This window comes from Xenopus laevis, chromosome 8S (genome assembly GCF_017654675.1).
Source record: "Xenopus laevis strain J_2021 chromosome 8S, Xenopus_laevis_v10.1, whole genome shotgun sequence".
NCBI lineage: Eukaryota > Metazoa > Chordata > Amphibia > Anura > Pipidae > Xenopus > Xenopus laevis.
The window spans coordinates 15801964-15874052 of NC_054386.1; the positions used below are offsets into that span (position 1 = coordinate 15801964).

Consider the following 72089-nt stretch of genomic DNA (forward strand, 5'->3'; position numbering starts at 1 on the left):
TTTGTTTGGCAAATTTCTTCTTTGATACAATTGGGAGAGGTGCCGACCCCTCCAGCCAACACTAGACAATTATTGACAGGAGAGAATCCAGGGGAAATAGGAAGTGTTTCGCAGCTCCCAATCTGAGTCATGTTGGGGAACACATACGCATAATAAGCAAATGCCCCGGCTCATTATGGACACACGGGTGACACCAGACACATATATGTGCATGTCTTCTCATTGACATGGCTGCTTCCAGTGTGAGTGTCCTAGCACTGGCAGGGGGCATTTTTACCCCCAACCAGAGTGCAGGCTCTATTAGCCCACACCTTTGGTTGGGGATAACATTTTGTCCAACAGTTGCCCCTTAAATGGGAGAAATAACAGCCTGCCATAAGGTAGTTCCATCCTAAAGTGCAGGAACATGTCATATGACTGGGGCAGCTGGGAAACTGACAATATGACAACTTTTTTTCACATGTGAGTGATATCCTTGCAGTGAGCACCATTTGGTTTTTTGGTGTGCTGCCACAATTCATGTGAACATTTTCTTGTGGTAACGTGGGTGTGGTTTAAAAACAGGGAGTGGCTAACACTGACTTCCATTATCGGCCCTCCACCATGAAGTCCAGTAAAATTAAATTCCAGCCCTCAATACCGCAGAAGTTGGACAGCACTGCAACTAAACATGCATCAGGTTATTCACAGGTGGTGTTTTGACAGCTGCAAACTTGTGCAAGTCCAGAAGCATGAAAAATACATAATGAGATTACGCCCTCTAACCGGCCTGAAAAGCACGATGCTTATTTAATAGGTGTGTTAGACTGTCCAATACTCAGTGATGCAGTGAGTTTTCTTGTTTTTTGAGATAATTATAGCTGCAGTATTTCTATTTTAACTCATGTAAAAACACATAGGTCTATACATAGGATTACATATATTTATTTTTACAGTTGCATATTTGCCGCAAAGCAAGTCTACAAATCATTATTGCAAGTTTTTTTTTATAGAAACCATGCTTTCTTTTCTTTCACATAATTGTCAAAGCAATAAAAAATCTCCGCATCAAAAACCCACTGAGGTGGTTATTTTTTTGAAAAACCCACAATTGTGGAAAAAGTGCAGGTACAGGTATGGGACCTATTATCCAGAATGCTCGGGACCTAGGGTTTTCCGGATAACGTATCTTTCTGTAATTTGGATCTCTATACCTTTAGTCTACTAGAAAATCATGTAAACATTAAATAAACCCAATAGGTTTTGCTTCCCATAAGGATTTATCATATCATATCTTAATTTGGATCAAGTACAAGCTACTGTTATATTATTATAGAGAAAAAGGAAATTTATGTAAGATGGCCTTTCCGTTATTCAGAGCTTCTGGATAACGGGTTTCCGGATAACTGATCCCATATATAAATCTGGGTTATTAATGGGTGCCTATATAAAAATCAGATTCCTTATATTAGTGTCTTTCCAGTTTTAGGAGTAGTAGAGCCAGCACTTTAGGATGGAACTGCTTTCTGGCAGGCTGTTGTTTCTCCTACTCAATGTAACTGAATGTGTCGCAGTAAATTCAATTCATGTGTGCTTCCAAAGCGGAACAGGCTCTTTGCAGCCCTAGGTACAAGATGTATCCCCAGCCAGGGTAGAATTCCACAAATCAATGAAGACAGCAGCACTCCAGAAATATTGAAATAATATAGTATTCTGTGACTTCTGTTTATTATATAATTTAATATGCTCATTATATAAACAGAAGTCACAGAATACTATATTATATATAGCACATACCACAATTACAAGCTAAAAAAGTGCTCTATTATGGAGCTTTTAGTGCACTAAAATGTTTCACTGTGAATTATGGGTAATATGGAGGTGGGAACTGTTACTCCTCCTAGTCTTGTGGGTATTTAAACACATGTTGACATTGTTAATTAAAGGCTTCACAAAGGGCCTTAATAGCCCGAAACGTTGCCTAAAGCACTTTAACTAAAGTTTTTCACTTTTTCAATGTTTCTGGAGTGCTGCTGTCTTCATTGATTTGTGAATGTGTCACAGTGAGACCTGGATTTTACTATTGAGTGCTGTTCTTAGATCTACCAGGCAGCTGTTATATTGTGTCAGGGAGCTGTTATCTGGTTACCTTCCCATTGTTCTGTTGTTAGGCTGCTGGGTGGGGGGGGGGAGAAAGGGGGTGATATCACTCCAACTTGCAGTACAGCAGTAAAGAGTGATTGAAGTTTACCAGAGCACAAGTCACATGACTAGAGGCAGCTGGGAAACGGCATATATGTCTAGCCCCATGTCAGATTTCAAAATTAAATATAAAAAATAATTGTTTGCTCTTATGAGAAACAGATTTCAGTGCAGAATTCTGCTGGAGCAGCACTATTAACTGATGTGTTTTGCAAAAAAAAAAAAAACTTTTTCCCATGGCCAAACGATTTTTCCTTCAATCGATCAAAGTATTTGCAGTAAATACTTCGACTTCGATATTCGAAGTCGAAGGATTTTACTTGGACCCTTAGTAAATGTGCTCCTTAGTGTGCACGGGAAGCTTTTTGTTTTTTTTAAAGAACAGAGCACATTCTCCCCTTCTTTTTATTATATCAGCAGGCAAATGAAGGTTAAACTGTATGCACCAACCTTAGATATAAAGATATATAAATTCAAGAAGTATAAGTCATAGCAGTCCTCGAAGATGGAAACCTGTGTTTGGGGGTATAAGTAAAAAATATCATGAAAGGAAAATAGGGGTTAACCCTTCTATTGCAGCATCAAAGGGGTTGTTCACCTTCCAAACACTTTTTTCAATTCAGTTGTTTTCAGATTGTTCCCCAGAAAAAAATACATTTTTTATTCTTTACTGTTTACTACTGCCATTGACTTATATGCAACCTCGGCAGTTCTGAGATGCCGGATTTTCGGATTCAGACTTTTTCTTTCCTCAGGGTTTAATAAATCCCAAAAAATGTATAGGTTTTTTTTTTTCCACTAAAATTTCTGATTTTATAGTAAAAACATTTTTCCCGGTTTTTGGCATTTATTTTTAATAAATAACCCCCTTAGTGTCTTCAATATATCAATCCAACGGTTTTAATGTTTGTAGATTGCATCACTAAATATTAAGGAGTAGGTGGGGGAAACCAAATTTACTTATTTTGCTGTTGAGATACACTGAATTGTTCATTGGCTCAATGTGGCTTTTAGCTTGACAATTTTATGCAGGTTCATCACAGGCCAAAATGTTCCTCCACTTGAGAGGGTATAATCTCTGATATAGCTAGAGAGGATGTGGCTGCTGGTGATGGAGCATGTAGAATACAATTTGCTATGTCACCGGAACCACCATCAAAAACAAAGTCATCCACTAAATTTCCATACCAGGTTGAGACGCAACATGCTGCATTTTTCCTGCGTTCGGCGCCTACATGCTCCTGTGTGAGTACAGACCCATTGGAAAAATGTAATGCATCTATTGCTGCACTCCTCTGCGGCTGAACGCAGAAAAACGGAACACAGGGGAGCGCAGGGAAAAACGCTCGTCTGTAAGAGCCCTTAGTGTTTAGAAGTTTCATTGCTACCACTTTAGTAGATATGTCAGTTTTCAGGTGAAAACTTTTTTTTTACTTAAAGTGACAAGCAGAGCAATTCTATTTATCATTTTATATATTTTATATATCTATTAACTTGTGAGGCCTGACCAAATATTGGACCTTAAAGGAAAACTTTACCCCCAAAATGAATATTTAAGCAACAGATAGTTTATATCATATTAACTGGCATATTAAAGAATCTTACCAAACTGGTATATATATTTAAATAAATCTTGCCCTTTTACATCTCTTGCCTTGAACCACCATTTCATGATGGTCTGTGTGCTGCCTCAGAGATCAGCTGACCAGAAATACTGCAGCTCTAACTGTAACAGGAAGAAGTGTGGAAGGAAAAGACAGAACTCGTCCGTTAATTGACTCATGTGACCTAACAGGTATGGTTTGTTTGCTTTGTGTGCACCGTGAATCCTACGATCCCAGGGGGCGGCCCTTATTTTTTAGAAATGGCAATTTTCTATTTATGATTACCCAATGGCACATACTACTAAAAAAGTATATTATTATGAAAATGGTTTATTTACATGAAGCAGGGTTTTACACATGAACTGTTTTATGCAATATCTTTTTATAGAGACCTACATTGTTCAGGGAGTATAGTTTTCCTTTAAGGCAACTTGAACCAAAAAAATCCAAAATGCCTCTGGTACATACTGACCTTTGTCTACTGTCTTCAGTTTGTCACATGATGGCAGTGTTGTCATTTGTGTGTTGACTGCACTGCTCTAGGGGGGGTGGTGGAAGCACTCTTAAGGCTAATACAAAATACATAAGTAGCGCTTCCATTATACTTAAATATATTTTGTATTAGCCTTAAGGGTGCTTCCACCACCCCCCCTAGATTTTTGTATGTTCGCCTGAAGCTGTGGCTCAGCTCAGTGTGGTTTTTTAATAGCACCCCATACCCACTCCTTTATACTAATGGTGGTCCTATGCTTTTAAATATGGGCGTTGGTTTGAGCAATCTCTCTCTCTTAAAAGCCCTTGCTGGCGGGGGAGGATTAAACTTTCAGATTGAAACCAATGCACAACACACATTGTGTACAGGTAATGCTATTATGCAGAGAAGTATCTTTTTATAATGTGACCTGAGTTAAGTAAGTTAGGGACCGCCATATGGGGTTTACCTTTGTAACTAAAAACCCCTGTTTTTTAAACATATGCATTTGCATTTATATTGAATTACTTATGAGACAGGGGCTCAGGGAAGTGCATTGTAAGTAGCGCTTCCATTATACTTAAATATATTTTGTATTAGCCTTAAAAGTGCTTCCACCACCCCCCCCCTAGATTTTTGACTGCACTGCTGCAATGAAAGCTTATACTGTATGAATTCAATGGAACATCAGCTGTCTGAACCCCATGAAACTAAGTTAAATTTACACCCATTTTAAAACACTGACATAATTTAAAGTCAGCCCTTACAAATCTTCTGGTTGAATGTATTTCGAGAATCATCCGTTATTGCTCTGCACACACAGAGAGTTACGTTCCCATGTGTTAATTATATGGAGAATAAGAACAGCTGAATGTGCAAATTGTAGGGCATTTCTCCAGTTACCATAATCGGATCTTGATTAGCAGAAAATTTACTGACCATATAAATGCTCCTCTCTTCTTCTGTGTCTGGAAATAAATACAGAACATCCTAAAAACCCGTCCTGTCATTATATGAATAAAAGAGTATCATCACGTACAGGATCATTGGACTTTAGGTAAATATAATAATGTCTGTGAGGTTAGTTCCTTCACAAAAAAAGTTGTGTTGAATCAGAAAGCCCAACATGCTCTTTTTTCAAAATAATATGTTTTTAGTCCCAAACATAATGTGCAATATTGAGTATAGGTGAGAAGTGCAGGCAAACATGTTGTGTTTTTTAATTCATCCTTGACATTCTGCCTTCACTTCTCCTATTCATTGTGTTTATTCCTCTATAGTATCAGTCCTACACAGCTTTGTATACCGAGTGTTAGGGCTCTTACACATGAGCGTTCCGACCTGCGTTCCGTTTTTTGGCGTTCAGCCGCAGGGGAGCGCAGGAATAGACGCAAGTCATTATTTGAAATGGGGCTGTACTCACTCAGGCGCGTGTAGGCGCCGAACGCAGGTTCAGACGCAACATGCTGCATTTTTCCTGCCTACACGCGCCTGAGTGAGTACAGCCCCATTTCAAATAATGACTTGCGTCTATTCCGGAACGCAGGGGAGCGCAGGTCGGAACGCTCATGTGTAAGAGCCCTTAGCACTCAAGTGGTTTTAATGAACACTTTCCAATTTATTAAGATGTCTCACTTCAAATGTCAAACCAAGGATTATGCACGTGGCATATTGTATTCCTGTTTTTCTACGGCAGGGTATTAGTATTCATTTCATCTTTGACCCAGCACAGAGTATCTTGTGACAGTGAGAATCAGTTTAAACTTGAGCACAATTGTTTTTCATTGTCATGTGAGTGATGTACCTTTTATAATTTATTTTGGTTTCGCTGCAATTGTAACTACTTGCTTTTATGCGCAGCGCGTCGGATCGCACAGAAAACGCCCATGTAGTCCTACTCTTAAAGATTAAACAGGGGTCATATTACTTACTATTGCTTTTTCTGCAAGGTCCTTGACCCTAAATACCTGGCTCTTAAAGGCTTATATAGCCAGTAGGAATAGCCACCTATTGCCCGTTGTACAGATTAATAATATGTCTGCCCCCAACCCCAGACTTTGGGTTGTCACTCATCAAACATGGGCTTCTCTAAGCAACTTAGTGACAGAAAATAAAGGTAACTAATGCTGACAAAGTAGGAGAAGGCTATAAAATAAATAAAAGAAATAGTCATCAAGGAGAACTGTAGGAATAAATGCAAGATCTGGAGGACAAAGAAAACATTCAGACTCAGAGAGAACTGCTCTATGTTGGCTAGAAAGGTGTTTGGTTTTGCCTTTCTGGCCAGCCTATAACAGAGGCTTTTTAGAAGCATGTTCTGTACTCTTTAGACACAAGATCTTGGAATTAGAAGTGATCTGGGAGGAGGAGAGGTCAAAAATCTCTACAACAAAAAATAAAAAGAAAGTCGGGCTCGGGCGTGGGTGGAGGGAGGGATAAACCCGACTTGCACATCACTAATGTTTGATCCATTTCCTTCCCTTATTGGTTACAGAGTTTAAGTCCCGGTTGAGCTGCTCAGGGATTGGATAGCTGAGGTTTGAAATTCCCCTCCAGCTCATCCAATCGCCATGCAGTTTTACCGGGATTTAAAATTCTGTGACCAATAAGGGAAGAAGATGCAGCCATCTGTGCTCCCCCCCCCCTCCAAAGTTGGCAGCTCACTGACAGCAGGTGAGCCCTGCTAATCAGCCGGTGGGGTGGCAATCGGTTCACTTCATTTTCCGAAGTTGCCTCACAAGGAAACTTCGGGCGACTTCGGAAAACGAAGAGCTTCAAGTGCCATCCCGTCGGCGATTTAGATTGTAGCCGACGGGAGGCAGTTCGGGGAGATTAGTTGCCCCGAAGAAGAGGCGGTTTATTGCCAGGTGACTAAATCTCCCCCCAAATCTGAGTTTGTGTCTCTGCCCTAATAATAAAACAGTACCTTGTAATTGATCCCAACTAAGAAATAATTAATCCTAGTTCTACTTACAATAAGGATTAATTATCTCTTAGTTCCCAGTCCAAGGTACTGTTTTATTAGTACAGAGAAAAAGGAAATCATTTTTAAAAATTTTGGATTATTTGGATTAAATGGAGTCTATGGGAGACAGCCTTTCCGTAATTTGGAACTTTCTGGATAATGGGTTTCCGGATCCCATACTTGTACAAACAATTTTCTTTGAACATTCTGGACAGAATTTTCAAATTTGCATTTAGAATCTAAATCTCCCGCAGGATGGCACTCGGAGCGCTTCATTTTCCCGAAGTCGCCCGAAGTTTCCTCGTGAGGCAACTTCAGGCGACTTTGGAAAACGAAGCGCACCAATTGGCATCCTGCCGGCGATTTATATTCTAGCGGACGGGAGACAGTTCAAGGTGGTTAGTCGTCTGAAGAAGAGGCGATTTATCGCTGGGCAACTATGGGGTATATTTATTAAAGAGTGAAGTTAATAGTGAAATTCCGCCACTTCCCATTCATTTCTATGGGGTTTTTAAAAGCTTTTTTTATCAAAGGGTGAAAGTTCACTTTCACCCATTGATAAATACACCTTTCAAAATCCCATAGAAATGAATGGAGAGTTGCGAAATTTCACTCTAGTGGCGGAACTTCACTCTTTGATAAATTTACCCCATATATCTCCCCGAATCTGAGTATGTTCAGGGAGATTAGTCGCCCCGAAGAAGAGGAGATTTGTCGCTGGGCAATTTATCTCCCCGAATCTGAGCGTGTGTCTCTGCCCTAAAGGGCCATTATAATTCCCTGTCCAACACAAATGCAGTGAATAGGATTTGTGCTGAAGAATTTCGCCTATACTATAGATTTAATCACAAATTTTGTTTGGTTATTGTTATTTCTTGAGCTAAACAAGAAGCTACTTCATGTTTGGTTCTTGCCAGATAAATAATTAATGGCGTCCAATGGAGTAGCTTTAGTTTCCCTGTTTACCCTGCTCAATAAATGAGAAAAAACACAGGTTGTTTATGGATAAAACAGTAGGCAAAAAGCATGTTCAGCACAAGTCCTGTTTATTGGTAACATTTTGAACAAGGGGTTATAATGTCCCTTAAATGTGAAAGTGCAATAAACATGTGAATCAAATGAACAGGAGCCAGAAGGTAGTCAGCACAAAACATGTGCCTAAACGAAATCAACACAATGTATTTTATTTGAATGACATCAGAAGCAAGAAAAGTATTTAAGATGCATCCACTCTCCACTTCAACGTCTGTCTGTACCTCCTGCATTTCAAGGTGACCAGAGACACTATACAGGATGAAATACCCACTGGCACATAAATTAAAGTTCAATCATTTAAAGGACATGTAACCGCCCCCCCCAAAAAAAACAGCTTCTTTGACGCATTTAAATACTTGCCACTCCAGTTGTTCAAAGATTAATAGCAAGGCTGCAGCATTCACTTATCGTCCTCTAAATGACTGAGTCCTCTCCCCCGGGAATTAACTGTGGCTGTTGGCTATTGCACATGCTCAGTTCTTCTCAGCTCAGATTACTAAACACACCCTCCAGTCTAACAGCCAATTAAAGCTGGCCATAGACGCAAAGATCAGATCATACGAATCCCCGATAATTTCTCTGCTTGTATTGCCAATCGGACGATTTTCAGTGGGAGACTGTCACCAGCTTTGTGGGACATAACTTTTGTACGATTGCTGTCAGGGGCAGAACATCGGCTGATCTGTTCTTTTACTACTTTATTTAAAGTGAAGGTTAGTGGCAGGTCGGGAGATGGGGAAGTCCGATCATATGAGGATTCGAACGATCGGATCTTTGCGTCTATGACCATCTTAAGACACAACATTGCTGATTCCCATAGAAACTCTGCTCTAGCTGTCTGCTCCTATATTTATTCCTAGTCTCATCTCCTTAACTCAGTTTAACCATTACAGTGCCAATCCAAGCAGGTGAAAGTAAGTTCTGCCTGTGTAAGCGTGCCTACGTGATTCTTGTAAATTCTTGATTTACAGGTTCTTTAAGTAGAATTAGGAATGCTGCTGTTACTATTTGATGGTAATTAAAAGCAAGTAGAAGGTTATTAAGAAATCCCTCGAATTATAGATACTAACAAAACTTTTTGCCCTTTAACGCTCCCATAGGTGTATATATGCCCAGGGCAGGTTGAAATGAACACTTGTGTTGCCATGCAGTGGAACACAGAGAAATCCAGTGCAAAATGCAAACAGCTTGGCTCATATTGCTTTAAGAACTAGCCTTAGAACTAACAAGAACTAAGTATCTATGACTACTCTACAGTCTCCTCACACCCTTCCCTACCTCATCAATGCAACTACAAAAAAAGTGTCCAGGTTCTTCATTTTATAGTGGAAATTGTGTTTGGCCACACCATTTACAGGCCCAGGCTGCACTATGTTGATTGGCAACCAGAATCATGTGCAGCTGTAGCCAGAACCAGACGAGCTCCAGTGGACATGCTACTGGTCAGTGATTTCTGCCTAGAATTAGAATTCAGCCCAATTCTGCAGCTCTGCACATGGTCTTCAGGTACAAAGGGGAACAGGTCACTTTTTTATCATTTGTGTTGATACAGTTGGTAAAGAGGGTTCTACAGGGGACCTAGTGGTTGAAATCTGTATAGACAGTGAATTGGTGATTAGCAGGTAGAACAATGAAAGCAAAAGTGTAATTACCACTAATTTGCTGGTAAATGGTCCATACTGACTTGCAATGAAATACAAACTCTAATTACTGTAAGTATCATGGTAACAAAGTAAATTAAGGTGGCCATACACGGGCAGATTTAAGGACTGCATCGGCTAGTTGATGCAATCATGCCACCGGTCTGCGCCCATTCGTAGCATTGTAATCTGATTGTTCGGTCCTAGGGCCGAACGATTGGATCCACCCGATATCGCTCAGCCGTTAGTGGGCATATTGGGTTAAGACCAGTTTGTTTGTGTAGTAAACTGAAACTGGAGTAAGAAATATTACAGGAGTTAAACTGGTGTTAAAAGAATGTCACTTTCACAAAAGCCTAAATCCATTACATGAATACAATGGTTTTGTACATTTGACAGTTAAATTGTCATTCTATATATATATATATATATATATATATATATATATATATATAATTTTTTTTTTTTTTTTTAATATGTAAAGTGGACCAGCACTCCAGTTATTTTCCATACGATTTTATTGAGTCATCACTTGTGTGTCCAAAGTTTCGGCCCTTGTTGGGGCCTTTATCAAGGATAAGGTGCAAGTGACAAAATTGTGATATATATATATATATATATATATATATACACACACAACCCCCTTCAAAAAAGAAGCCAAAATGATGTACTAGATTACTTATTGATGTAATTGGTACAAACATTTCAAATACTGTAGTTATACATGGCAAAAACATTATATATTTTCTCCACTAGATGTCGCTCTGTGACATAGTAGCATATTAGTGCATAGAGTTCAATGTGAAGTGTTAGTCCCAGAGAAAATTGATACAAAAAAATTGTTGCAAAAAAAGTAATTGAAAACAGAATATACTTTGATACAAAAAAGTCAATCATTGCATACTCTATTTCCTGAAGCGGCAGATACATAATATCATCTAGAGGAGAAAATATATCATGTTTTTTACATGTATAACTATTTGAAATGTTTGCAGCGTGTTTGAGCAGCGTGTTAACAGGTTGCTGCCGCATTGCTCTGAGGACAATAAATATGTAAGGAGTCCCTTTCTACCAGTTCTTAGATGTTAGGGAAACGGTAGTTGAATTTTCTGGTGTTACCGTAGCACTTCTTGTTCTCTAAAGCGGGTAAAATATTACTGCTTGTTAATTGCGGAAGTTGCTGGAGCTGGAGATAAAGAAACAAAACAGGGATTTAGTTAGTCCTCTGTAAATGGTACAGATTTGATTTGTACAAGCCTTCTATTAGAAAAAAAAATCTTGTCTATAATTCATTAAAGGTAAAATAACACTTTGCAACATTGTTTGGTTCAAAATTAATCGGTTAATAGTGCTGATCCAGCAGAATTCTGCACTGAAATCCATTTCTCAAAAGAGCAAATAGATTTTTTTATATTCAATTTTGAAATCTGACATGGGGCTAGACATTTTGTCAATTTCCCAGCTGCCCCTGGTCATGTGACTTGTGCCTGCACTTTAGGAGAGAAATGCTTTCTGGCAGGCTGCTGTTTTTCCTTCTCAATGTAACTGAATGTGTCTCAGTGAGACATGGGTTTTACTATTGAGTGTTGTTCTACCAGGCAGCTGTTATCTTGTGTTAGGGAGCTGTTATCTGGTTACCTTCCCATTGTTCTTTTGTTTGGCTGCTGGGGGGGGGAAAAGGGAGGGGGTGATATCACTCAACTTGCAGTACAGCAGTAAAGAGTGATCGAAGTTTATCAGAGCACAAGTCACATGACTTGGGGCAGCTGGGAAATTGACAATATGTCCCCCCCATGTCAGATTTCAAAATTGAATATAAAAAAATCTATTTGCTCTTTTGAGATATGGATTTCAGTGCAGAATTCTGCTGGAGCAGCACTATTAACTGATTCATTTTAAAAAAAAATTTCCCATGACAGTATCCCTTTAAGGTGAAATCAATGTCTTTTTCTGTGTTGTGGCTGTAATACACAATTGTGTTCGGAATAAGGGAGCATCTGACTTGACTTTTGAGCAGCATGTCGGATCGTGCCAAAAGTGTGTTTAAAAAAAAGTGAATAAAGCTCAAAATCCTTATAACAGATTTTCTTTCCATATACACAAATACATGAGAACACTGCACATCATATTCCAAATCAAAACATGAAGAAAAATGTTGTGTTGTTATTTCTTTACAGAAAGTGGGAAAAGGGAATATTAGGGTGTTCCAAAAAAAAATAAATAGCAGTGTCTGCATTAGGGATGCACCGAATCCAGGATTCAGTTCAGGAATCGGCCAGGATTCTGCCTTTTTCAGCAGGATTCGCATTCGGCCAAATCCTGCTGCCAGGCCGAACCAAATCCGAATCCTAATTTGCATATGCAAATTAGGGATGGGGAGGGAAATCACGTGACTTTTTGTCACAAAACAAGGAAGTAAAAAAAATGTCCCCTTCCCACCCTAATTTGCATATGCAAATTCGGATTCAGTATTCAGACTAATCTCTCATGAAGGATTCCGGGGTTCGGCCGAATCCAATATAGTGAGTTCAGTGCATCCCTAGTCTGCATTATTGTTTCCAAACTCAAATATTCACTGTATAAACTGAAAAATGTTTCAAGATTTTGCTTTCCTCTGAATCACGGAACTAATATTTAGTTGTATAACCAGTGTTTCTGAGAACTGCTGCACATCTGTGTTACATGGAGTCCACCAACTTCTGGCACCTGTTACATTCCACAATTCTTCTGAATTTCTTGATTTGGCCTGAGAAACAGCATTTTTTATGTTTCTATCCTATCTTGTTGGTCTAGAACCAATAAGTTGCTTGTTTACTGGTGTGTTTGGGGTCGTTGTCTTGTTGAAACCCCCATTTCAAGGGCATTTCCTCTTCGGCATAAGGCAACATGAACTCTTCAAGTATTTTGATGTATTGAAACCTGCTATGCGATAAATAGGCCCAACTGGATAGTATGAAAAGCATCCTGTACTGTACTATGACTTGAATTCAGTGTTTGGGGGTCGTCTGACAAACCGTCTGCCGCTCCTAGACCCAAAAAGAACAATCTTGCTTTCATAAGTCCACAAAATATTGCACCATTTCTCTTTAGGCCAGTCAATGTGTTCTTTGGCAAATTGTAAGCTCTTCAGCACATGTTTTTTGGGACTTTGTGGGGAGCTTCTTGCTTTGCTCACATAGGCATCTTCTAATTGTAACATTACTCACAGGTAACTTTACACCGTTCTTTGATCTTCCTGGAGCTGATCATTGGCTGAGTCTTTGCCATTTTGGATATTCTTCTATCCATTCGAATGGTAGTTTTCAGTTTTCTTTCAGGTTTTGGTTGCCATTTTAAAGCATTTAAGATCATTTTAGCTGAGCAGTCTATTATTTTCTGCACTTCTTTACATGTTTTCCCCTCTCCAAAGTACACTGTTCTTCTGAACAATCCATTTTACTCCATTTTCAGAAAAAAAAAATGCACAACATTTGCTGCCTTCCTTGCTTATATAAGGGCTGTAATTGACACCTGTTTTTTCACGGAATAAAAACCCTCACTGATTGAACTCCACACTGCTATTATTTGGAACAAGCTTTTATTATTTTGAACACTGCTATTATTTGGAACAAGCCTCAATTAATGATTCAGTTACACAGATTCATGTCATGACTGTTGGTTTTCTATTACTCTACTTTAATTACTAGTAAATTATTTGCCATGTAGAAATATAATTTCTTCCAAAAACAATGGTTGATCAGGTTAGTGATGTCAGACTGCTATCATTCTGAACTAACTGTACTTGGTAAGATATACCAGAAGTAATAAAGTAGAGTGAAACTATATCTGTAAGCCTATGTAAAACAATGCATTATATTCCTCAATGTAAACATTTTAAATATATGGTTTTCTTCTTGGAACTCTGTTATCCCTTGTGAAAAAATATGGTGATCTACTTTAAACTCTGAACCATCATAATGTTGTCAGGGCTTCTATAGGTACATGTCCTACTTGGTGCAGCACCAAATGACGCAGCTTTGCTCTAGGCAAATATCTTTAGGTGAACAGTACAGCAGCACTTCCATTAAAGCTTCATAGGACTGCATGAAAAAATGTGTATAAAAAGCAACTTTGTCACAATTGCAGTGCATAGCAGCATAACATAAACATGTAACACACATATGGGTTAGTTTTGCTCTTTCATTTATTTTTATGTTATCTAGAAACTCCATCAATGAGTACATTAGATCAAGAATGGCAAAATGCGATTCTCCTTTCATTAGATGCCGAAAAGGCATTCGACCGGGTCCACTGGGGTTATTTATATAGCTTATTGCAGAAGTTGGGGTTCCATGGCCTTATTCTAAATGCAATTATGGCACTTTATTCTTGTCCCTCAGCTAGAGTTTTGTCATCTGGTTTTTTATCAAAAGAATTTAAAATAACTAATGGAACTCGGCAAGGATGCCCTCTTTCACCATTAATATTTGCTTTAGTCATGGAACCCTTAGCAGCTATAATAAGAGAGCATAATGATATTGAGGGTATCCAAGTAGGTGCAATTTCCCATAAAATTAGTCTATTTTCAGACGATGTTTTGTTAATTATTGCGAATCCTGTAAGGTCCTTACAAGCTGTACAAAATGTCCTAGATACCTTTTCTCAAATTTCTTATTACAAAATAAATTAAGGGAAATGTATGATTTTAAATATGGGGGTTATTGAGAGCATTGTCTCAACTATACGAAGCCTATGTCCTTACAAATGGAGCAAAAATTCAGTCACTTATTTAGGTATACAATTGACCTTCCCAGTAGCACAAATGATGGAGATAAACTATAGTAAATTGTACAATAGTTTAAAAATTGAAGCTCAATTCTATAATAAAACTGAATTTTCATGGATAGCACGGATAAATATAGTTAAAATGATGCTGCTCCCAAAGGTACTATATTTAATGAGGACTATTCCCTTAAAAATTCCCACTGATATACTTAAAAAGCTACAAGAGCTATTCCAAGAGTTAATATGGAAAGGTAAAAGGCCTAGAATAAATAAGGATCAGATGTATAGACCTGTTTTTCAGGGGGGTATGGGTGTGCCTAATCTGGAAGCATATATGAAAGCAACAGCTCTAGAATTTAGTAAAGCGTGCTGGAAAAATGATACCCAAAAACTTTGGTTAGATATAGAAAATTCCACCTTAAAGGGTACCACAGTTAATAACGCTTTAAGAGCTATAGCTATAAGACCAGAATGTACTTTCCAAGCATTGTCAACAACTACTTACTTGTGTCAAATATGGCGAGAAATAACAAAACAAAATCACTGGTGGAAACATAATTTTAGAAATATAACTATTGACTCCGTATTTGCACTTGTGCCGTCGCTTGAACTACTAGAGTGGAAAGCTAAAGGCATCTTGACAATTGGTGATATTTCAGATGACAGTGGTCTATGGCCTTTCCAACAAATTAGAGATACATTTATGGTCAATAAACATAATTTCTTCCTATACCTGCAACTGAGACATATCATTTACCCATTTTTAACAAAAACTGAGGAGGCAATAAGTACCTTTCAGGTTTATTTAAATGCGGAAAGTGGGAAATTTCGAGGAATATCTTTATGTTACAAATTACTGACTACGACACAAACTAATACCAAAGCTCTTTTTTGAAATGGGAAAAAGACTTAAATAGGGAATATTCACCTGAACAATGGGAGGCTGCATTGAAGTGGCCAGGTAGAGCTACCAAGTGTATTAATCATATTGAAATTAGCAGGAAAATTTTGTTGAGATGGTATCTAACCCCAATACAACTGGCAAAAATTGATGATGTAAACTCTAGCCTTGCTGGAGGAAGTGTGGCCAAAACGCTGATACCATGCATATGTGGTGGACGTGTACAAAAATAGAAGGCTTCTGGATTAAAGTATCGGATCTTATTCGGTCAATATTTCCACAAATGGTTGAACTCAGTCCAGATCTGGCGCTGCTTAATTTAAATATGGAATCTCTACCGTATGGTAGTAACGTGGTTGTTTCTCACATCTTAACAGCCGCAAGATATACAATAGCCAAGAACTGGAAAGGAGTGCAAGATCCACAGATCCAGGAGGTTATAAACAGAGTTGATACTCAAGCGTGGATGGAAATTATGTATCAGAAAAATTTGGGAAACTATGCAAAAGTGTATGGCCATTGGAAATATTGGTTGAATAGGATACGTAATAACCCTGTAATAACCCTGTTTAGATAGCTGATTCTTTGTATAGCAATTAGTATGTTACAACTGATTCTGAGATTGTGTGGAACCTTGCAATTACTTAAGCTTTTATAAACATTTGTACCTTGTATCCAATGTTTATACATGTACCTTGTAATTTTTTCTTTTCACTTTTCTTAAAACCAATAAAAATTACTTTTGAAAAAAAAAAGAATGGCAAAATGCCATTCATTTCAGCAATGAATAAACCTACCCCAGGAAAATACTTTCTGTGCAGCCTCAACGGTTTCCGACTCACTCTTTCTGAATCTTTCACCCCATCGCCTTCATCCTGAATGCTATCAAAATATGGATGATCGAGCAGCTGCTGGCATGTCAGCCTTTCAGCAGGATCCATGTGCAGACAGCCCTGTCATAGCAAAGACAAATACAATAGGGTAATTAAAATCCCAAGACCTAGGTGCTTTTTAATTTTTTAGTTATTAAAAATAAAAATGATAACCACTGCCACGGCATATGATTTCATGATCTCAATCAGAGATAGGCTTATAAACTATTAAGTTCCTCCATATACCAAACAATGCTACTCTAACATGTTATTCTGCTGTCTTAAGTGCACTATAAAGAACGCCTAACAACTCTGTTTTCGTGTTTATTGTTTATAAAATCAATAAAACATAGCTTTTAAAAAAAGATGTACATGTTATTAAGTCCTTATTAGTATTACTATTTGACTCTAGTGCAACCCTCTCCCCCACTCTTTGTACTGCAACATTAAGGGGCAGATTTATCAAGTGGAAAATACTTCGAAATTCGACCATCGAATAGAATCCTTCAACATTCTCATTCGAAGTCGGAGGATTTTATTCATCGTACGATCGTATTCCGATCATAGTACTCCGATCGTACTTCGAATCGTACGATTTAAACGATTTTATCGTACGATTTTCCTTCGAAACCCAAAAACTTCGAAAAATGCTCTGGCAGGTCCCCATAGGCTAACATAGCACTTCGGCAGGTTTAAGTTGGCGAAGTATTGAAGTCGAAGTTTTTTTCTTCAATTATCGAATGGTCGAATAGTCAAACGATTTTTACTTCGAATCGAAGTCGAAGTAAATTCGAAGTCGTAGTATGCTCTTCGATGGCTGAAGTATCCAAAAAATTACATTGAATTTGAATTTTTTTACTTCAAAAATTCCCTCGAATTCACTTCGACCCTTGATAAATCTGCCCCTCTATGTGATTAAAGTATTACCTTCATGAGTCCCAATGCTTGCGCTGAAATGTTTGGGAATCGTGATTCCAGAGGTTCCTGCAGATAAACAAAAAGTATATTTTATTATTTGTTTTTAAAGAAGAATCACAATAATTATGAAACATTTAGGGGGTTATTTACTAAACTCTGAATGCAAAAATAACGAAAAATTTGTGATTTTTTTTTAATAAAATTGGACTTTTAAAAAATCACAAATTTTTCAGAATTTATTAAAACCCGAGGATAGAAAAGTCCAAATCTGAAATCTGGCATCTCAGACCTGTCGAGGTTGCATATAAGTCAATGGGAGAAGTCCCAAAGATTTTTTGATGTGTGCTGGGATTCATGCAGTACCCCGAAGTTTTCGGATGTTTTTGGGTGAAAATTCTGAAAAAAATTTTGAAAATCGGATGAAAAAATCAGAGAAAAACTTTAAAATCTGATTTATTTCCCACAAAGAAAATGTTCGGGAAAATGTAATAATAAATATGAATAAAAACCAGAGCAGATTTGATCAGAGTTCATAGCAGAAAATATTGAGATAAATTCAGACTTTGATAAATAACCCCCTCAGTCTTACTTTTAATTTGCAAAAAAAAGCCAGCAGATTTTATCCCATTATTCCTGTTCTGTGTTTTCTTTACAGCTGCCTAAGAAGTAAATTTCCTCATTTTGCTTCTATGTCCTGCTGTTAAAGTGGACCTGTTACCCAGACACAAAAATCTGTATAATAAAAGTCCTTTTCAAATTAAACATGAAATCCAATTTCTATTTTTTATTAAAGCATTCATAACTGTTGTAAGCTCATTTAAACATCTCAGCTGTCAATCAAATATTGTCTGCCCCTCCTCTATGCCATGGGCATAGAGGCTGGGCAGGCAATTACTTTCACTTTCCATTCAGCACTTCCTAGATGTCACTGCTCTCTCCACATTCCCCCGTTCTCTTTAACATTTAATTGTTTAGCCGGTGCATGGAAATGGACAGTGGGTCCCCCATTCTGGTGCACAAACAAAGATTCTGAGATGATACAAGGCTTTCCTTAAAAACAGTGTCCACAAAATGGCTCCTGCCTGCTTGCTATCATTTTGAATTCCCAGACTGAAGGAAACAAGATTCAAATAATTTATATAGTGTAATTAAAGTTCATTTTGGTTGACTAATTTGATAAAATAGGATTTTCAATAATTTTTTTGGGTGACGGGTCCCCTTTAAAAAAAAAGAAGGACATATTAAGATTCATACATAGTAGTAGATACTAGGTGCTGTAATGCCAGAAGTGGGGCTAAATTAGCTTAATTGTGCAAAAATGGTGATATTAGAGTTATACTGTAGCTATATACTATATGCCTTGGCACTCATTTGTAATATTGCTAACAGAGATCCTGTTACTTGGAAATCTATAGGAAAAAATGTTTGGGTGAATAAAGTTCCGGAGAGCATGCCTAAATCTTTAGGAAGCACAGAAGTCATCGAAGACAGCATACACAACTTTTTGGAATAAAATTGCAGAAAGCATGTGCTTGTCTTTAGGAGAATATAGTTGTTGAGAGTTGTTTTTGGAAAGGAACAAGTACACTCAGCTTCACTTCGCACAACTGACCCAATCTCTTCCCACCTGCACTCAGAAACTAATTTTTCGCTCAGCTACTAGACTCAACTACCCCCCCCCCAATCCTTGCTCCCTAGGCACATGCCTCTTTTATTTACCCTTTATTCCAGCCTTTAACTCAAGTAATGCAGAGTACATGTCCAAATCTTTGAATATTATTGCAAAGAGCATATCTACAGCATATTATTGTATATGGTGAATGGTATGATGGTATTAAGGCATGTCATATTATATATATAACATGCCCAACATCTTGGGGAAACCTTTATTAAGAGGTAGCATGGCCAGCATTCAAGAAGCAAGAAATTGCCAGCTTTTTGGAAAAACAATGCATACAGGATACATGCTTATCTATTTAAGAAGAATTGTGAGCTTTTCTGTAGCACACAGAGAGCATGTCTAGCTCTTTGTGAGTCTTGTAATTGCTTGAAATGTGTGACCAGCAGAAATGTGCCAACACCTTGGAGAACGTTTTTAACAGGGAGAATACCAGACAATTTGAGAAACATGTAATTAGTGCATGCTCGTGATAATCTTGTGAATACAGAAGGAATGCTCAGATTTTTAAAAAGTTGTAATTACATAAAATATTCTCATGCCTTTGAAAAGCATGTCATTACACAGCACATGCTCAGAAGTGCTGATGCGCTCCATGTCCAATGGGGTTTTTAGACCTGCACAATTGATAAGTTCCCAATATTAGCTGGCAGGCTTGTCGGTGGGCTCCATACGGCTAGAAGATAAGCTGCAAATCTGCCCATGTATGGCCACCTGAACACTTGCTAATTGTTTCCTTACCATATTTTCTGGATCAGGGATGCTGACCCCACTGAAGAACTGGTTTGTGCTAAACACTTGCTGATGTCTGGCTATTAGATCACCTAAATAACAAAAAAAGAATAGTTAATTTGAAGGTGTGTAATCCCTTTAATGTAAAATATGCCGATAGAACCAGGGCCCATCGTTTTTTTAATGTAAAATCTGTTATCTTACAAACCCTGAGTTTTCCTTATTAAATACAGCTGATCGACATCTGACTTCCCAGGCCACAGTGGCATTCCTGATAGAAGTTCTGCAAATACGCAGCCAATCGCCCACACATCCACGGGGGGGCCGTATTGTGTGTCTCCAACCAGCAGTTCTGGTGCACGATACCATCTGGTGGCCACATAGTCTGTATAATAGTCACTAGGTCCAGCTGCAGAATTAAGGTCATAATAATGCTAGTTAATAAGGAGAATGCTACAATATATTGGTGTATTCTTTAAAACTGAAAAGATTAACATTTTGGGGACAAAATTATCATTGATATAATAATAATAACAATAATACATTTAATTACAAAGCACCAACATGGAGGGGCTGAACTTGATAGACTTTGGTCATTTTTCAACCCAGCTTAAAGGGATACTGTCATGGGGAAAAAAAAATTTCCAAAATGAATCAGTTAATAGTGCTGCTCCAGCAGAATTCTGCACTGAAATCCAATTCTCAAAAGAGCAAATAGATTTTTTTATATTCAATTTTGAAATCTGACATGGGGCTAGACATATTGTCAATTTCCCAGCTGCCCCAAGTCATGTGACTTGTGCTCTGATAAACTTGAATCACTCTTTACTGCTGTACTGCAAGTTGGAGTGATATCACCCCCTCCCCTCCCCCAGCAGCCAAACAAAAGAACAATGTGAAGGTAACCAGACAGCAGCTCCCTAACACAAGATAACAGCTGCCTGGTAGATCTGAGAACAACACTCAATAGTAAAAATCCATGTCCCACTGAGACACATTCAGTTACATTAAGAAGGAAAAACAGCAGCCTGCCAGAAAGCATTTCTCTCCTAAAGTGCAGGCACAAGTCACATGATTAAAATCCTTCGATCGTTCGATCGTAGGATTTGCGGTAAATCCTTCGAATTCGATATTCGAATTCGTAGGATTTTACTTCGAGGGTCGAATTTGAGGGTTTATTAATCCTCGATATTCGACCCTTAGTAAATGTGCCCCATACTGTTATGATTAAAGCAGAACTAAACTCTAAGAACGAATATGGCTAGAAATATTATATTATATATTATATTATATAGTGAACTTATTGAACCAGCCTAAAGGTTCAGCATCTCTATAGTAGTAATGATCCAGGCCTTCAAAGTTGTCACAGAAGTTTCTCATCTTGGATTTTGTTAGGAGAGTCTGGACACTCACTTGCTCAGTGCGCCTTGAGCAGATATTGAGAACTAAGCTTCGTCATAAATCATCAAGCATAAAATGAGGTTTGTCTGTAATATAAAATTATGCTAAAGGGCTGATTATTAAATTCTGGAGCTGGTTTCTGAGCTGCCATGTATCACTAATTATTTACGAATCAGCCTTAGCTTTATATTGTGACATTTATGTTATATATATATTCAGTATCTTGCGGGTCGGAGTCTCTGATGAAGTACATAGTTACGAGGTCTCTGATGAAGTACATAGTTACGAGGTCTCTGATGAAGTACATAGTTACGAAAGGCATCAGACCATGAGCTAGCATTTCTTTTTTAACCTGATGTAAATCAATAAAGGATGATCTTTTAACTGATAATCTATCTGAGCGATCTTTTTGACTTTGGAGTGCGCTGCAACGACTTGGATGTGTCTTGCGGGTCGGACCCTAAGATCAGTAAGTGACAGCAGCACAGAGCATGTGCAGTGAATCAGCAGAAAACAAGATGGAGAGCTACAGAGGCACCTTTAGAGGCACAGATCTTTACTGCAAAAGGGCTGTAGTTGCCTTGGACTGGGATAGAAGCCCAAAAGGTCATGTACAACATTTCTATCCTTCTTTAGCTGAGCTTTAGTTCTCCTTTAAGCATGCTGGGCCACATGAAGCTTGTCAGACATCCTCATGCCATGTGGTTCTATTTTTATTGACAGTAAAGAGCTTCTTCTATAATCTGGACTTTTAGTTAAAGAGAAAAGCACTCCCAAGTTTGAGGTTTGGGGCTGTTGTACTTCTAACTGATGATTTACTGGTGAAAGTGTCCTGGCTTCACAAAAACTTGGTTCGCCAAATGCGATGATCTGATGTAGCAGCGTGTGGGCAGATTGCTAATGAAATGGCATATCCATGCTGTTTTAGGCAGAATGATTGACTTGGAATTATATTACCATACTTATAGCACTACTCACTCAGTATCCTGGCAAAGCCGAAGTCACACAACTTAATAACAGAATGCCTGGTGATAAGGATATTCTCTGGCTTGACATCACGGTGAATACACTGGCAAAACATAACAGCAGTCAACTCAATAAAATGCTCAGACTTACAATTTGGATTAGCAAAGTGTCCTTTAAATATATTACCAAGAGTTTGTAATTATTCCAGCAAGAATATAAAGCCTGCTTTGTATAGCTATGTGCCAGATACCTGTAGCCTAGGGTTGCCACCTGTTCGGTTTTTCTAAGGCCTGTTTGGGTCTCAAGTTTCTGTTCGGTTTTCAGCCTTCTGAAACCCCGAACAATAATCTGGCCAATATATGAAAACCAATTAAATACCAAGAAACTCACCTTGACATGGCTTAGTTATTATCAGCTGCAGTCCATTTCTTTTTATTACAGAAACAGAAATAAGCAAATCAATCAAAAATAAGAAATTGATTTTTCTAAATGAGCATTTCAAAGCTTTCTGGATAATTACTTTCTGTATAATAGATCCCATACCTGTAGTTAAAGGATTGGTCTTATTTATCGGGCAGAATAGATAGATGTAGGGTTTCCAGCCGTGTGGGTTTCAACTGGACGTCTCAAGTTATCCGTTCAAAACATTCTGTCCCATTTAAAATATTGTGAAAACTGGACAGAAATCCAGCCAGTTGCATATAAGGGATGCAATAACCCTGACCAAGCATCATAACTCCATGACATCATCTCTGATGTCATCATGCCCACCCGAACATCACTGTTCCACCCCCAATGCTATCTGCCCCACCCCCTTTGTTCGGGTTTAGCCATCAACAAAGGTGGCAACCCTACTGTAGCCCTTAATCACCTGCAATATTTTATATAAGGCATATTGCAACAGGGTATTAACAAATTGCTGAATATACAGACAAGCAGGGTAATATCTAGTTCTGTTTCCAGACAAAGAAAATGATTCTTATTCAACTGTCATAACGGTAAAGTCGTATACTGCATGCTACACTTTCAATCCATTTCAAGTTAGTAACAATAATAACATACAAAAATGTGAAACTTTAGATTGCAGGATTACCCACCCAGGGATCTCCTCATCGCATTCTGATTTGTGAACATGTTTCATAACTAAACAAACACAAGTCTGCTTCAGCCCTAAAAATAAAAGCTAAGGGCCCACCAAACAAACACAAAGGGGGCTATGCAGTGGTAGTGCTCTTGAAACATGTCCATGAAATTAATTTCTAAAATATAAAACAGCACAGGGTTTCATTGCCTTCAGTGAATGGTGATATAAAGGGGCCTGATTGAGAAGTATAAGTAATGTTCTGATCAGATCAGTACCACCCAAAATACTTACATTACCCATTTAAAGGAGAAGGAACGGCTAAAATTAAGAAGCTTTATCAGAAAAGTCTATATAAATACACCGGTAATCCCTCAAAGTAATGCTGCTCTGAGTCCTCTATCAAAAGAAACATAGCATTTCTTTCCTTCTATCGTGTACACATGGGCTTCTGTATCAGACTTCCTGTTTTCAGCAGAAACTTCCAGGGCTAGGGCTTGAACATGCTCAGTTTGCTCCTCCCTTCCCTGTTGTAATCTAAGCCCAGAGCTATGAGTGAGCAGGGAGAGACTCAGGCAGGAAGTGATGTCACACCAAGCTAATATGGCAGCTGCTACCCTAAACAAACAGAGCTTCTATGGCTATTTACTTAGGTATGGTAAAGCATTCTGCAGAATAAATATAGTGTTATAGCTTGCACTATTGTGGCTAATCTATTGGCAATAAACTGCTTCGGTAGCTTTCCTACTCTTGTAAGAAGTATCAGAAAATTAATTTGAATTTTTATAAGTGATGAGATAATTGAGTGATACTTTTGTATTGATCGATTTTCCCATTCGTGGGACGTATGCATCTAAATAGTGCAGAGTCCCTGTCTTCAGACTAGCAAGTGCTCGTAGAAGTTCAAATCACACCATTGTCAGCCAGCCACCAGCCAAATAAAGATTAAGAATGTGTTTCTATTTTCTTATTGCCATTACTTATAACGGCCAAATCCACAATCATAGCAGTATTAAAGGGCAACTATTGCGAAAATGAAAATTTAATATAAGCTTCATCACACTGAAATAAGAAACTTTCTAAATACAATCAATTAAATATTCTGCATAATTGCTGAAATAATCAAGTTTATCTTCACTATCCCTCTCTCAGCATCTGTTTCTCTTCATTCTTTGTTGTTGCAGCAGTTGGGTGTCAAGATATTCATTGACAGTTAGATCCAATATATCTTATAGGAGGAGCTCCTTTTGCCTAGAAGATGCGTTATAGCTCAAGCTATTAAAATCACCAGAAATCCTGCAGAATTTGTGCAAAAGGCAGTTATTTTGTTTGTACTGGAATCAGTTATTTGAGTGATCTGGGAAAGGAAGGAAAGGAACCCCCCCTATAAGATATATTGGATTTGACGTCTAACCATCTGACACCCAACTCTTGCATGAAGGCAGAATGAAGAGAAACAGATGCTGAGAGAGGAATAGTGATCATAAACGTGATTATTTCAGAAATGATGCAGAATATTTAATTGATTGTATTGAGAAAGTTTCTTATTTCAGTATGATGCAGCTTATATTAAAATTAAACGTTTGCGATAGTTCCCCTTTAAGTATCACATGGAAAGAGGCAGCAACAGAATCCAATGCTTTACTCATTGTGCAACTTCTCCCCAGCACAGAGTTTCTTTACACAAGGACAATGCCATTGGTGCCTATACATTTATTGACCTACCAGTGATTCAAGGTAATAATATAAATATGGTTTCTTGGGCCAAATGTCACTTTTAACGTCACATAATTGGGAGGATACCACAAGTAAAAGTGGCAGAGTTATCAAACAGCCACAGAGGATATGGTTGGACGGACAGCACTCATAAGGTACCAGGCTAAACAAAAACATTGGGATATATTAGTGATATACCTACATTATGTTTGTGGCAGAAATTAACAGCTTGTAATGTTTGCCAGGTGATGCTCTTCACTAAATGTTCAGGGACCCTGTTGGAATAAAAAAAGAGAATAACTCTAATAACAAAAAAAAAGTTGTACAAGTGATTTTTTTTGGATAAGTTACATTATTGTCCTTTGAATATATACAGTGAAGTAAATGTTAACACATAAGAATAGGCAAAAGGGAGATTGTTAGGTAAATACAGATTCTGATCCAGGGTAAAATCAGCTCCTTTTAACTTGCAATTCCATTATATCCCTGTGCTTTACACTACGGTAGTTATTTACTAAACTCCGAATGCAAAAATCACGAAAAATTCATATTTTTTTTTATAAAATCTGACTTTTAAAAAAATCATGAATTTTTCGGAAATTTATTGAACCCCGAGGATGGAAAAGTCTGAATCTGAAAATCCGGCATCTCAGACCTCCTGTCGAGGTTGAATATAAGTCAATGGGAGAAGTCCCAATGATTGTTTGATGTGCAATACCCCAAAGTTTTCGGCCAAAATTCTGAGTTTCTGGGTGAAAAATCCAAAATAAAGCGTGAAAATCGGATAAAAAACATTTTTCCATATTTTTTCCCGCAAACAAAATTTTCGGGAATGTGTATTAATAAATAAGCAGGGGCGTAACTATAGAGGAAGCAGACCCTGCGGCTGCAGGGGGGCCCAGGAGGTATAGGGGCCCCATGAGGCCCTAATTCATATACAATTTCAATAAATATTGGAGAAACAAGTCAACCTCTAAACATTTTGGGGGCCTGAAAAATAATTTGCTGTGGGGCCCAGTAATATCTAGTTACGCCACTGTAAATAAGCCCAAAAACCCTTGCGGACTTGGTCGGCGTTTTTTTCAGATAATATTGAGATAAATTTAGACTTTGATAAATAACCCCCCAAGACTAGGTTGTAAGCTTTTTGTTGTACCCAGGACTGTTAGACACAGACTTGCTGTTTGTATTACAGCTTGTCCTTATAGGTACAATATACACAATAACATTATGAAACAATGATCTGAACTACAGAAACTCACTACTTGTAACACATTTCTTGTTTCAATAGGTTTAACTAATATTTAACAATGCTTCCAAAATGAGTATTTGCCATAGTAGAAGACTTTGTTTCTGTGACATAAATGAACAGTAACATTAAAGTGTTTTAAAGTAATGGAAATATAATGTACTGTTTCCCTGCACTGGCACAACTCGTGTATTTGCTTCAGAAACACTACTATAGTTCATATAAACAAGCTGCTGTGTAGCTTGACAGAAATTGAAAAAAAGGCTATATGGCACAGGTTAAACAGTGGATAACAGATAACACCATTATGTTCAAAACTACATCCCCATTAGTTTTCACTGTTGTGTATACACCATGTTACTGGAGGCTGAGATTGTGTAAATTCATATACTTAAGAATCTCCCAAAAGAGAGACATTTTAATCAATCAATCAATCAATCAATCAATCAATCAATCAATCAACTTGAGGTAAATGATAGAGCCAAAGAGAGAGCACAGACAGGTGAAATAAAGATAATTGTTTAATAGCAGATCAATGTATTTAAAGGGGTGGTTCACCTTTAGGGCTCTTACTGACGAGCTGTTGAAGCTGCGCTCCCCTGCGTTCCATTTTTCAGCGTTCAGCCACAGGGGAGCGCAGGAATAGACACATTTACTCACACAGGCGCGTGTAGGTTGAGACACAACATGCTGCATTTTCCCTGGTTCGGGAACCTACACGCGCCTGTGTGAGTACAGCCCCACTGAAAAAAGCTAAATGCGTCTATTCCTGCGGCTGAACACTGAAAAACGGAACGCAGGGGAGCGCAGCTTCAACCGCTCGTCAGTAAGAGCCCTAAAGGTAACTTTTAGTATGTTATTGTAACGATCGTACCTGGTGGTCTAGTGGGGGGGGCGGCAGCAGGGGTGCTTCGCCAATGAGGCAAATTGAGGCTGTCGCCTCAGGCGGCAGCGCCCCACTAGGTACTAGGGGCAGCAAAAATGCTGCTCCTGGTACTTTAAGATGCCCGCCGCGTCGTTAGGCTGCTCCACTGTAGGTCGCAGGCGCCTCTGTGTAATTTAAAGACACAGTCACGCTGGCGTGATTACTCCAGCGCGCATTGGCACAAATTTCAAACACGATATATAGCACATTAGGACTGTGGGACCTTGCCCGTGATAGGTTTTGTTACCTCGTGGTGTTTTGAGCTTAGTGCTGTTTTGAATCCTGATCTGTATCCTGTTTTGACCCCCGCCTGGCTATTGACTATTCTGAACTCTTGTACACTGACCCTTGCCTGAATACCGACTACCTCTTTTGCTAAATCCCTTCTGATTGATCACCCGGTTTGACCTTTGCCTGTCTGACTACGTTTGTACTCCGCCTGCCCCGACCCGGCCTGTTCTGACTACGATTCTGTCTCACGCCTTGCACTGTGAACTTCTGCCCAGAGACTTTGCTATCCGGTTGTGCCCCTCTGCTTGCCCAGAACCCCTTGCCTTGCACCTCTCATTATAAGACCTGGCAACATCTGAGTAGCAGAGGGCTCCTCCTGAGGCCAAAGGCGGCTGCTACAGGCAGAAGCATGAGCCGAGACCAGGGTGCTTGGCATCGGTTCTGGGTTTTGGGCGCCAACCGTGACAGTTATAGAATGGCCAATTCTAAGCCAATTTTCAATTGGTATTCATTATTTTTTTTTTTTTATAGTTTTATAGTTATTTTGCAGCTTTTAAATGGGCGTTGCTAATTTTTATCACTCATCTTTCTATTCAGGTACTTTCCTATTCATATTCCAGTCTCTTACTCAAATCAATGCATGGCTGCTTGTGTAATTTGGACCCTAGCAACCAGATTGCTGAAACTGCAAACTGAAGAGCTGCTGAATAAAAAGCTAAATAACCCAAAAAAACACAAATAACCAAAAATGAAAAGCAATTGCAAATTGTCTCAGAATATCACTCTCTACATCATACTAAAAGTGTAATTATATATATGTTCATTTGCACACAGTTTATGCAGCAAAACTTGTCAGCCATCAGGAAAGAAAAGGCCAACAATTATTTTACAAAAAACAATTGGCCCTACACTTCAATCTACCATGCATTAAAGGAAAACTATATTCCCGAACATTGTAGGTCTCTGTAAACATATATTGCATAAAACAACTCATATTAAAACTCCTGTTTCATGTAAATAAACTATGTTCATACTTTTTTAGTAGTATGTGCCCTTGGGTAATCCTAAATAGAAAATCGGACTAGGATCCGATGATTCACGGTGCACACAAACAAAGCAAACAAACCATACATGTTAGGTCACATGAGCCAGTTAACAAGCAAAGTTCTGTTTTTTGCTTCTACACTTCTTCCTGTTACAGTTAGAGCTGCAGTATTTCTGGTCAGGTGATCTCTGAGGCAGCACAGAGAAAATCATAAAATGAGGGCTCAAGGGAAAAGGGCAATATTTATTCAAGGGTGCTGCGCCAATGAGGCAAGTTGAAAAATTCACCCCACGGGTTATTGGGGGGAGACAAAAAAACGCACAAATATAGGGGCAATGAACTGACCTAGAATGGCATGGGGAAACGAACACTTTCACTGGAAAAAAAATTGAAACTACATATTGAGTGCAGTCAGGGGATAAAAGACTTTAATACAAAAACAAATTTCTGTTCAAACAAAACCACTCAAATAAAACCTATTTGTATAATATAAAATGTGCGAACAAAAAGCACACACGTTATTAAAAGAAAAGCCTTTTAGCATTAATCTTATGTTGCAATTGCTGGTCCTGTTTAATCTTCAGAGTTGTTGTTGTGAATATTGCAGCGAATTATCTCTAGCTTTGAATACATGAGTTTGTTTTGGCTACCGTTCCATGTTTCATTTCCTTCTTATGTTAACTGAAGCGTGCTACAAGCATTTAGGTGGCACCAAGCTGGCTACAGATCAAAACGATGTATGCATATTAAACGGCAAATTGTCTTCTCAGATTAAAGTAGCATTACAAACATAAATGTGTCTGAATCAAATAATCCCATAAAATAAATCCTGCAGCGGGTCGGGTAACTGCGGGTTGCCCGCAAAAACCTGCGGTACCATGTGGGTTGCGGGTAGAAGTTCCGGGTGCGGGTATAGATGCGGGTCGGCTGTTCTGCGGGTTAGCGGGCCGCGGGTCTTTTTAATAGCGATTTTTACTCCTTTTTTTATGATCACGCCTACTTCCGATGATGTCACTTCCGGTTTACAATGACAGCACTTCCTGATTCTTGATGGTCAGCGGGTCGCGGATAAGGTACTTGAGGGTCGGGTAGCGGGTCCAAGCAGATTGCAGGTCGGGTACGGGTCCCGAAAAATGGACCCGCGCAGGACTCTACTATAAGAATTGTTTTGCTGGGGATAAACTGCTATTTGTAAAGAGCCTGGTGTCTGCTATGGACAAATTTTAATTAGTGTATCTCTCTCTCTCTCTCTCTCTCTCTCTCTCTCTCTCTCTCTCTCTCTCTCTCTCTCTCTCTCTCTCTCTCTCTCTCTCTCTCTATATATATATATATATATATAATATATCAAACAAGGGAAAGTTGTGCTCACCACTATTTTTTAAAACCATTAGGCGGGGGTGCAATGAGGCTGTGACCCCAAAATACACATAGACAAATACAAGAGTCCTCTGCACTCAACCCATTATAAATATATTTAAGACAGAGACATTTTGTGCATACTGCTGCTGTACTGTATTTTGTGGTCACAGCCTCATTGCACCCCCGCCTAATGGTTTTAAAAAATAGTGGTGAGCACAACTTTCCCTTATTTGTTATAGTTATACAGGAGCAGTGACCAGCTCCATGTTGTAGCTCCCACCCTTCCCAGCTATAGTCAGGTGATCCCACTGGTGTCTAATAAAAGGGCAGCCAAGTTTGGGAGTTTTACTTTGAAAGCAGCAAGTAAGTTGCAGGTAAAACTTAGTCCCTTTGTAAAATGTATAATGAAGCAATAGAATTCTTAATGAATCAGATGAAAATTGAGCGTAGGACTGGCCAGATATGGGATGACTTTGACGTAGTTGGCCAGCTTAAATATATTGATAATGGGTTGAGTGCAGAGGACTTTTGTATTTGTCTATATATATATATATATATATATATATATAATAGTGTAGTAAAACCGGCACTCACCCTCAAATCATCGAGCCCCGGGTGCTGCTTCAAGGGTTTGCATATTAGATCATTTAAGAGCACTCACGGGTGTTTGTGAAGAATACTTTTTATTGGAGTGTTACAATCTACCCCACATCAACGCGTTTCGGTTCTTTCTGAACCGTCGTCCTGACGACGGTTCAGAAAGAACCGAAACGCGTTGATGTGGGGTAGATTGTAACACTCCAATAAAAAGTATTCTTCACAAACACCCGTGAGTGCTCTTAAATGATCTAATATATATATATATATATATATATATATATATATATATATATATATATATATATATATATATATATATATATATATATATATATAATACACAAAAGCCATGAATATCTTGTAAATTATATCCTTATAAACGGTGAGTTCTGATGTCATCAGTTATAAACGGTGAGTTCTGATGTCATTTCTGTCACATGACTCACTGAAATTTGTGTATTATAATAAATAAAGTACCCCCAGTTGCAAAATATGAGGATATTAGAAGTTACCTTGGAGTTTCATGACCTGTATAAAAACACTCGGCCTTCGGCCTCGTGTTTTTATATGGTCATGAAACTCCTCGGTAACTTATAATATCCTTATATTTTACAAGAGGGGGTACTTTATTCACTATATATATATATATATATTATAAATAGGTCTGCCTCAATAACATTTTCATATGGCTACAGAAAGGGTCATAATATTGTGGCAGCCAATTGCCGAATTGCTATTGGCCCACTATTAGTAATACCTTATTAGTTCAACTGTGTTATCACTTTATCCTTTATAAATATTGACTTACATTTCAAATAATAATGACAAAGTCACGGTTACCATTCTTCACAAAAAGACGTGGTGGAACTTTAGCTCCCGACTTACCCACGTGGGAACTTGTCCAGTTCATGGAGGACTGTGTGGTCACAATACTCAAAAACTAGATGCAGCTTCCTCTTTCTCCTGAATACTTCAAGAAGGTTTACAAGATTGGGATGCTTCAATTGCTGCAAAAAATCAACATAAAAGTAAATCAGCAACTATATTTTACTCAAATATATCGACACACATCTGAAGCTTTGTACTTTTTTTTTTTTGTAAAAGAGGGGTGCCTTTCACAGTATGGTTATTATATCCTAACTCTGCCCTGAAACTTACATACACAGTTTTCATCATTCCCTTTGGCACAGTTAATAAACTGCAAGAGCCACTGAAAGCTGAACATGCCCATAACTTACATACAAATGATTGCTAAAACATTTTTATTACCAAAGTAAGAAATAGCTTGGAAATTTATCAGTACAGTTTCAGTAAATAACAGGATAGCCATGTTGCATTGATTTGCAATTTGGACTTGGAATTGCATGTGTGAGTCATGAAATTTGGAAAAGAAACAGCCGACATTTCTAAGTGACAGTTGCCTAACCCCAGGGTGCACCAGTAGTTTCAGGTGATTGCAAATGTAATGAAAGAGCTACGATTCATAGCATTGTGTTGTCCATCCGCTAAGACTAAAATTTACCACATTAACAAAAATATTTTTGTTTCCCAGCTACCATTGTTCTTGGATATAAATGATACCATTTGCCTAAACTGACAATAAAAACTGCCAGAGCTAGTTCACACTGCAGGTTCAGTATAGTCGAGGCAAATGGCTGAGTTGCAACAGTTACACTCAGGCAGATTTATTAAGGGTCAAATTGAAAATTCAAATTAGATTATTTTTTTGGGGTTAAAACTCTCAAATACAAATTGTAAATTATCCAAACTCGATTTGAGTTTTAATTCGAATTTGAATTTAAGAACTTGAATTTGACTATTTGCCACCTAAAACCTGCCGAATTACTGTATAAGTCAATAGGAGAGGTCCAGGGATCAATTTTTGTAGCCTTTTTGTAGGAAGGCAATGTTTGTAGCCTTCCTGACATTTGATTTTTTTTTCGGAGAAAAAAACCTCAAATTGAGTTTGTTAAATTTGAATCGAACTCGATTTGAGTTTCCACGTCGTTTAAATTTGTTCGAGTTTAAAAAACGTTGATGTTATTATTAAATTTCGACTAGTAGAATTTCTAATTAATGGGAGTTTTAGGGGACTTTAAAAAAAACTCACATGAATTCAAAATTCAACCCTTGATAAATGTGCCTCTTAATGATTTCTATAGAATTTCTAAAGCATGCCCTGTGTGTGTAATGCAGTCTTATCCAATCCACTCTAATGTTCTGCCTGCACCCAGATCGATTGCATTGGCCCAGGCGCAGGCACATGCCACAGGTTTTGGTGCTAAAACATGAGGGGCAGATTTATCAAGGTGTGAATTTAGAACTCACCACAGAACAACTCAATCACTTTCTGTTCATTCCTATGGGATTTTTCAAAGCATATTTATCAAATGGTGAACTCAGTTGATAAATACAATTCTGGTTCATGAAAGAGGGTAGACCAAGGTGTCAGACTTTACTGATTGCTCTCACAATACAAAGACCAAATTGATGATACATGATCCTAATAAATAATAATGGTGTTCATGCACACACTTTAATAAAGTCAGAGACCATTCATTTGATCACATAGAAATCAAATAGTCATTCTTTAGCTTGGCTGTCATTTGAAATATTCCCCCAATGTCTACAACAGGGCCAGAACTAGGGGTAGGCAGAGTAGGCGCCTGCCTAGGGCGCAATCATAGGCTGGGCGCACTTTTAAGGGGAACATTTTTTTTAATACAACTTTATTTTTTATTTAATTGTTAGTATTTATTACACCCCCTGGCTGGCACAGATACTAATTTGGGTCAATATTTAGCAGTTGGCTGGCACAGGTACAGACTTGGATGGCAATATTTTGGCTGCTGCTGTTGGCACAGGTACAGACTGGGGGACTGACATTAAACACGGGAGCAATGCCTTGAGCATGTTACGTGTGCTGGAGTTACTTTGTATACAGACTGGGGGGGGAAAATATTTTGCTTCTGGCTGGCACAGGTACAGATTGGGGGCAATATTTTGCTTCTGGCTGGCACAGGTACAGATTGGGGGTAATATTTTGGTTACTGGCAGGCACAGGTACAGATTGGGGGGGGCAATATTTTGGCTGCTGTTGGCACAGATTTAGGGGCAATATTTTGGCTGTTGGCTGGCACAGGGAGTCATTTGTGGGCCAATATTTTGGCTGCTGGCTGGCACAAGTACAGATTTGGGGGCAATATTTTGGCTGCTGTTGGCACAGATTTGTGGGGCACAGGTACAAATTTGGGACCTATATCCACTTGTTTAGTGTACCTTATTTTTGTTTGTTAACATTAAATATTTATATAAAGTTTCATTCATAAATGTGTTGTACGCCTTCTTTATTAAAAAGAACATAATTGTAAGGTGGGAAAAGGTAATCCGGGGGGGGGGCACTGATTGAAGCCCTTGCCTAGGGTGCCAAACTACCTTGGCCCGGCCCTGGTCTACAATGTTCAGTCTTTGCCATAATTTGCCATAGCTGCATAGTACAGGTATGGGACCTGTTATCCAGAATGCTCGGAACCTGGGGTTTTCAGGATAATGGATCTTTCCGTAATTTGGGTCTTCATGCCTTAAGTCTACTAGAAATTCATTTAAGCATTAAATAAACCCAATATTCTGGTTTTGCTTCCAATAAGGATTAATTATATCTTAGTTGGGATCAAGTGCAAGCTACAGTTTTATTATTACAGAGAAAAAGGAAATCATTTTTAAAAATTTGGATTATTTGGATAAAATGGAGTCTATGGGAGACAGCCATTCCGTAATTCAGAGCTTTCTGGATATCGGGTTTCCGGGTTAAGGGATCCTATACCTGTATATGGAAGTTTATTGCAAATATATGACCTTTATAGCTGAATGCTACCAATCACATTGCATAATCTCTGCCTATGGATCAAATGCTGGCCACTATATACTATACTACGCAGCCACCTCATTGCCGAATGGGGTAGGAAGTTTGGTGTGTGTGTGTGTGTAAAACATATACTATATCTTTATTTTCCATTCTTTTAATTTTTTATTCTTTCCTTTTTTTTGCCCAAATTACATATCTTTATTCTCCTCCCACAAAAAAGTACTTTCAACTTTTTTGTTGTATCTATTTCCCTTCTGTAGTATGTAGTAAGTGTGTAGATGTATGTATATGTTTTAGGTCATAGAAACAAAGTCTGTGCACAGGCTAATGCTTAGCGCATCAAAATCACAAGACAAAAGCTTTAAGAGGTCTAGCTTCCCTAACTATTTGCTGTAAATAGTAAAAGGATTCACCGCATCCTGGCAAATCAAGCAGTCTTAGTTTTTGTCCGTTGCAAACCAGCATTCAATAAATATTAGCTTTCAAGTACAACTGTATAGAGCAGGATTTATATTTGCAAAACACCAGCTTAACAACACAAACACTCCTACTAGATAGTCACTGGCATTCGCATGATCAATAAACAGAGTTTGTTACTATTTACAAAGACAAAATAAAAGAACAGTCCTCAAGCAGGTCTACGCTTGTTAAATCAATACAGATAAAAAGCATTCCTAAGTGACCACTATTTTTAGTTTAGGTTAGCCTTTACACTTAAAGGAAAACATGATCCTCAAGATACAGAATACCCCTTACCTATAAGAAACTTCTTAACTTATATTTAATATATAAGTCATTTAACTGTGAACCGCAATCAGCAAAAACACTTAGGTGTTGCCATGTTAGTAAATAAACACAATACTAAAGGCCATGTAAACGTTACACCTACGGCACAGGTTGTAAGAGCTCATGACTTACTCTTTGCAGCATTTTGTTATTAAATGCAAGCAAAAATGTTCCACATATTGAGTCTGTAGTTACAAAACTATTAAACAGGTACATGTATGAGACTTGTTAATCAGAATGCGTCAGAGTGCGTCTTTCCATAATTTGGATCTCCATACCTTAAGGGTCTGGTCACACGGGCAGATTCTCTTCTTCGCTGTGACTAATATCCCCGATATGCCTTCCCCTGCCTTCCGCCAGCTAAACTGTACATCAACTGGGGGCAGGCACACGGAGCGCTTTGTTTTCCGAAGTCGACCCAAGTTTCCCCGTGAGCCAATTACAGGCGAATTCGGAAAACGAAGTGCTCCGTGTGCCTGCCCCCAGGCGATTTCCATTTTAGCCGGTGGAGGGCAGGGGGAAGGCAGTTCGGGGAGATTGTTCGTCCGAAGAAGAGGAGATTTGTCGCTGGGGCGACTAATCTCCCCGAATCTGCTCATGTGGCTTGACCCTAAGTCTACAAAGAAATTTAAATAATAAATAAATCCAATAGGATTGTTTTGTTTGGATCAAGTACAAGGTACTGTTTTATTATTACAGAGAAAGAATAAATACTTGTATTAAGTTGTAATTAAAACTGTAACAAATTGTATTAAAATGTAATCTATGGGAGACAGCTATCCCATAGTTTGGAGCTTTCTGGATAACTGGTTTTCAGACAACAGACCCCATACCTGTTTTAAATTTATTTCATATTATCATTACAAAATGTTAGGCTTGCAAGCTGTATTAAAGGTCCCTATGGGTTGGATCATGTGTCTTTTCTCCTGTGTCCATCTCTCTAACTATATAAAGTGTCATAACCAAGCTATTCGAAATATTTAAAAGAATATGTCAAGTTTGTAGAATATCAGCTAAACAATGAATATTGTATAATGTATAATGGCCAGTCCACTGCATATTCATTAAAGGAGAACTATAAGTTCTGAATAAAAACTAAACCAGTAGATGGTTTATATCCTAATAGGTGATCTATTAAACAATCTTAAATCTCAAATTGCCATATACATATCAGTAATATCTTAATATGTAACATATTAAACAATCTTGTATTTGAAACTGCCATATACATATCAATAAATAAATAGCAGAATCTTCCTACTATATGAAATATTAATCAATTTTCAATTGGCTCCCATGTCAACCTGGGCTGTATGATACTTACACCAAGAATACTTTCTCTATGAGCCAGGAACTGGCAATTTTTCAGGCAAAGTCTTTACTTGCATTGCATACTCTGCTATGCAGAAAATCAAATGCATTATTTGTTAACTAATGTACCTGATTATTACAATGTTGCAGGCAACAGATGCTTCTCTTCTCTAAACGCAACAAGAAATGGTAAGTATTAAATGTTCACATACTGCTGGCATGGATGAATCCTCTCAAAATGATAGCAGCAGTAAAAATGGGTATCCTCACCTTGTGCCTTTAGCCTACTGAGAAATTTTCCACTAATTTAACGAAGAATAGTACCTTTAGCATGCGAATTTCACGCAAAGCAATCTTCTTGATCACAGGATCATCTTCTGACTCAAGGAACTTCTTAATTGCCACAATCTGCCCAGTGTCTCTGTTTCTGCATTTAAAGACCAGACCATATGAGCCTTCTCCTATTTTGCCTATCTTTTCATACTTTTCCATTGTGTCCAGCCCTTTTAAATCTTCCTCAGATGATTAACTGCTGACTGGACTTTAAAATAAATCTTCTTAGGTGGCAATTTGTCTCAGAAGATAATTTGCTCCATAGGAAGAACCTACCAAGAAACAAAAGATTTAGTAAGTAGACAAGGGACATCTAAGGGGTGGGGGTAAAATACTGTATAGCATAATGAAAACACAGAATACTCTGTGTATTATTATAATAAAGAAAAAGGAAAGAATAATAGTGCATTCAGAAATTTTTTAAAAAAGTGTACTATAAAAGGAAATTTCAGTATAGCAAAACAGGAGGAAGTAACCCTTCAGCTGAAGAATGGATGATGCACTGATCAGTTAGAAATGAAGGCAGGGATTTAGAAATTAAAGGACCAGAATGAATGCTATAATGAAGCTAATTATTTACAACAGGGTTATCCAACTACAGGTCTGTGGGACAGAAATGGTCCTGCAAGAGATATTTATGGGCCCCAGCATGCCCAAAGTCTCCAAAGACCCTCTTGTATGATATCATTGTGTTATAATTATCTAGTTCAAAACATGTTAAATAGTGTTTAATTGGCCCACAGCATGGAAAATCTTAGAACTGATTTACAAGATATGTTAACCCCTAGAATACATAAGGGCTTGTTTATATCTACAAGTACCGTGAGAAAAATGTAATCTGAAACATAATCCCCATGTTTTTTCCCACAATGCAGTGTTCCTTCCCAGAATTCCAGCTTCATTGCGGATGCAAATGGGCATAACATCTAATTTTGAATTGTGCTGCAATTGTGTCTGATCAGCCAAAATTAACACAACTGCCCATGTTCTTTGTCGCAAATCAGCCGCAGTTGCACCAAATATTTTCAGTCTGGAGTCATTTCCAGCACGGTACTTGCAGTACAGCAGTAAATAGTGACTGAAGTTTATCAGAGCACCAGTCACATGACTGGGGGCAGCTGAGAAACTGACAATATGCCTAGCTCCATGTCAGATTCAAAATTTAAAAAAAAAATCTGTTTGCCCTTTTGAGAAATGGATTTCAGTGCAGAATTCTGCTGGAGCAGCTTTACTGATGTGTTTTGAAAAAAAAAAACATTTTTTCCCATGACAGTATCCCTTTAACCTATAATTTTAAACCTTAAAACCTAAAATGCTGAAATTGCAAGTCATTTCCTCTACAAAGCAGTATTACCAAACTCTAGACGTTACATGCCTTGTGTCCAGCAGTGCAGAATATTATTAAGCCTTTAATTGTGTCTTAGAAACAATGATTCAATTATGAGTGTAAACACTCACAGGTACAATACCAACAGCAGAAATCAACAGCAAAAATCTGGTACTAAGCTTGTCACTGGTTACAAACCTGATTAAATGCATATTACTGTATGCAAACATTATGGGGCAAAAATATCACTTGACATTCAGCAATCACATCAGAGAGACAAAGTTATATACAAAGTTACCCAAGCTTTGAATAAACGGTCTATGACAACTGGAAGCACCCATATCTAATATTTAATATTTTCCATATGTTTAAACAAAATTCTTTACATTACAACTGCACTATTAATACAGAGAGGATAAAAACAAAGCACAACCAACTACTGTAATTAGGTCTCACTCTGAGGAGCATCATAGGCTTGGCAGGAAACATTTCAAGGGAAAGTAATGGCACTGTGACTATAATGATAGTCACTATAATAATGTGCAATCTCAATAATTTCTCCAAAACATGCTATTCAATAAAAAAATATTTTATTCACATCAGTAGTTAAAAAACATCTATAGTAATCCCTCTAACGCCTAACGCGTTTCATGCTTACCCAGCACTTAGTCATAGGCAGAATCCTAAGTGCTGGGTAAGCATGAAACGCGTTAGGCGTTAGAGGGATTACTATACATGTTTTTTAACTACTGATGTGAATAAAATATTTTTTTATTGAATAGCATGTTTTGGAGAAATTATTGAGATTGTGGTTTTGCCTCTTTTTGGTCACTAGAGGTCTCCAACATGCTTACGAATAGTATTTACTACTTCTGCTCCCAATTCGATTTAAATAAACTATAATAATGTGACCCAGTTGCATTACATAATGGTCATTCAAGTAACGACTGTAACCGACTTGCAGTACAATTCAAACAACCTTAGGAGACACCAGCTTTTCTTGTAGACTTTTTTTCATGTAGGGTATGGGCAAAAAAATATACTGCAGGCATAAAAGTCAGCATGCACTGAATTCAGGGGAGATTCTCTCCCACTTGTCACCCAAGGCGGCTCTTAAGATGCTGCAGACGGGGAGATTAGTCACCCAGCGACATAGCTCTTTTCTACTGCAGCGACTGATCTCCCCAGAATTTTTTTGTTTCCCACCGGCAAGAGTGTGAATCACTGGTGGGATGGCATACGTAGCGATTAATTTTCGAAGTTGCCTCACGAGGAAACTTTGGAATCCGAACCGATTCGTATGCCATCCCGTTTCGCATTCTTACCGGCAGGAAGGCAATCTGGTCAGTCGCCCGCAGTAGAGAAGATTTGTCGCTGGGTGACTAATCTCCCCTTCTGTCACCACCCTTACTCTCCAACACTTATCTCTGATGTGCAGGAACAGGTCCCAGGGATGGCCGTATCACTAGTGCAAATGCGCTCTGCACTATAAGAGCCACATTTACAGTTTATCAACAGAAAATTTGGTTCTTCAAGGAGAATTTAAAGTAATTTCGAGGGGTTGTTCACCTTCAAACAACTAGTTGGTTTCAGATAGATCACCAGAAATAATAACTTTTTCCAATTACTTTCAATTTTCTATGTGTGAAGGTTTGTCTAATATTGAAGTGTAAAGTGTAATTTCTCTCCTTCTGAAGCAGCTCTGGGGGGGGGAGGTCGCCGATCCTGTAAACTGTTCTAAATGGATACATTTAGTTGATACATTTCTTATCTTTGGCCCTGCTGAAAATTTCTGGGTTTCATTACAGGCAGCAGTTAGAATTGATACAATAGTTGATAATACTCCAGAGATGCTGCTGAGAAATGTATCAACTCAATGTTGCAAAATTGTAACAGAGTCTGCACCAGAATTACTGAGCTGCCAGACTCAAACACCAGAGACAAAAACATTAAACTTTAAGCTTAGATTTTGGAAAAAATGTAAAAAAAATAAATAATGGAAAGTAATTGAAAAAATGCTTTATTTCTGGGGAACAATCTAAAAACAACTGAATTGAAAAAAGTGTTTGGAAGGTGAACAACCCCTTTAAGAAAAGTCTATATAAATACACCAGTAAACACTCAACGTAATGCTGCTCTGAGTCCTACATCAAAAGAAATATTGCAGTTCTGTCCTTCTATTGTGAATACATAGGCTTCTGTATCAGACTTCCTGTTTTCATCTTAAACCTCCAGGGCTTGGGCTTGAGCATGCTCAGTTTGCTCCTCTCTCCCCCTCCCTTTTCCCTCCTCTCCTCCCTGCTGTAATCTGTGCCCAGAGCTATGAGTGAGCAGGGAGAGACTCAGGCAAAAAGTTATGTCACACCAGCTATTATGGAAGCTGCTATCCTAAACAAACAAAGAGCGTTTCTACAGCTATTTATTCAGGTATGGTAAAGCATTCTACAGAATAAATATAGCAAACTAGCTTGCGCTATTATGGTAAATCTATTGGCAATAAACTGCCTTGGTAGCTTTCCTTCTCCTTTAATGTTACCAGGTGTGGCTTTTTGCCGCCCCTGGTAACTTGTGGGCTGCTGACACCTGAGCTGAATTGTCAGTGTCATAGCTTGCATGTAATTAGAGCCTGGGCATCTTAACTTGAAATATTTTAACAAATATTCTACCTACCCTTCAAGGATACGAATGATATATGTCACTGGTGCAAAAAATATATGAGCCCGGTTCTCTAAAATGAATAATTACATTGGATATAATGTTCAAAATAGATGGAACTTATTTAATAACTGTGAAGTAGCGTGACTAATTATTTGTAACCATGTTTATCTCTCTCTTTTCTGCAAAGTAAATTGCAAGTTACTGGGCAAATATCACAATGCAGTATAATATGAGCAGTTAAATACTATCGTAAAACATTTCAAAGCAGATATACCTCTTCCTAATTAAATTCAAGGACGCCCATGTTTTGCTCAGCTTGAATCCAACATCAGCAAATTTGCAATAAGACCCACAAAGGGATAAGAACAATTAATACATAAGCATTTTATACAAAGAAAACCCAAAAGCAACCCTATACGCAGGCTGGAACTCAAAGGATCACTAATAATAGAAGTATTTTTAAAGAGAAAATAAACAAAAGCCAAATCTTGCTTACAAAAACAGGGTATATTTAATGCCTTTTAAATAAGAATTTCTATTTTTACCACAGAGTCCGGCTGTGATTTATTAAATTAATAATGGATGTTTCCATATTATACACTCAGAACAAGCCATCGCACTTGGATGTACATGTGCAGAACCATTATGCAAAGAACAGAGTTTCTAATTACAAGACGTATACAGTATAAATAGCCAAGGAACCAACCAATAGTTGGTTTAAATTTTACAAACCATGATGAACTATGTATTGTTAAAAATATAATTACTGTATATGTGTTTGTGAAACAGTAACAGCAATTACTTGGACTATTTAAAGCTTAGCAATGGAGCTTATTACTCCGTCTGAACTACATGGCTGCTTTCACTGCTGTAACTCTGGGAGATCATAGAGTAATAGGATTTTCCCTAGGTTCCTGGCTCATTTTCAAAGTGTGAAGCTGAGGTGTAACTTAATGCTTCAGAACAAAGAAAGGCTGCAGGACTGATGCAAATTGCAGACCATCAGGCTCCAGAAATGACATGAGATGCTCCAACTTTGGTGAATTGATACTGTCTGCCTTTATAGGTTTTCATTTCCTCTCTCACTTTCTGGTTTTGCTTTCTTCATTTTTCTGCACAGTAAAACTGAATCGTGTTTCCTCACGTGTGTATTCCATGTGCTTTCATAGCTCCACTGTACGTTAGGTTGGTAACTGCATCACCACAGAAATAAATATAGATTATGGTGGCTAATGCTAGATATAATGAGGCCCAACCATCCACTTAAAAGAAATCTAATAAAAGGCATCTGAATTTACATTATTTTTAGTAATTGTATGCATAGGATAATTCACACCTACATTGGTTCACCAAAAAGAAGGATCTATTTGGTTGTTGCTTTGGGTGCCTGTTGGGACCTTTGTCAGAAGAATCTCATTAAACCTCACACATTAGTGTGCTTAAAGGAACAGTAACACCAAAAAATTTAAGTGTTTTAAAGTAATGAAAATATCATGTAGTGTTGCCCTGCACTGGCAAATCTGATCTGTTTGCTTCAGAAACTCTACTATTGTTCATATAAACAAGCTGCTGTGGAGCAATGGCGGAAATTGAAAAACGGCTATATGGCACAGGTTAACAAATGGATAACAGATAACACCATTAGACAGACAGAGCTTATCTGCAATCTGCTGTGCAAATTGAGCTTTTTCTCCTTTGAATGGCTGCCCCCATTGCTACACAGCAGCTTATTTATATAAACAAATAGTAGTGTTTCTTAAGCAAACACATCAGTTTTACTAGTGCAGGGCATCAATGCATTATATTTTCATTACATTAAACCACTTTTATTTTATGACGTTACTGTTCCTTTAAAAGCAATAACTGGGCTAAAATTTGTAGGTAAATACTCGGACTCTTCCCTGGCGCTCGGATCATCATTTCAATTTTCCTTAACTCTATTTTGTCATAAAAGAAAACCTGGAGCTGAGATTTGATACAATTTTTGAAAGATTTGGTTGAAAAGCATACAGCCATTTAAACTTAAAGGACCAGTAACAAACATTTTTTTTTTAAAAAAAAATCGTTAGTATAGAATGAAAGAAAAAACACAAAGACAAATTAAACTTTTAAATCGCTATGTCTTTATTAAGAAATAGCTTACCTAAACTCTGCTTGCGCTCCTCTTCAGAAAAGGCGACACGGTGACGATCCATCATGCGGCGCTCCTCCCTGGCTATCTCCTATAAGGAAGGCAGGAGAAACCGAGCGCCACACAATGGATCGCTGGATTGCTTTTTTTTTTTGTCAAAAAATTTATGTTACTGGTCCTTTAACATTTAAAATTACCAACCTTCCCTTGGTGTTAAGGTATTAAATGCTATCTGAGAAACTAGCCCCAGTTCACGGATGCATTAAAGAGAAATCACTGATATTGGTGAACGAGGAAGTGGGTTTCACAAGTGACCGATTAAGATAAAGTGGAAAACAGAAAAGGTGTTGTAAAAATTGGTGAAAAAATACTACACAATAATATAGCCATCTTCTTATCTTCGGAAATCTTCGGAATGAGACCAGCGTGGCGGTGCATGCGCAGTTGGAGCAATTTTCCGTTCCGCGACAACTTGCACCGAAACTCACGAAAATTGCCAAAGCGCATTCCGAAGATTACCAAATCGGCTGAAGATGGCGCCCGTGAACTCCGATGCCTGAATCTGCACCGAGGGGTAAGTAAAAAGTTAGGTGCATTTGCCCGGGGTAACACTCAGGCTCTGAGGAGGAGGGAGGGGGGTCTAAGTAGGGTAGGGGGTCGGGTTTTTTTAGTGTGAGGATTGAATTCTCCTTTAAGATATTAAAGACAAGAGGAAGGGCAGTTGTGCACCACTAAAGCACAAAGTTGTCTCACTAACCACTTACTCTACCCATAGAATACTGCCAGCGGATTATTTACAGTCTTCCAACTGGTTAATATTGTTAACAAACAGTTAATTACTTGAATGGCTTGAATGGAATGGCTTTAACCTCTGATCAATACACACTTTTGATTCAGCCAGGTTGCAGAGAAGATTTCCAGACAATGAATAACCTACAATAGCCTGCCAAGAAGCAATTTCACAGTCACCTAGTGCTCCCAGTCTCTCAAAAGCACCTGTTAACAACTCAATTCATGGAACCAATGTTACACCACCCAAATGCGATGGCAGAGAAAGCAATGATTAGCGTTAGGAAAAAGTGCAGTGTTTTATCGGACAAAATCTCATATTGCTGCTTTGTGTCGATCCATTAAATAAGATTAGTCAGCTGAATCTATCACTGTACTACAATCTTTACAAAGGGCATCGGCAAGACACAGGAATTGGCAACCTGAAGCGTCAGGCTCAAGCCTAAATATATAAATATCCCCAGCTAGTACAAAAGCAGCAACTTTCAACTACCTTAAAGTTTTGCAATGCTACCTATTTATTGCTCTGGTTTATTTAAATAAACACAACAATTAGCAACACTGTTGTTGCATTTATAATGCTCTAATATTACAACATTGTTGTCACAATTGGGGTTAAAAGGTGCACACTTGTGAAACCCCAAATATAAAAATTTGCCAAATGAATGTAAATGTCCGTTTTCAACAATTTTCCAATATACATTCATTAAAAAATGTTTGGTCATTTTTAAAATAATTAGTAAATGTAATTGGAAATGAAATATTTGTCTGTCACTTTCTGACTCTTACAACAATATACCCTCCTCTAGCCAACAGTCCTTTTCTCACAATGCCTTGTATGCTTCTTCTCAGGTCTGTTACCATTGGCTTTTGCATTCATTTAATATTTTATTTTTTTTCTCCAAAATTCAAATTCAAAATTGAATATTCCCCGCCCTGATGTTTCAGTCTGGCGGCTCAGTAATCCAAGTGCAGATTCTGAACTATTAAAATTTGCAACAATAGTTGATACATTTCTCAGCAGCATCTGTGGGAATATCTGCAACTATTGGATCAATTCTAACAGCTGCTGATTCTGCTCAGCAGGACCAAAGATTAGACATGTATCAACCTACTGTATGTATCAGTTTAGAAGAATTTACAGTCGGTGATGGGGGGTGGAGGAGGCACTGATTCTGTAAATTTTTCTAAACTAAAAGAAAGACATAAGAAGGCAAAAAATTAAACGTTAAACTGCAATATTAGAAAAACAGTCACAAGTAAAATGTGATTTTATAAAGTGTTTATTTCTGGTGAGCTATCTGAAAACTGAAACAAGTGTCAGAAGGTGAACAACTTGTTTAAAGGGTCAATACCACCAGTGCAGAGAAAAGCAAGGGACAGACTCATACTGCTTTCAACATCAATACAAAAAAAATATCGCAAATTTTTAAAAATTGTACATTGAAGAGATGTTAAAGGGGTTGTTCACCTTTATGTTAACTGTTAGTATGATGTAGAGAATGATATAATTAGACAGTTTGCAATTTGTTTACTTTTTTTTATTATTTGTAGTTTTTTAGCTATTTATCTTTTTATTCAGCAGCTCTCCAGATTGCAATTTCAGGAGTCTGGTTGATAGGGTCCAAATTCCCTTAGTAACCATGTGCTGATTTGAACAAGAGACTGAAATATGATTAGGAGATGCCTGAATAGAAAGAGGAGGAATACAAATCGGAAATAACAATTGATGTGAAGCCTTACAGAGCATTTGTTTTTTGGATGGGGTCAGTGACCCCCAGTTGAAAGCTGGAAAGATTCAGAATAAAAAGGCAACTGATAAAACTATGAAAAATAAATAATGAAAACCTATTGAAAAAGTGCTTAGAATTTTTCTATAACATACTAAGGGGCAGATTTATCAATGGTCGAGGTGAAGTTTCGAATTGAAAAACTTCGAATTTCAAGCTATTTTTTGTGTACTTCGACTAGGGAATAGTCCAACTTCGATTCGAATTTGAAAAAACTTAGAAATTCAAAGGTCGAATTTTTTTGAAGTACTGTCTCTTTAAAACTTCGACTTCAACCATTCGCCTCCTAAAAGCTGCCGGAGTGCTGTTTTAGCCTAAGGGGGTCCTAATAGAACCTGTATGGAGGCAATTGGGGGAGTTTGGGAGATCGAAGATCAAAGTTAAAAAAACTTTGAATTGAAGTACGAATTCGGCCCACTTTGACCCCAAAAAACTTCAACCTCCATTCGGTTTGTCTTTTTGAATTTGAAGTTCGAAGTTTTTTTAACTTCCAACTTCAACCTTTGGTAATGTTAACTTGAAGGTGAACTACCCTTGGGAGTGGGAATAATACTGGGAGTGGGAATAATACTGGCAGTGGGAATATTACTGGAAGTGGGAATAATACTGGGAGTGGGAATAATACTGGAGTGGAAATAATACTGTGAGTGGGAATAATACTGGGAGTGGGAATAATACTGGAGTGGAAATAATACTGGGAGTGGGAATAATATTGGGGATAATACTGGGAGTGGGAATAACACTGGGAGTGGGAATAATATTGGGAATGATACTGGGAGTGGGAATAACACTGGGAGTGGGAATAATATTGGGAATAATACTGGGAGTGGGAATAACACTGGGAGTGGGAATAATATTGGGAATGATACTGGGAGTGGGAATAATACTGGGAGTGGGAATAATATTGGGAATGATACTGGGAGTGGGAATAATACTGGGAGTGGGAATAATATTGGGAGTGGGAATAATACTGGGAAAAATACTTGGAATAATACTGGAAGTGGGAATAATATTAGGAATAATACTGGGAATAATACTGGGAATAATACTGGAAGTGGGAATAATATTGGGAATAATACTGCTTCCATAGGCCGTGACTTTTACAATGAACTGAAAAGGAAGAAAGACACCGCAATAGTCAATAGACTACAGAAAGCACAGAGCAAGTATCACAGCTAAATGAATGACAGCACGGCCCAACCAGTCAGCATTGACAGCCGCCAGGAGAGGAGACACCGTCAATACCGGTACCTGAATGTTCCTGTCCCCCGGTGGGTCGCTGCTCTCTGCCTCACGCGTTCCCCAAATACCTTCCGCCAGCCCGAGCCCCAACACTGACTGCGCTCTCCTTTCTGGGCACCCGGCCTGCCCTTAGTGCCCATAGCAACTGTGGGCCCCGCCCCTTTGATTGCACAGCCAGTCAGAGAGCCGGCTTCTGCTCCTGCATCCAACTGCTTGTCACTGTAGGTAGCGGTGTCGTTTGCACCTGTAAGTACTGATAATAAAGAGCTTCAGTCGGGCAGGAGCTCGGCCGCTGTGACAGGGTAGCGCTCGCTTAGAGGCCGCTAGTAGTTATGAGTAGCTGGAGAGGTCAAGGTGATTTTAATAGGGCAAACAGCGTGAGTTTTATCATAGTGACATTCTAATGTAATGAGCCAGTGCTGTTCCCCTAAGTACTCACTCATTATGTTCATGTGAAGAGCAAAACAACACCAGTGCTGACAGGCCCCCACACTACTACATTTTCAGGGACCCTTGATCCCCACCCAATGGCCCCCAATCCAGCCCAGCGTTGCCAGGTCTCAGTTTCAAGACCGGCCAAAGTCGGCTACAAAACCAGCCCAAAACCAGCCAAGAGGCATTTAACAGTAGCCCAAAAATAGCAAATTTTTCCATGAAGTGAAATTGGACAGTGTCGGACTAGCCCACAGGGATACCAGGAAAACTCCCGCTGGGCCCAGGTGTGGGCTCTCATGCTGTTAAACATTTGGCCTATTTCATGGTCATATCCTATTTCTATGATGCTAAATAGAAAACAATAATAATTGTTGTATGTAAAGAATAGAGATTGAAAGAATAGACGTTGAGTGAGGAAAGGAAGAATAATAGTACTGAGAGTGGGCCCCTGGTCTAAGGTTTTTGGGTGGGTGGGTATAACTTCAGAGTGGGCCCCAGGAGGTATATGTGCCCTGATACATATACAATTTCAATATGTATTGGCAAAACAGGTCAACATCTAGACATTTTGGTGGCCAGCAGATTTTTACCTCAAAATTGTTTGAAATTGAGGCAAGTCACCAGAAAACACAAGAATCAGTGTCGGACTGGGATGCAAGGGGCCCACAAGAAAACCTTAGGCTGAGGGCCCACTTTCCAAAATATTATACCTCCTCTCCTCACTCAACCTCTTTATTCTCCTAGTCTCTTTTCTCTACATACCATACTATATTCTTCCAATATTAAGCCTCTTTGCTCCCATAAAGAAACAGGGAATGACCAAATGGTTAGAAGCAAGAGGCCCACTGACCCCTGGGCCCACTGGGAGTTTTCCTGGTATCCTGGTGGCCAGTCCGAAACTGACAAGAATGCTTAAGAGGGACGGTAAACTGGGGTACAGAGCCCAAAATCTGGTACCCCCTTACTTTATGGTTGCCACCTTTTCTGGAAAAAATACAGACCTTCCTATAAATGTAACTTTTTTCCCATCATTTTTACCGGCCAGGCCATATATTCGGTGAGTGTATGGTGGGAAAAGAACCACCTGATATCGGCAGAAGATTTGGATTTGGGTGGAAAGATCCTTTCCAAGAAAGATTGTAATTGTTTCGTCTATCGCAACCTTTAGGAGGAGAAGTCAGTGTCAGAAAATATCTGATGTAGTTCACCCCAGGAGGGAAAGACGGGATCAGGGCAATTAGAATATCAGCCAGTGGCTCCAATGAGGAGACCAGGAGGGTTAGTAACCTAGATGTCACCTGTTTGGAATCTCAAGTGACCATCAATGCATGGTTGCTAGGGTAATTTGGACTGAAATTGCAAACTGGAGAGCTGCTGAATAAAAAGCTAAATAAATCAAAAATCACAAATAATAAAAAAAATTAAAACCAATTACAAATTGCCTCAGAATATCACTCTCTACATCATACTTAAAGTTACTTTATGGGTAAACAGCCCCTTTAAAATAAGTTATTTGGACCAAATGAATTGACATTTTTGAAAAGTATGAGATCAGTGCTCAATAACTATTCATAATCTATTACAACCATACACATTATAACTCAAGCGGAACCAGATTTCTACTGCCTTCTCCTCATATGTCAATACAGAGAGCAGTTCTACAGATTGTCAGGGTAGTCTCTGCTTTCTAAAATGAAACAAGACTGGCCTCTTGTGGTGGACTCCTGTTTTGTATGTGACTAAAAATGTAGATTTGCTTTCTCTACTATTTGGTTTATTCCAAGGGGCAGATTTACTAACTGTTGAAAATTCGCCAGCTTCCACTTTGCACCCAGTGCAACACTTCACCAGGTGAAAATTTGCTCAGACAACGCCAATTCACTAACATGCAGAGTTTCGTACTGGGTGCCAAACACCGGTGACTTTTCGCTAGCGGTACTTTGGCAATGTGAGCATTTCAAAAATCGAATATCGTTAATTTCTGCCTAGCGAAAATTCGCTAGAGATCTTGCTCTCAAGTTAATTTGCATATGGCGGGAAATTTTAAGTTGTATTGACTTCTTTCTGTTATATGTTGCAGCAAATACTTTACATTTACACTGTTTATTACACATGTCCAGGGAACCTTAATAAAGACAATAGAGTTGTTATAATGCCCTACACACAAGCCCACTGTAAAATTAATGTTCCATATGTTAGAAGATGTATGGAGAAAACCGGTAACCAAAAATAAGATTTTAAAGGAGAACTAAACCCCCTTTAACAAAAATCCCCATCCCCTTCCATCCATTGGCCCCCCTCAATGCTTTCTCCTTCCTTAGTAACTCAGTGGAAAAAGTATCCCTGTTATGTACCTTGGAATAACAGAATGATCCCAACTGCGCATGCGTTAAAAAAAGCTCCATGCCGGTGCTCACTTCTGCGAGGGACCCGAAGATACAGACGATGGCGCCTGAGAGCTTCGCTGCGCTACTCTTCACTGGGTCCTGTGTTGTCATGTAATCTAATGTAGATTTTATAGTTTTTGTATTGTTTGATACAAACTTTATCCAACTCTGCAGAACCAGTGGCTGCAGCAAAATAATTCATCATTTAGAATCCCAGTTTATCTGTTTACATCTGGCTCCATCATCTTTGTCCCTGCAGCTGGAGTTGGAAACAGTAAAGGGGTTGTAAAGGCAAAAATAAAATCAAATACAAATCTCTACAAAAAACTTTTTTTTACCCGTGAGCCACATTCAAATGTAAAAACAAGTTGGAGAGCAACACAAGCATACAAAAAGTTCCTGGGGTGCCAAATATGGACTGTGATTGGCTATTGGTAGCCCCTATGAAGAATTGCAGCCAACAGGAGGCTCTGTTTGGCAATACACAAGGTTTTTATTTAATTAAAACTTGCCTCCAAGCCAGGAATTAAAAAAATAAGCACCTGTTTTGAGGCCACTGGGAGCAACATCGAACATGTTGCTCACGAGACACTGGTTGGGGATCACTGCTCTACACAGTCACAGACTGCTCTACAGGGAAACAAACAAAGCTGCTTGAGTTCTGCATGGCTGGGAAGTAAGGCAGGGGCTCCCCCTGCTGTTCATAAGTATGATTGTTTCCCTGCCCAGCACTTAGGGACCGTCTGACAATTCCTATCCACAGCAGTAAATGAAGGGAGAATTTCACTGCATACAGTCAGGTTCCTTATAAAAACGGTACACATTTTTTAATTAAAGTATATTGGTGTTTTTTTTCATTAAAGAAAGTAAAAATTGGATTTTATTTTTTTGCCTTTACATGCCCTTTAATGTTGAACCTTAAAAAAATCTACATTTCATCAGGGGATCCAGACCAGGAGGGAGTTCACTTCTATATTAATTTTTAGTATGGTGTAGAGAGTGATATTCTGAGACATTTTGTAATTGAGTTTCATATTTTATTATTTGTGGTTTATAAGTTATTTAGCTTCTTATTCAGTAGCTCTCCAATTTGCAATTGCATCTGGTTGCTAGGGTTCAGATTTCATTGATTTGAATAAGAGACTGGAATATGAATAGGAGAGGCCTAAATTGAAATATGAGTAACAAAAAGTAGCAAAAACAATATATTTGTTGCCTTACTGAGCATATGTTTTTTAGATGGGGTCAGTGACCCCCATTTGAAAGCTGGAAAGAGTCTGCCTCGAATATGTTCTTTTATGTCCAATTAAATTACAATGTTGTTTCTTGCTCTAATTTTTATTTTTGCAATATATATATATATGTCCTAAATGATATGAGAGAGATTTTTATTCTGTAGGTCTGGTGAGAGTCATGAATAACATTTGATCCACTGTAATTTCACGCTGATCTGTAAATAGCAAAGGCATAGTGACATCATGCTGCCTGAAACATTGTGACATGGTTAAAATGGACCCAGATTTTGTAGGTAAATTGTAGGTCTTAGTTCTGAATTCTTGTTTGCACTCTAATTTATGATATTTATGATTTCCACCGGCTCTTAACGTCTTGCCTTATCCTTAACCATCCAGTTTGCACAGTGGCGTAGCTAGATATTACTGGGCCCCACAGCAAATTATTTTTCAGGCCCCCAAAATATCTAGAGGTTGACTTGTTTTACTAATATCTACTGAAATTGTATGTGAATTAGGGCTTCATGGGACCCCTATACCTCCTGGGCCCCCTGCAGCCGCAGGGTCTGCTTCCTTTGTAGTTACGCCCCTGAGTTTGCATTCAGCCGTGATCTTTGCCTGAATATTAACTGTTTGATGAAGGAAAAGCCAGGGAATAGCTACCGTTAGTTGAGTCAGTAAACATATTTTTAGTTAATTCTGGTGTACAGAAAATTATAAATGCTTATTATTTGTAAAGGTACAAAATCCTTTGTTTTGTAGAGTGGCTAGCATCCTAAAGCATTTCTAATAATTAGCATTTGTGTTACAGTTTTATTTGTTTTTATTATAAACATGTTACTAGTTTAGACATATGTCTTCTCTCCCATCATTTTTAATAAGGCAAAGGCAGATTCATAAGCCAAAATACATTTCTTAAACATCAGGTCTTCGCCACCACATGTAGCTGGAGAAAGAGACTACGGGCAGTGACAGATGTAGAACACATGCAGGAGTTCACCTCTTCTGCGGGTGACAAAGCATTCAAAAATACTTTTTATACCAGAAGAATGGGAATCGTCCACATTAAAACACTTTATCAAAAGGAAAATGTAGAAGGAGGCATTACCCAAGATCAAGCCAGATTGTTGCATGTAAATGTTTTAAATAAGGTGATCCCCAATTCTTTTGAATTGAAAGGTATTTTGTATGCTTCTCCCTGCAGATGACAACGTCATTAAGACTGTAATGTTTGTTTCTTATTTCTGTCTGTGTGTCCTGTTTCCTTGTTTTCTTTCTGTTTGCTCCATTAGCAATTAGCTCCCATATAGCAGTTTTGCATAACTGTGCCTTTTTTGCATTTGTCTAGATTCAGTGTTTAATATATTGCAGAATGTCGCTTGGCTATTTTGATAGTACTTCTAACATATATTAGTAAAACGCTAAAACTAGGGATCCACCGAATCCAGGATTCGGGATTCGGCCAGGATTCGGCCTTTTTCAGCAGGATTCGGATTCGGCCGAATCCTTCTGCCAGGCGAACCAAATCAGAATCCTAATTTGCATATGCAAATAAGGGTCAGGGAGGCAAATTGCGTGAGTTTTTGTCACAAAACATATGCAAATTAGGATTCGGATTCGGTTTGGTATTCGGCCGAATCTTTCGCCAAGTATTCGGGGGTTCGGCCGAATCCAAAAAAGTGGATTCGGTGCATCCCTAGCTAAAACCAATACAAGATCTGCATGACTAGATTGCTTGGTACATAAATATATATATATATATATATATATATATATATATATATATATATATATATATATATATATATATATATATATATATATATATATATATATATATATATATATATATATATATATATATATATATATATATATACAGGTGGTTTATAACTGAAGAGATGAAGCTGGAATATCAGCTGGAATGTTTGTTATGTTGTTACTATAGATATGTGTAAGAATAGAATTTGTTCATATATGTATATTTTGACTGTACTCTTATAACTCTTTCAGGAATATATATGTACATATGTGTATGAGAATATATATATATTACTTGATTGTAACACATGATACTTGAGAGACACTTGGTTGTAACACATGATTCACATTGAGTTGTTAATTGAATGAGGGCACTGATTGGTCTATGTTGGAGCACTTTTGTTATTTATTGTGGATTTTTAAAGTTTTGTATCATCCTTGAAAAGAGAAGTGGATGCTGGCACTCACTGGAAAGAAGTGACCGATGCCTGGCTGCAGTTCCCAAAACGGATGAACATAAATTAATTGAAGTAGCCGCATTTACAGATCTTAAGATGTAAAAAGACTTTTATTGAAGGTGAAAAACTAACGTTTTTGCTGGTGTCAGTTTTTTCAGCGAAACGTCAGTTTTTCACCTTCAATAAAAGTTTTTCTTACATCTTAAGACCTGTGAGTGCGGCTACTTGGATTGAGATGTGTTTCCTTACTGTAAAATCATTATGTGTATGCCAAGCTTAATTGTAAAAAAAAAAAATAGATTTAACATAAAATCATGTAAAAAAAGAATTTTGCAATAGTTTTATACTCTTTTCACTTGTGGCTGATAATGTAATCCCTGCTCAAAAGAATAAACTGGTTACAAATATGCAATTCTCACATCCTTATTTAGGAGGAAAACAGGCAGATATTTCTGAAGGTACTATAGACTGCAGGAAGGGGATTGGTCTGCTCCATTTTCAGCACAAACAATGCTTGAAACCCTTTGTTCATACAATACAACAGCTTCATTCTCTGAAATGTTCTGTTTTGTGTTGATATCGGTCTGTTCTAGACTGTTTATTGGTTGTTTATTTGCCTTTTTTCCAATCTTGAGATATCTTGTGCATGTAATGCACGTATCTTTCAACTTTAAGAAGTCTCTATAGGTGTTTTCACTGGCAAAACAGTACAGAACTGGGTCTGCTACACAGTTGAAGCTGGTTAACAACAAAGAGAAGTGATAGACATTAAATATTCTGGCAGCAAAAACACAGTTTTTCTCAAACATGGTTCGGATGACTACCAAGATATGGTATGGTCCAAAGCAGACCAGAAAAATTATAACAGTGCTTAGAACAAGTTGTTTGACCTGAATTTTTAACTTTCTTTGTGTTCCTTGACTGTGGCGCACTACTTTAAATATACTGCAGTAGGAAAACCCAAGCAAAAGGATTGGCAAAAGGAACCCAACAAAGAAGCGATAGTAGTTAATGCTGTGCTCCCAGGGTTTCATAGGATAATGTTCGAAGCAGATAATATGGCTTTCAGGATCTTTGGTGAATTCTCCGTGTGAGAAGAAGAAGTAACTGGTCAATAATTCCTTCAGCCAAATGACTATACTGACCAAAAGAGCAGTCTGCATTGTCCTTAGCTTGTAGAACCTAAACGGGTGCACCAAGGCAAGGTAGCGGTCAACCGAGATACAACAGAGGAATGCAATACTAATGTAGATGTTCTCATAGAGCAGGATGCCACAGATCTTGCACATCATTTCATTGTAGGTCCAGTTATCATGCTGCAGCACATACTGTATCCAGAAAGGCAGCGAGAAGATGTAGAGGAGGTCAGCGATTGTTAGGTTGCACAGGTATATGCCAAGTTCATTCTTTGCCTTGATTTGTAAATAGCCATAGTACAAGGACAAGCAGTTTGCAGGAAGGCCAACAAGTAACACGGTAATATAGACCACAGGGAACAGGGTTTGGTGAATTGTGTGGTCCAATGTACAATTTTCTTCAGTTGTATTGTCAGTAAATGTAAAATTTCCATGCCCTGCTGCTACCATTTTGTGTCTTGAAGCTTAACTTGGTTACTCCCAGTTCTTCACAAACAGTAGAGGCTCTATTAACAAAAAAAATAAAAAATTAGTCCTAGTCAAAGTCCTAGTCGAAGGTCGAAGTAGCCAATTCAATGGTCGAAGTAGCCAAAAAAATAGTATTTTTTATTCTATTCCTTCACTCAAAGGAAATGTGCCCCTTAACAAAGCTACTCTTAACAAAACTACACAAAAATTGTTCATGTGCAAATAATCTGGTTATCCTTAATAGCAACACTTGTGTAATATACTGTAGATACAAGCTTGTCCTTTATTTCAGTAACAAACGCAAACAAACATTTAAACCCTTCACCCCACCAACAAATTCTCCTGCTCCATGGTGTGACCAGGTACATAGGGGCAGATTTACTAAAGGGCAAAGTGGCAAATTCGCCAATGTAACCGCTTGCAGGGATATCGCAATTTACTAATGGGTGTAGGCACCGGTTTCCCCCATACATTTTATAACATATGGAACGTTAACTATACAGTGGGCTCATGTGAAGGGCATTATAATGACTCTAATGTCTTTATTAAGGTTCCCTGGACTTGTGTAATTAACAGTGGAAATATAATGTACTTGCTGCAACATATAACATAAAGTCGTCCATTCAACTCTAAATTTCCCGCCGTATGCGAATTAACCTGAGCGTAAGACCACTAGCGAATTTGGGGGGTGGGGGGTTTGTGCCGACTAGGTTTCCTTCCCCTTTAAGTCCTGACTTCCAGCCTAAAACGCTGTGGACCTGATCAGGAGATCATCAACTGAATCTTGACTATTTATATAAATTCAATTAAATGACTTAAAATGTATCTTCTAATTCTATCTAAGCTTTTCCCATCAACTTTAATGGAGTTTTTAACTTGATAAACCATGAGATCGAAGTTTTTCTCATCAAGCTGAATGTGGCTTAATTTCCCCTCCCAACATTTAAAAATAGGAAAGAGGGAGAAAAAGTTATGCTGTGCGTAGCACAATTAAAACATTTTTGAGCATGCCCATAATGTGGCCACATGCCCTAAATACCATGTTCATTTTACTAAATTTGGCAGGTTATGGAAAGTCTGAACACATGTATGGAGGTTTTAGGGCAATGCTTTATGTGTTATTACAGGTTTGCTAATGAAGGTGAATTGCCCTTTTATGGGACAGTTGGGAGGTATGGAAGAGGGGACAGTCAGCCAAGCAGTTTTGGCAGGAACCAACCACCTCCAGTTCTCCAGTAACAGCAGAAGAAAACTGCACCAATAAAGAAAGCTGAGGGTATCCAATATCTATGGCAAGACTGCATCACTATAACAGAATTAACCAATGTTCACATTCAAAGCAGGGTTTTTCCAGAACGTGTGTCTATATTATATAAAGTAGTGTAAGAAAGGTTGTGCACTATGTAATAAACCTAAATTTATAGTGACGGGAAAAACTCTTGCACTCTATAGTGCATACTATTGTATTTGATCACCGCTCACTTATGTTTTTTTCTTGGCGGCTTTACATGTGAATACTAAAATGGAAAATGCAGCTCCGGACTTCAGTTATATACATTAGTAGTGATGAATGAATTTTTTAACTTGCCATGGATACGTGCCAATTTTTTTTTGCGAAACTGCAGCGAAAATTTGCTGCAGAAAAATTAGCAGCGACAAAAACGTTGCAGAGAAAAAAACGCCTATAAGAAAAAATGCCCATTGACTTTAATGCATTTGGACATTAAGAGGCCGATTCACCAAGGGTCGAATTAATTTTAATTTTAATTAACCCTCGATATTCGACTGGGAATTAAAATCCTTCGACTTCAAATATTGAAGTCGAAGGATTTTAGAGCAGATAGTTCGATCGAACGATCGAAGGATTATTCATTCGATCGAACGATTAAATCCTTTGAATCGAACGATTCGAAGGATTTTAATCCAACGATCGAAGGAATATCCTTCGATCAAAAAAACTTAGGAAAGCCTATGGGGACCTTCCCCATAGGCTAACATTGAGTTCGGTAGGTTTTAGATGGCGAACTAGGGGGTCAAAGTTTTTCCTTAAAGAGACAGTACTTCGATTATCAAATGGTCGAATAGTCGAACGATTTTAAGTTCGAATCCTTCGATTTAAGTTGAAGTCGTAGTCGAAGGTCGAAGTAGCCCATTCGATGGTCGAAGTAGCCCAAAAAACACTTCGAAATTCGAAGTTTTTTTACTCCGAATCCTTCACTCGAAGTTAGTGAATCGGTCCCTAAGTCACCATAAGAAAAAACGCTCATTGACTTTAATGCATTTGGACAAAAAAGTCACCATAAGAAAAAACGTCTATTGACTTTAATGCATTTGGACCAAAAAGTCGCCATAAGAAAAAACGCCCATGCGTTTGGAGTGAGAAAAATTGTTGTGTGCGTAAACACCCATTGACTTCAATGCATTTTGCAAATTTTTTTTTTTTACTCCGAATCCTTCACTCGAAGTTAGTGAATCGGTCCCTAAGTCACCATAAGAAAAAACGCTCATTGACTTTAATGCATTTGGACAAAAAAGTCACCATAAGAAAAAACGTCTATTGACTTTAATGCATTTGGACCAAAAAGTCGCCATAAGAAAAAACGTCTATTGACTTTAATGCATTTGGACCAAAAAGTCGCCATAAGAAAAAACGCCCATGCGTTTGGAGTGAGAAAAATTGTTGTGTGCTTAAACACCCATTGACTTCAATGCATTTTGCAAATTTTTCACCGTTTTCGCAAATTTTTGTGCAGTTTCACAAATTGTTTGGCAAAATGGGACAGATTCGCTCATCACTATACATTAGTATTCCATAGTGGACAAAAGAGTAGCCATTGCTTAAGACTCCTTTTTTGCGGTGATGATACTTTTTGGTTGGCTTAGTTCATTTACTTATTCTAACTATAGCTTATTTATTATTAATAATAATTATTATTATTATATCAGTAATTTGCATATTCTTGGCTGAAATGTGGAATCATGTAAGTAGTAGCCGTTTTTTAATTCATAGTCACATACAAAGTTTGTTTCCATCAATTTTAACACTGCTGTTTTAGGTTAGCTAGTTGGGGGCTCACTGGGAAATCCAATGCTGGGGATCAACTCAACCAGAATCAGGCCCGGATTTGTGGAAAGGCCACCTAGGCCCGGGTCTAGGGTGGCAGGATTCTAGGGGGACGGCATGCTGTCCAACCACACCCACATTGGCCCAGATGATGAAAATTTGCACGAAAAAAGGGGAGGGGCAGGGGCGACAAACGTCATTGGGCCTATGTAAATCCGGCCCTGACCAGAATATTTCTCCTCGCACCATTAGCTTTTCTTTATTTTTTTCTACTTCTCTTTCATCACTTTTGTCTTTTGCTTACATTTTTTTTCAGTTTGTCCTCTTGTTTTTCTTTTTACTTTCATTCTTCCCTCTATAACCCCCTTATTTCTCTTCCCTTACCTGTTCTTTCTTCTATTCTCCTCATTCCACTTTTCTCTCCTGTATCATTTGCCACAGTGCTTTCTTTGTATTCTTCCAAACCTTTGCCTTGAAAGCTGGTAAATGTTAAGAATAGTAGTTTGCATGTTACGTTAAAAGTTGAAGAAATAACTGCTACTACGACTGGGAAAACTGCTATAAATAGTTAAGTAAGGGAAATAATGAAATGTGTGCGCAGGGTGTTGACGGAGACAAACTGGTATATGAAGGAAGGATGTATTGTTTATATAAGGAAATAGTCATTTACTAGACAATATTATCGCCTTTTATAGATACAGTCAAGGTTACCATGAGTAAAGATTAAAGTTAGAGACATACCAGGCAGCAGTTTTAAAACCATGAATGTCTCAGAAAGCCCTCACGCTTCAGAGTAATTGGTAACTTTACAAACTTTCTGTAAAACAGAACATTTTGACAATGAACAGATTTAACCTATCTGTCGATGGCACTCTCCTACTAGCGTGGACTTTGTTTCTGCTATTCTGTTGTTTCTCCTAACTGATCATTTTTTTACGTTTCAGACTTGTTTAGAGATTTCCTACTCTCAGTAGCATGACACCACACCCAACTTATAATAAAATGACTTACATCCTCTGTTTTAAACAAAGAAAAAAAAAGTTTCTTCCTCTGATTCATCTCAAAACTCACATTCTGGCAAAATGTAAATGTTAGGAATGTTTTTGTCCTTCATTTACTGTGCTCAATAGTTACAATGTAAAAGGGGCATAATGCACTACTGTGTCTGTCTAGATAACTCAAATCAAGGCCCCTTAAATATGTAGGTTGGTGTTTTTTCATAGTCTCAAAGTGCAGCGTGACTATAGAAGGCAAGTAAAGTGTTTTCTAGCTCTGAAATAGTGATATTCTCCCAACTTACTCTCATCCCATCCTGGTGAGCCATTGGTATTTATAGAGTTTGGCCCAAACGTACCCTACTCCCAAGTTTCAGGCTGGCCCACAAATCACTAGTATCCTATTTGATGGTCGAAGTATCCAAAAAATTTATTTGAAATTCGTACTTTTTGTACTTCGAAAATTCACTTGAACCTTAGTAAATCTGCACCTAGTGTTAGTAAGTAAGTGTTTGGAATATCTACATAAGGGGTTTTTATAGAACAGTGCTGCACAATATGTTGGGGCTCTAAAAATACATATGTATTCTGTGTCATTCTGTAGCCAGTAAAGCAAATAAAGTACTTGCATAAAAAAGGGCATAAACTCAAGGGATGAAAACATAATTTTGCCTCGTTATAGGTCCCTGCTAAGGCCTCATCTGGAGTATGCAGTGCAGTTTTGGGCTTTAGTACTTATCCCAAGAGGGATATAAATGAGCTGGAGAGAGTGCAAAAACTAAACTGGTTAGGGGTATGGAAGACTTCAATTATGAGGGGAGACTGTCAAGTTTGGGGACCACAACACAAAAGTATGCAACAGTCATGCTAGAGTAACTGACCTAATACATGTCCTGAACTGGACAATAAGTACATTTTATGCATTTTACATACACATTTTAAAAAATGAATGCATGCAACACAAAGAAAGGTCTAAACATTCCTTTATCTGGGATCCTTACATTAAACTTGATTGTATGCTTGATGTAAATTTCTTTTATCCCTGACAGTTTTTCTAAAACTGGACATCACATCTTACCAGCAACAAACAGGGGCATATTTATCAAGGGTCGAATTTCGAATTGAAAAAATTTTGAAATACGAATTCAAAAAGACCAACCGAGATTAAGTTGAAGTGTTTTTTTTTCGTCGAATAGGTACATTTTCAATCGAATACAGTAGGTCTGTATTCGGGCCGAATTCGAATCGTACGAATCGAAGGAATATCGCATTCCATTCGAATTTGATTCAAAGTTTTTCCTGCCAATAGACTCCAAATAGGTTCTTAGACTAAAACAGCAATTCGGCAGGTTTTAGATGGCGAATGGACGAAGTCGAATTTTTAAAGAGACAGTACATGATAAATTTCGATATCCGAATTTCTTTCAAATTCGAATCAAATTTGGACTATTCCCTAGTCCAGGGGTGTTCAACCAATGGCCCAGGATGGATATGAATGTGGCCCAGCTTGAAGGAGAGAGAAAAGGAAGAGAAGGGAAAAAAAGTAAGAAATTAAAAAGTAAATGTATGGAAATACAGAGAAAACGAGAGTGAAATAACACTTTGTGCTCTCTAAGTCCAGACACATTAAAGGGGTTGTTCAACTTCCAAACACTTTTTTCAGTTCAGTTGTTTTCAGATTGTTCCCCAGAAATAAATTACTTTTCATTATTTATTTTTTACTGTTTTTCCAAAATCTAAGTTTAAAGTTGAATGTTCGTGTCTCTGGTGTTTGAGTCTGGCAGCTCAGTAATTCAGGTGCAGACGCTAAACTGTTACAATTTTGCAACATTTAGTTGATCCATTTCTCAGCAGCATCTCTGGAGTATTAGCAACTATTGTATCAATTATAACAGCTGCCTGTAATGAAACCCAGAGATTCTGCTCAGATGTATCAACTAAATGCATCAATTTAGAACAATTTACAGGGTTGGCGACCCCCCTCCCAGAGCTGGTTTAGAAGGCGAAAAATGAAACTTTACACTTAAATATTAGAAAAACTGTGACACATAGAAAATAGAAAGTCAATGGAAAAAGTAATTATTTCTGGTGATCTATCTGAAACCAACTAGTTGTTTGAAGGTGAACCACCCCTTTAAAGGATAAGTACATTTTTAAAATACGTGAACGTAAAGTTAACGAGGGTGCCATTCTAAAAACTTTTGCAATTAACATTAATTATTTATTTTCTTTTTATTCCAAGATATTAAGTGATACATGTGCTGTTAATAGGAATGAATTTTGTTCCAACAGCGCCACCTGCTGGTCAGTTTCTGACCTGTCTGACCACCAAGTAGTCAAGGAAGTTGTCAGGAGAAAGAAACAGGCTGCTCTGATGTTCTTCTGCTTAGGAAAGATTTAAGAAAGGTTTCTAATTGTTTTCCTAAGCAGAAGAACATCAGAGCAGCCTCTTTCTTTCTCCTGACAACTTCTTTGACTACTGGTCAGACTGGTCAGAAACTGACCAGCAGGTGGTGCTGATGGAACAATATTATTTTATATTAACAGCACATGTATCCCTTAATATCTTGGTATAAAAAGAAAGTAAACAATGACATTGCATTTTCCCTTTAACACAATTTTTTTCTGGTGCGCGGATATATGTAAAATGGTGGTTCTACTATATTTCAGAATTTATGAATCACAGCCTATGTTTTAATTTAAAGGGATTACGCCATGCTTTCTAAATTACACTATTTACATTACAAGTAATTCACTCTACCATTGTGCCTGATTCTGTGTGTTCAAAAAGAGTCAGCACTTCACAATGAAACTGCTTTAAAATAGGTAATTGTTTCTCCTACTCAATATTATTGGAGGTATCGCAAATGGGGCTTGGATTTTTACAATTGAGTACAGTTCTCATTTTTAGAAATGCAGGTGTCAGGGAGCTGTTATCTAGTTACCTGCCCATTGTTCTATTAATAGGTTGCTGGGGGGAAAGGAAGGGGGTGATATCTATCCAGTTTGCAGTGTAAAGAGTGACTGTAGTCACATAGCTGAGCGCACCTGGGAAACAAAGAACGTCTAGTACCACGTAAAATTTCCAAATCCAATATTAAAAAATGTGTTTGTTGCTTTGGAAAACACATTTTAATTTCTGCTATTAACAGATGCATTTTATTAAAAAAACAAAGGTTCTTCCATGACAAAACCCTTTTAAGCTAAGAAAAAGTATACATTCTCATTTATTTATATAGTGCAGGCATGTTACAAATTCATCGATAACAATTAGGGGACAATACTTTAACCAAGAAGGATTACAGAATAAAACGAGGATACAGAGAAGCTCCCTCCAGAATTATAGGATTTTGTATCAATTATCCATCCAGTCATCTTATTTTTTGCCAGTTCCATTAGGTGTGAAGTTTCCAGCGATGTATAACATTAATTAAGTGCAGTCTTGAACCAGTCTCGTAATCCATAGCTACCAAGCAGCAATTAGATCTGATTGATTCCCTGCAGTAAAATGAATGCAAGCCAAAGCCTCACAGAAGCTTAGTACTACTGCACATTCCAAATGCAGGAGACTTTATTATTTTAGCCATCTCCTATTTTGTTTTTTACTCTGTTAAATTATTCCATGCAAACAGCACCAGCTACTCAATGGCAAATGTTATAATGTTCTCCTTAACGATTGTCAACATGGTTGACGTGTAAGCCATTGCAATCATAATGGCATCTTGTTGTCCAAGTATAGGTTGCATGTTTCTATAGCAAATGTCATAATGCCTTAAGTGACAACTTTTATTAGAAGTTCCATGGCAGCTACCAACTAGAAGTAGATGGGACCATGTCCTAAAATTAATCTTATGACAGCTCTCTATACAGGGTACAGAGAATTCTGCTTATGGTTGGATTCCACTGCCTCACCCACAAAGATATTAGACCAGATTAGATGCTAGATGCTAGCTCACACCACTTAAAGGGATACTGTCATGGGAAAACATGTTTTTTCCCCAAAAGCATCAGTTAATAGTGCTGCTCCAGCAGAATTCTGCACTGAAATCCATTTTTCAAAAGAGCAAACAGATTTTTTTATATTCAATTTTGAAATCTTACATGGGGCTAGACATATTGTCGGTTTCCCAGCTGCCCCCAGTCATGAGATTTATTTTCAATTAGCTACAGTCTGAATTGGGGACATCCTTGAATGTGTCAGCGAATTCTCCAATTCTCACCATAAAGCATCTGTAATGAATAACTGCACGACATTTGGAAAGATGTAAACGCTGGCAGCAACTAGGCACCTGGTAGTAAGAGTATCTGGAAAATTGCTATTTTAATTATTAACTAGTGAAATACAACATGCTGTGAGAGGTGAGTGAGAAAAAAGCTGTGCATTTACAGGTCTTAGAGGGGAATTGTGGAAGCACTCAAGGCTAAATCAAAATATATTCAAATATAATGGAAGTGCTACTTACAATGCACTTCCCTGGGCCCCTGTCTCATAAATAATTCAGTATAAATGCAAGTGCATATGTTTACAAAACAGGGGTTTTTAGTTACCAAAGTTATGATCATAAAATTGAAAAGCCTTGTAAGTAGCACTTCCATTATACTTAAATATACTTTGATTTAGCCTTAGGAGTGCTTCCACAACCCCCCAATTTTGTACATTGTATTAGCCTGAAGCTGTGGCTTAGCTTCATGTGGTTTTTAATAGCACCCCATACCCACCCCTATATACTAATGGTGGTCCTATGCTTTTAAATATGGGCGTTGGTTTGGGCAATCTCTCTCTCTTAAAAGCCTTAACTGGCGGGGGAGGATCTAGGCTCCAGAGTGAAACCAATGTTCCACAAACACTGAATACAGGTAATGCTATTATGCAGAGAATTGTCTTTTTATATTATGACCTGAGAATAAACAAGTTAGGGACCGCCATATGGGGTTTACCTTGACGTGGTATGGTGGCTTTTCAACTTTATGATCATAATTTTGTAACTAAAAAACCCCTGTTTTTGTAAACACATGCACTTGCATTTATATTGAATTACTTATGAGACAGGGGCCCAGGGAAGTGCATTGTAAGTAGCACTTCCATTATACTTAAATATACTTTGATTTAGCCTTAGGAGTGCTTCCACAACCCCCCAATTTTGTACATTTACAGGTCTACCTATATATACATAGGGTGAAACATACAAATGCAGTAGCACTTTATTAAACAAGGAAAAGCCATTCCATCTGCATGATGGAATCATTACAATATAATAGGACCAATTTACATTAGGGATGCACCAAATCCACTGTTTTGGATTCTGCCGAACCCCCGAATCCTTCTTGAAAGATTCGGCCGAATACCAAACCGAATCCGAACCCTAATGGATAGGGGAAAACATTTTTTACTTTCTCGTTTTGTGACAAAAAGTCACGCAATTTCCCTCTCCGCCACTAATTTGCATATGCAAATTAGGATTTGGTTCGGCCTGCCAGAAGAATTTGGCTGAATCCGAATCCTGCTTAAAAAGGCCGAATCCTGGCCCAATCCCAAACAGAATCCTGGATTCTGTGCATCCCTAATTTACATTGTCCTGTGCAGTGTGCAAAAGGAGGCTGCAATCACCCATTTCTTTTACTTTTGCCATTTGTTCAAATTTTTGTGCTGTTTCCAAGTACAGAGAGCTGCAGAATGCACTCTGATTAGAACGCTACCTGCACTCTTCTTACTTGAATTGGACGTCACCTGCATTGTTAGTGCTCCTGCACTTTCTGCGCCCCCAACTGGAACAACATTCAAAGGTGGCAATCCTAATGAGTGCACGTGCACAGTAGAGAGAAAGGACAGCATTTTGCAGGGACCAGGCCATAGAGAGGATACAGGAAGAAAAAGGAAGGCTGCTCCTACTGTAGCACCCTGGGTCAATGATTAACTCTTGCCTTGTCCTTTTACTATGCATTGAAATGGAGCATATTATACTGCATAAGGCTTATATGCTTAATTCCGTAATGCACGGCCCAACTGGTTTGGGTGCACCATAGCTTGCATTTGGTGCTTCCCTAAAGATTTTTTTTCATACTAGGGTGTCCAGCAGAGAGGACAGAAAAGAAGAGCTGCAATCAAGAATAAATAACATTCACTGAAGATTCCACAGACTGTCCTTGAGTTAGGGGCAGATTTACAAAGCTCGAGTGAATAGATCGAATACAAAAATATTCGAATTTCGAAGTAATTGGTCAAATTTGATCGAATCGAATGATTCGAACGATTCGAAGTAAAAATCGTTCGACCATTCGATAATCAAAGTACTGTCTCTTTAAAAAAAACGTTGACTTCATACTTCGCCAAATTAAAGCTACCGAAGTGCAATGTTAGGCTTTGGGGACCTTCCACAGCACTTTCGAAGTGTTTTTGATCGAATAGAAATCCTTAGATCGCTTAAAATCGTTCGAATCATTTCGATTCGAAGGATTTTATCGTTCGATCGAACGATTTTTATTCAATCGTTTGATCAAACCTTTTGCGCTAAAATCCTTCGAATTCAATATTCGAATTCGAAGGATTTTACTGCGAGGGTCGAATTTGAGGGTTTTTTAACCCTTGAAATTCGACCCTTAGTAAATCTGCCCCTTAGTGTTTATTAGCATATCATGAAATCTGAGTAGACATCAAGAGGCACATTTATTAAAGGTCGAATTTCAAATTCATGCGAGTTTTTGAAACTTTTTTTTTTTAGATAACAGATCAGTTCTGAAGAATCCCATTGTATGCTACAGAGTTTATCTGTTATCTGCTGCATATCCTGTGCCTTTTCTCCTTTTTCAGCTTTGATTGGCTGCAGGGCAGGGCTACAGTACAATATATTGTCATTCCTTTAAAACACTTTCATTTTCTGGTGTTACTGTTCCTATAAGTAAATGTGCAACAGTGACTAAAACAAGCTTCATCAAACAGTGAACTTGCATAGGAGAACAATACTAAAAATCCACTTTACCGCCATATATATTTTCCCTTTCCTATGTATATGTGTCTAATGGAAGTCTGGACTTTCTGGCCAGGAATAAGAATGACAGTTCAACAAGGATGGGGTTGGCTTGACATGATTTGTACATAACCAGCTGAACAAATGCATAGTTGCAGCAAAAGTAGCTCCCTTAAAGGATAAATAAAGCTTAACTAAAGAAGTAGGAAGACATGTTCTACATTATGTTTTGGGCTTCTGTAGCAGACCAATGCAACCACAGCCCTTTAGCAGTAAAGATCTGTGTCTCCAAAGATGCCCCAGTAGCTCCCCATCTTCCTTTTTGCTGAATCACTGCACATGCTCTGTGTGCTGTCACTTACTGAGCTTAGGGACCCACTCACAATATACAGTACACATAGAATAGAAATGTCACAATATAAGGCTGATTAGTAATTAATACAGATAATTACTACATGGCAGCACAGAAAACAGTGCAATTAGCATCAAAATTTAATAATCAGTCCTGTAGCATCAGCTTATATTACAGACAAACCTCATTTTCTGCTGGATAATTTGCAACAACCCCTAAACTTAACTTCTCAACAGCTGCTCAGAGCCCACTGAGCATGTGAGTGTCGCAGACACTTTCCAAGATGGTGACCCCCTGTGACAAGTTTGAAGTCCTGTACGCAGTGCTATCTGTCGGCGCTATATAAATGAATGATGATGATGATGATGATGATGAAGTCTGATACAGAAGACTTCCTGCCTTCAGCTCCTCCTTGCTCCTCTCCCTCCCTTCTCTGCTGTAATCCGAGCCCAGAGCTATAAGAGACTCAGACAGGAAGTGATGTCACACCAAGCTAATACTGCAGCTGCTAACAAGTAGAGAGCTTCTAGAGCTTTTTACTCAAGTATGGTAAAACATTCTACAGAATAAATATTGCATTCTGGCTTGCACTATTGCAGCTAATCTATTGGCAATAAAATGCCCTGTAGCTTTCCTTCTCCTTTAAATTATGCATTTTGAAAAAAAAATGTTTTTCCCATGATAGTATCCATTTAAGGTAATGGTTGAAAAGCTATAATCTGGCACCTAAAGATAAATAGATAAATATAAACATCACCCATACATTGAGCTGGCTGTGGGCTGCATTACATGCATTGTTACCCCATTATGTTGGTAGGAGAAAAGGTGGAGTGTGAATGAATATACATATCTTCAAGTCAGCTAAGCTGTTCTTATTCAGCAGTTTTCCCCCAATAATTTATAGCTTTAAAGCACAATATATGCTAGTTAGTAGATTTTATTTTCACATTACACATTCAGTTAAACATCGTGGCATAACCAGTGTAACCGGAAAACTCTTCGTATCTATTGAGCCTTCTTGAGCACAGGCAATCAGTATAGAAGCTACTTATCTATCACTTCATGCTACTCGCACAAAACTTCCCTGTACAGGAGCTTCCAGAAAATGAAGAGGTGGAAAACATATTTACAAACCTCAGAGAGTGTGTCTGTTATAACATCAGCAAGAGTAGAATAGTCTTCAGAGTCCAAATCTCAGCTTTTCACAGATTTGCTTCATCTCTTCACACGACACAAGCTGACAGCCTCCACACACCTCCTTTAATTCTCCTGTACTGCCACAGATTTTCCTTTAGCTTTGCACACATCTCCTTCCCACTGTGAACAGATTTCCTTTTGTTGCTTTTAAAGGAATTTCCTTGTAGATTCCAAGACTAAGAACATATTTTGCAATCAAACTAACCGTTGCTCTCTCCAGAGCTTCTGTCGCTGTCTCCTCAACTCTCCCTTATTAAATGAACGCTGCTCCTCCCATCGTTAGTCCCTATTTAGATTGTCTGGTAGTCTGTGTTTCTGTTTTACCAAATAAAATCATAGTTAGATGTACTGAAGGGTGAAAAATGGATGCCTTATTTATCAAAGGGTGAACTTTCACTTCCACCCATTGATTAATACTCTTTTAGAAATCTCATAGAAATCAATGGAGAGTGGCGGAATTTCACTCTAGAGGACTGTGGCGACCTCTAACTTTACTTTTTGATAAATATACCCCCTTAGAGTTTAAAAAACAAACTCGAAATTCGGGGAAAAAAACGACCAATCGAAATTAATTAAAAAAATTAGAATTTTTGAAATTCGGGTGAATAGGATCGACCTCAAACTCGAATTTTTTTCAAAAGTCCACCAAACGACTCCAAATTGATTGTAGGAGGTCTCCCATAGGCTAAAACACCAATTTGGTAGGTTTTAGATGGCGAATAGTCGAATTCAAATTCAAATTCTTAAAGCGACAGTAAATTTGAAATTCAATTTTTTTAAACTCCAATCGAATTTGGACTATTCCCTATTTGAATTACACTAAGGGGCACATTTACTAAGCTCAAGTGAAGGATTTCGAATTTCAAAGTATTTTTTTGGGTACTTCGACCATCGTATAGGCTACTACGACCTTTGACTTCGAGTTCGACTTCGATTCGAACTAAAAATCGTTCGACCATTCGATAGTCGAAGTACTGTCTGTTTAAAAAATACTTTGACTACACACTTCGGCAGTTTAAACCTACCAAGGTACAATGTTAGCCTATGGGGACCTTCCCCATCACTTTTCTAATCTTTCTTTGATCGAAGAAAAATCCTTCGATCGATCGCTTAAAATCGTTCGATTCGAAGGATTTTATTGTTCGATCTAACGATTTTTCTCAGGTTTTAGATGGCGAATTGTCGAAGTCGAATTTTTAAAGAGACAGTACATGATAAATTTCGATATTCAAATTTTTGAATATTTTTAAATTCAAATCGAATTTTGACTATTCCCTAGTCATAGTACACAAAAAGTAGCTTGAAATTCCAAATTTGAAAATTCACCTCGAACCTTGATAAATCTGCCCCTTGAAGGGACAGTACATGATAAATTTTAAAATTCTAATTTCGAATTTTTTTTAAAATTCGAATCGAATTTGTTTGATTCCCTAGTGGAATTACACTAAGGGGCAGATTTATCAAAGGCCGAAAGTTCGATGTTAAAAAAACTTTGAATTCAAAAAGACCAACCGAATGAATGAAGTTTTTTGGGGTTGAAGTGGGCCTACTTCGAATCGTACGAATCGAAGTAGCGATACTTCGATTCGAAGTTTTTTTAACTTCGACCTTCGATCTCCCAAACTCCCCCAATTGCCTCCATACAGGTTCTAGGAGGTCCCCCATAGGCTAAAACAGCAGTTCGGTAGCTTTTAGGTGGCGAATGGTCTAAATGGTCGAAGTTTTAAAGAGACAGTACTTCAAGAAAATTCGACCTTCGAAGTTGGACTATTCGATGGTCGAAGTACCCAAAAATTACTTTTAAATTCAAAGTTTTTAACTTTGAACCTTCACTTCGACCTTTGATACATCTGCCCCTAAAATAAACTTGAAATTCGAACTTAAAAATTCAAATTTTCAATTCGACCCTTGATAAATCTGCCCCTATGTTTACCAAGCATTAGGCTCTCACCTCTCTCCAACATATGCGCCTAACAGGTAAGAAAGAAAAACACACTTTCCTACTAATGCATTGGAGACAATAGCCTAGTGGGTTTAGCTATACTGCAATGTATTTCAGAAGAGAAGAGTTATAGGGAAACCCTTTTGAAATAAAAAATAACAGAAGTGGTATAAAGGTGATACCTTTATTGGCTAACTAATATAATCATAGCAAGCTTTCAGTTCATTTCAGCTCCTTTTTCAAGCGGATTATACTGAAGCTGTGGTCTTCTCTGGTATATATATACAACATTCAGCTCATAGGTCAAATGACCAACAAAAAGGAATATCAATCTATGTGTAAGGTGTCAAAGTCATTTAGGAGGGGATTTGCAAGAGACAAGCAGATAAGGTACAAGATAATGTGGGTCAAAGAGACTGAGTATAAATTAGGGCTGAATTATTGGAGTGTAGAATCAAAGGAATTCCATAAGATCTCTTAGTCCATATCCAGACATGTTGGTATTTCTGACCTGGTGCAGTCCTTTCTTAGTCCACATAATTAGCCATAACTTTACTTTTACAGCAACCTTACCTGCAGTTAGGGTAGGGGCACACGGCGCGATTTCGCCGCGATTCTGCGCTAAGCGAGTTGTCGCTGCGTTTTTTAAGCCGAAATAGCTTTGCTAACTTTGGCGCTGGCGTCAATGCAAATTGCGGCGAAATCGCTGCGCTAATTCACACGCGGCGATTCGTTTTCTATTGTCGTCCGAAGTTGCCTCGCTGGGCGTTTCCGGGCGACAGTAGAAAAAGAATCGCCGCGTGTGAATTAGCGCAGCGATTTCGCCGCGATTTGCATTGACGCCAGCGCCAAAGTTAGCAAAGCTATTTTGGCTTAAAAAACGCAGCGACAACTCGCCCAGCGCAGAATTGCGGCGAAATCGCGCTGTGTGCCCCTAGCCTAAGAAGAGAAGAGTAAATAGTAGGTCAGGGAACCAGCTAAAGAAGGAAATAAAGTAAATCTGATGACTGAACCGGCCATGTGTTGTATAAATGAAAAGTGTGCAGTGGCTCTGCTGTCTATCAATTAATATCAAAGCAGACTTAACTAACATTGTTTGCCTTGGACAGGTAGCTTCACAAATGCTAGTCATATCCTGGTGGAAATTGCTATGTGTTTAGTAATTCAATTAAAGTCATGTAATGTTCGGTATCTAATAAGTCTTTCCCTTTAGCAAGTGGAATAGCAGGCTTCTGCATTCGTTTGTGAAACTGGAAAGATAACAATGTTTTACTTTAGCTGCCTAAGATATACCGATGTTTGGTATTTGCAACCTTTCAATAAAGCTAACCATCTAAAATGTATTTTCCTTATTCAGTTTGGTGCTTTAAATGTGGGCTGAAAGTGTCCTGTGCTTCTAAAAGCATTGGCTGCATACATTTTTATGCATTTATTGAAACCTAGCAAAAGGACATTACAAAGCATCTAATGCATGCAGCTTATATTGCAGCTCATATACTTGCATCACCTCCACTCCATGTCATGCATTTGGTATTAGCCAGGCTTCGTTCCTTGTTTTCTATCCTCCCTATAAAGAAAAGAGGAATTGTTGAAATCTAACTTCTGCATTTAGGCAACTAATGTAAATAATTTGGACTTTTTTTTTTATAAATATGCGCTTAAATATGTGAAACATAATTCTTTTTTTTTTTTTAATAATGTCCTTTTATCACTAAAAATCCCTTTCTTATAATTCCTCGCTCACCTCTAGGGTGGTAGGGCAGGTGCTTATTGTGAAAGGCATATACATTTTTGCAGTACTGCACATACTCTGTTTCTGTTTAACATATTTAATGTACAACTACAGTATATACAGTATATACAATCAGTGCTATATAAATACAAATATACCTAGATGCATATACACACTGCTTTACCCACTCAGGTAGAATTCACAGTGCCACTGCCCCTGTACATTACTACACAGTGCAAAGAAATCTGTGCTTCTGAAATGCTATTGCCTTTCTGGCAGTTCCTACACCTAGGGGCAGATTTACTATAGAGCGAATTGTCGCCAGCCACCGCTTCTCACACATTGCACCACTTCACCAGACGCAAATTCGCTAATTCACTAATATGCAAAGTTGTACCCTGAGCACCGAACGCTGGCGACTTTTCACTAGCATTACTTCGGAAGTGCGAGCATTTCATAGCGAAGATGCACTAGCGTTTGGTTTTGCCTAACAAAAATTCGCTAATGATCTTGCGTTAAGTAAATTTGCATACGGCGGGTAATTTACAGTTGTATCGATGTCTTTATTAAAAATGTTGGTGCAAATGCTTGAAGTTACCACTTTTTCTTATTAATGTCCAGGGAACCTTTTGCAGGCAATTTCGCTTCAAAAAAGTCGCAAGCGATTTTGGAACTTTAATGCATTTTCGTCACACAGGATATGATGTAAGTGACAGAGGATTGAGGAAGATCTGGCTTCTTTTAAGTGCTTCGCCTGGTCTGAGGTGGCGAAGTCAAATCTGGCGAAAGAGGTAACATTCTGTAAAATCCACACTTTACTTTAATTTGCTGAGTAACAACCTTTCTCCAGAGCGAAAAGTCGCCTGGCAATAGCGTGCGAACGAACGCTAGCGACGGTCTCTTTCGCTAGCGAATTGGCGCCTGCACCTGCTAGAGAATTGGCAATGTCGCTGCGGATAGTAACGATGGCGAAAAGTCACTAGCGTTAGCCACTTTGACCTTTAGTGAATCTGCCCCCTAGTTTGTACTTTAGTATCATATGAGAGCCAGAATGAAGACTAAACTATATACACCAAACTCAAGGGGGTTTTTTTGCTTTATTTTCAGTATGTCCTTATGTGTCATCAGGAATGTATATTACATGTTTTTAGCTCAAGCACCCATTCATTAATCAGCCCCCAAAACATATGCAAGCACAAAACTTACCAAACACTGTTGTCATTTTGTTTCCTGAAAATCTTTGAAGTTGACTTGGAATCAAAATGCAAAACTTCAGATATGGTTGTAAGTCTAGTGACTGATGGAGAAAATCACTTCAATGTCAAAAGGGAATATGCCTAAAATCTAGTAATTCCAATATGGATGCTATGTGGGGACTTGGAGAGGGAACATCCCATT

General features: G+C 38.2%; 2 protein-coding genes across 3 annotated transcripts; both read right to left on the reverse strand.

The window, feature by feature from the left end:
- Positions 1-10366: 10366 nt before the first annotated feature.
- On the reverse strand, positions 10367-46668 carry cdkl1.S (cyclin dependent kinase like 1 S homeolog). Its single transcript, XM_018232369.2, has 10 exons — positions 46577-46668; positions 36622-36902; positions 31221-31342; positions 25129-25201; positions 22142-22232; positions 19971-20171; positions 19772-19854; positions 17362-17418; positions 16360-16515; positions 10367-11083 (listed from the first exon to the last, which is right to left on the reverse strand). The coding sequence occupies exons 2-10, from the start codon at positions 36787-36789 to the stop codon at positions 10976-10978; spliced, it is 1059 nt and encodes a 352-aa protein (XP_018087858.1). The 5' UTR covers positions 36790-36902; positions 46577-46668; the 3' UTR covers positions 10367-10975.
- Positions 46669-52499: 5831 nt separating this feature from the next.
- Positions 52500-67418, reverse strand: LOC108699795 (ovarian cancer G-protein coupled receptor 1). 2 transcript variants are annotated; one of them, XM_041575034.1, is made up of 3 exons: positions 66955-67418; positions 57893-57987; positions 52500-54482 (listed from the first exon to the last, which is right to left on the reverse strand). In XM_041575034.1, exon 3 carries the CDS (start codon positions 54424-54426, stop codon positions 53302-53304), a length of 1125 nt encoding a protein of 374 aa, XP_041430968.1. In that variant the 5' UTR covers positions 54427-54482; positions 57893-57987; positions 66955-67418; the 3' UTR covers positions 52500-53301. The 2 variants fall into 2 exon arrangements, with proteins under 2 accessions (XP_041430968.1, XP_018087859.1); XM_018232370.2 differs by lacking the exon at positions 57893-57987 and having other exon boundaries at positions 66955-67414.
- Between the last annotated feature and the right edge of the window lie 4671 nt (positions 67419-72089).

Bases quoted from the DNA above. Each gene is read 5' to 3' on its own strand.
- cdkl1.S (XM_018232369.2), bottom strand. From the start codon at position 36,789: ATGGAAAAGTATGAAAAGATAGGCAAAATAGGAGAAGGCTCATATGGT. The intron at 22,233-25,128 runs GTAGGTATATCA...ATGTTTTGCCAG, and splicing joins ATTTCTGCCACAAACATAAT to TGTATTCACCGTGATGTCAA. The intron at 11,084-16,359 runs GTAGGTTTATTC...CTTTATCTCCAG, and splicing joins ACAGAAAGTATTTTCCTGGG to CTCCAGCAACTTCCGCAATT.
- LOC108699795 (XM_041575034.1), bottom strand. From the start codon at position 54,426: ATGGTAGCAGCAGGGCATGGAAATTTTACATTTACTGACAATACAACT.